The 52784-nt window shown below is 32.4% G+C and overlaps 3 protein-coding genes across 4 annotated transcripts; 1 reads left to right on the plus strand and 2 right to left on the minus strand.

The window, feature by feature from the left end:
- Positions 1-2063: 2063 nt before the first annotated feature.
- On the minus strand, positions 2064-3619 carry LOC148232973 (uncharacterized). Its single transcript, XM_088189915.1, has 6 exons — positions 3436-3619; positions 3168-3360; positions 2935-3103; positions 2737-2876; positions 2381-2665; positions 2064-2306 (listed from the first exon to the last, which is right to left on the minus strand). The coding sequence occupies exons 1-6, from the start codon at positions 3564-3566 to the stop codon at positions 2121-2123; spliced, it is 1104 nt and encodes a 367-aa protein (XP_088046041.1). The 5' UTR covers positions 3567-3619; the 3' UTR covers positions 2064-2120.
- A 2250-nt stretch (positions 3620-5869) lies between these two features.
- Positions 5870-13664, plus strand: LOC148232974 (retinoblastoma-like protein 1). The gene is made up of 19 exons (XM_088189556.1): positions 5870-6036; positions 7647-7786; positions 7858-8061; positions 8118-8308; positions 8365-8522; positions 8586-8721; positions 8783-8856; positions 8926-9092; positions 9486-9684; positions 9755-9964; positions 10037-10205; positions 10584-10703; positions 10777-10874; positions 10940-11119; positions 11483-11618; positions 11812-11930; positions 12004-12177; positions 12248-12326; positions 13196-13664. The coding sequence occupies exons 1-19, from the start codon at positions 5902-5904 to the stop codon at positions 13261-13263; spliced, it is 2757 nt and encodes a 918-aa protein (XP_088045682.1). The 5' UTR covers positions 5870-5901; the 3' UTR covers positions 13264-13664.
- Positions 13665-14152: 488 nt separating this feature from the next.
- Mcr (macroglobulin complement-related) lies at positions 14153-51699 on the minus strand. 2 transcript variants are annotated; one of them, XM_088189555.1, is made up of 28 exons: positions 51502-51699; positions 27796-27929; positions 27091-27709; positions 26522-26702; positions 26278-26446; positions 26092-26204; positions 25884-26024; positions 25593-25818; positions 25314-25522; positions 24940-25254; positions 24695-24881; positions 24344-24630; positions 24142-24282; positions 21942-22091; positions 21254-21393; positions 21024-21187; positions 20380-20603; positions 18280-18639; positions 17977-18213; positions 17718-17902; positions 17347-17650; positions 17087-17273; positions 16684-16913; positions 16457-16618; positions 16194-16387; positions 15948-16122; positions 15769-15874; positions 14153-15646 (listed from the first exon to the last, which is right to left on the minus strand). In XM_088189555.1, exons 3-28 carry the CDS (start codon positions 27690-27692, stop codon positions 15429-15431), a joined length of 5607 nt encoding a protein of 1868 aa, XP_088045681.1. In that variant the 5' UTR covers positions 27693-27709; positions 27796-27929; positions 51502-51699; the 3' UTR covers positions 14153-15428. The 2 variants fall into 2 exon arrangements, with proteins under 2 accessions (XP_088045681.1, XP_088045680.1); XM_088189554.1 differs by lacking the exon at positions 27796-27929.
- Between the last annotated feature and the right edge of the window lie 1085 nt (positions 51700-52784).

The following is a 52784-nucleotide window of genomic DNA, read 5'->3' on the forward strand; positions in this document are numbered from 1 at the left end:
AGCAATTTGTGGTTCTGGCAAATCATTCGGATGAAATAATTACGTTTTATTTCTTTCTAAGCTATCACTCACATCATAATTGTTATTAAATGGTAATTTGTGGATTAATTCGATAGTATTTAATAATATTTTTTTGTGTAAAACAGTGATTTTTATAAAATGACCCAAAAAAATTATTTCTAATGAAGTGAAAATTGCTATTTGCACTTTACTTGGTGAAGAAACTCATACTTATCGAGAAATAGTCCAAAAATTCAACATGTCTCATAAATTTGATGAGAATTAAAAAATGTTACCACCTGGACAGCAACCCTATACGTCACAACGACATAAATGTGGACGAAAGTTGTTTCTATTGGATTGCGAAATAGATGGGTTACAAATTAAGATGTAACAGCTGTTTTAAATGATGAAGGAATCGAAATATCTAAGAGAACTTTACACCCTCGATTACGGGATGTGTATATTAAAAACAGCCCCGCAGTGAAAAGGTTACGACTAACAAAAGCGATGAAAAAAACGTTTCGAATGGGACAAGCAACACCGAGATTAGACAAATAATTATTGGAAAAAAGTATGTATTTAAATTATATTTAAAAATGTTTTTTTTTAATTATTTTAAATTCACGTTACAATGTGATTATGTGAAGCTAGTGAGAATTTTATTATATTAGATTATATTACATATTGCGACAGACCATGAAGGGCGAGATCGTTATTCTCCGAGTGGTGGTGGAGAAGCTGGCGCAGGGATGATATCCTCAGAAGATCTTCAGAGTTGGCTTGGCAGCGATAGAATAGCGGAGATTGAGTGAAGTCCCTCTCAGGATGACAGTACGGGCGTCTGCTGGTCTCTTCGAGTGTCTGCCAGAGTCTGCCAGGTGACTGCCCTTATGTATTTAGGGCTGCAAAGCTTGCTCGCAACCCCTGGTGTATTACACCAAGGGTCACAAAAACATAAAAAAAAATATTGAAAAATGTATGATTATTTAAAAAAAAAATTGCTTTAGAAATTATAGAATAAATTAAATTTTTAATATATTAACAAGTTTAAAATTATCTCAAAGCTGGATTCATCGGATCAATTGACTTTCGTCCAATCTTCAGATGTCCAATCTCAGAGTTTTCGGGCCCATTTTAACCTTCGAGCTTTATTTATTTCTGAAAGCCACGGTTTGTGTTGGGCTTTACAACCTCCGAGTCTCACACTGTTGAGGCTTCTTTTGCCCGTCCGCGAAGAAATGGATGGCCATTAGGTAGCTACCTAAAGCTTTGAAGACGTTTTCGACAATTTTTAAGGGACTCACTAACAAAGATTCGATCTTCCTGGGTCTTTCGTTTTCTTCCAGTTTTTGGCTTTGATTTGTAAGAACCACATTCGGTGAACCATTTCAAAGCATTTTGAAAAGCGTGTCGTGAACAATTAATGTGTTTACTAATAATAATATATTCTCAATAAAATTATATTCGCTCTTTTAGCTTCACTTAAATCGCGTTTTTTTGGCATTTTTTAAATGTTTACATTATATTCAAAATAAATTGTAACGACAAATAAAGGGGGAAATCACACAACTGAACATAACGATTGCTTAGGCGAAACTGAACAATTAGAGCTGCAATCCCATTTTAAAACTCAAGTGAGCAATAAAAAACGACAAATTCTTTTGTTTTGTTTTCAAAATTACGGCTAAAATTACCTGCTAAAATAATTTGGTCAGACTATGACTATATTGTGGCCAGACTGCACAAGAGTTATACACCAATTTAAGGCATGTCCCATTATTATGACCAAGACTGTACATTATTCCTTTTTTATCTATATAGCTAAATTAACTGCCACATAAATTAAGAAAAAATGTTCCATTAAAATTACTCTTCTTCTCACATACAGAATACATTTTGAATGTAGTAATAAAATGTATTCTTTTAATTTTCAATGACTATTACTTAAATACAATTGTTATTTTCATGTATTTTCCTTGGTAATATTATTCAGAAAAGTTATTCAACAAATTGTATATTAAACTAAATTTATTGAGTAACTAACAAATAAAACACTAACGGTAAACTAAAATATTTATTAATATTAAATACATAATATATATAAAACACCCAGAAATTTATTTTGTAATTTTATCATCATAGTCATAATCTTCATAGTCATCATTGTTGAGACAAATATGGTCTTCAAATTCTTTGTCCTCAGGTTCTTCAAAATTATCTTCTGTGAAATCATCTGTTAGAGACACCACTTGAGCTTTATTTTCATACTGTGAAAGTTCTTCTATCAACTTATTTCGCATAATCTATAAAATAGGAAGTAAATAATAAATATTATTTTAATAAAACTAAGAGATATATTATAATAATAAAAGTTTACGTCTCTATTTTTGAGGAATTCTTCAAATTCAGCTCTTCGTGATTTTCTCTCAGCTACTGTACTTGAATTCAAAATATTAATATTGGTAACTACTCTCTCCTCTGGGGCTGTTATTGTTGTATCATCGGTATTAAAATTACTCCAAGCATATACAGAAGAATCTTTGCCTTTCTGTATTTTATTGATAATCTTTTCCCTATCTAAGCCAAATACATTGTGACTCATCTCAGGAATATTATACTCGATAATATCGTTATATTTTATATCAATCTCTTTAACTTTTTTCTATAAATATTATTTAATAATTAAACTCAAATTAAATGTTCATAATAAATTAGACAAACATAAAAAAATACCAGAATTTTAGCATCCAACACCATATTTAGCGATAACTCTGATTTTAACGCTTCAGTGGATTTATTTGGTAAATAATCTTCTCCAAAATCGGCTTTTGCGAGACTTCTATCCAACTCCATCAATTGTATAAAATATTTATCTATGAAATAATAAATATGTCATTGCCGAAATTATTTCATAAAAAATAGAGCAAATACCTTTCACAAATTGAATCTTTGGTATATTTCCCATTATCTTAAGTTGGGAGAGTTCGTGTCGTAACAAACCGGCAACATGTTTTAAAACTTCCTGAAACTTTTCTTCGTTTATAACCTTAGTAGTCGACCAATACACATTAATCAACCCAAAATCGGTTGATATTTTGAGCTAAAAACAGAAAAACTATTATTATAAAAATAAATGATCAATAACGTGAATGTAGAGTACATACTCTAGTAATTTCAAATCCTTTTCCTTCAATTAAACTGACGATGCTAGTATTTAACAGTTGATCGCTTATGTGGCTCATAAAGAGTTTTTTTAAAACGTTTATGCGCCTTTGGCTAGATTTGGCATGCTCGTATTTAGTTCTAGTGAGACTTTGTGTGGATGGCAATTTAGGCATAAAATCATTGTACACTTTCCTAAAGTTTTCGATATTAACAGTGATGAAAAGTATTACAATGATATATATAAATTTGATACATCACAAATGTAACCTCTTTTTATTGGATGCGCCTTTGTTTAAGAATTTACCCATAGTTTTACTTAGATTATCGCAAACGGGATACGACGTGTGAAAACATCGCATACAGACTTTTAGCATTGTCGAATAATTCGCAGTGAACATTTATTTGAAGGTTATGTAAAGGTTTTGACATTCGAGGTGAGTGGCCTTAAAACATAAAAACCCGACCAAGTAATAAGCACAATATCAATAAAATAAAATATATACCTAATATAATGCAATTCCTGTTCAAGGAATGTAAAATTATTATATTTATATTTAAAAAAATGCAATTGATATTTTGTAAAAGAAATTGTAAGTAAGGCGGCTTCCATAAATTATGTCCCAGGTTTTTTGTAAGATTTTAAGCCCCTCCCCCCCCCCTCCCGTGCGTCACTTCACACAACAAAAAATATTTTGATTTACAAAGGTAAAAATAAGATATGTATTTAAGATATGATACGTGTGGAACTGATGTTGCTGAATAGTTTCTTCTACAAGTTCTAGATAATAACAATAGAACACGTACTCGATGTTTATAAGCATATATTGCGAATAAATCACACGCTGACACATTGGTACTTGGTGAATTAAACATTATATTTCTGTTTTAGGGAAAATGTTTTATTAAAAAATAATAATAAAAATACCTAAGACTTACTAATGAACAAATTTAAGTTCACGATGTAGCATTTTTTAAGAGACCCCCCCATGTCACAGACTGTCACAATTCCGTTGATCACACCCCTCTTAAACCTGTGATATAATTTATGTAAGCCGCCTAATTGCAAGTTCAATAGAAAAACAGTAGGTGTTATAGCAGTTATAAGCCTAAATAAATAAAGAATATTTTCAAATATTATCAGCTAGCTCCACAGAATAATTTTGAATTGTCTCTGATCGTGTTGGCATACACGTTTGCCAAATAATTAAAAAAATGTCTTTATTTCGATTTTTTGGTGCCCTTTGAGCTAACGCCTAACTAACTCTTTTTGTGTAATTTATTAATGACATATATGCGGCAGTTACAAACTTAACTTTTGTTCTGTATACAGATGACTGAAAATTGTATAAATACATTCGATCTGTTGCGGACTCTTTCTCTCCACAGAGGGATTTGGATTCTATGGAGATGGGCTTCCATTAAGTGTCTGCTTTTTAGTGTCGGAAAGTGCCATATTGTGTTATTTTCTCGATCCCGTCCGCCAATAGTTTATTCCTACGATTTCGGCAGCAGTGGCGTAGCTAGGATATGTGCCGCCCGGGGCAATCCTTAAAATAACCGCCCCCCATACATTTTTTTGCAGGGACATAAAATCAGTATTTCTTAAAATAATAAATTGATTATTGGTAAGCTCTTGCTATTTGTAGATTTACATAAATTCTGGTTTATTCAGGGTTAAGAACCACACTAGACGATTCCATCGCGAATATGCCGCCCCCAAGCAAGTGCCGCCCGGGGCGGTCCGCCCCCTCCGCCCCCCATAGCTACGCCATTGTTCGGCAGGAACATTTTGGCTAAAGAAACTTCTACCAAAGATTTCAGAATGACTTTTGAGAGCAAGTGGAGGTTCTCTCTATACATACACGACGTCTGTGATAAATATTCCAAGGTGCTCGGCTTTGTTATGAGGAACACCTTTCACTTTGACGATCGGTCATTTATTCGCGTTCTTTATAACACTTTATTTTGTAGCATTCTTGAATCTGGTTCTATAATTCGGAATCCCAGAATAACAAAATACTCACTTTTAGTCAAAAAGGTTTTCAAGATACCTTTATAAGAGGATATAAGGTTATATCCTCTTATATCATAGCGCCTTTCTTTTAGGAACTAAGTAGTATGCTGTCGATAATAGAGCTATTCTTAAAAAAATTAAGTTTTTTGCATCCTCTTTTGATGTCCGTTGGAGTTAAGACGTTCGCACTTACCAACTCGCCTATGGCTGTCGTCATCCGGCTCCTTAATACGCTGGCATTGCATATTAATCTGTTTAAAGTCAGCTACGAGAAGCTGATCTGGTATGTATTATATAATTTTAATATTTTATGATTTTTTGTGTATCGAAATAATACTCTTAAATTTAAATAATAAAATAAAAAATAATAATGTCAGGTGGTTAAATATTTACAAAAAAATCTGTGACATTATTTATGAAAGCCGGTTTATTTTAAATACATATTAAATGTGAATTTATGTTAAATAATATTTTATTATTGTATTTTTTGGTCATTTTGTAAAGTTGTAAAAAATTTAGTGTTTTAATACACGGATAGTAAAGAGTAAGTTATATATAGTGTTAGTGCTGCTATAACATGTTAATTTGATTGAAATAGTGTTAATATATGTTTAAGTTACACGCTATGGGCGCGAAATTCGCATAGATCATTTTGTCAAGTGGCAACATCTAGCGTCGTTTCCCGCCGTTCGCGGTGGGCTTAGCGGTAGAGCGGTGCCATGTCGTCTTACCGGAACACTGATGAGCTTTTGCAATGTTATACGGAGCTCGTGAGGCAGCTAAGCCTGGACGAGAGCGCCGGCGAGGTAGCATGGCGCAACTACTGCGACGCCAACGAGACCTATACTCTCGAGGTGAGTCCTATTCGCCTATCTCTAGCCTTCGCACCTGACACACCCGAATAATCGTGCCATCTGACGCGCACATGACGCACTCGATTTGTTATTATTTATCTTCTTCGACTATTACTACTACTATTATTATAATTACTATTACTATTACTACTACTACCACTACCACTACCACTACCACTGCCACTATCGAAACTAAGTAATACAAAGTTATCCTAGTCCTAAACGGAGGAATGATGACGAGCGACTTTCCAACGTATTTAATTATAGATTGTGAAAATATTACTAGGAAGTATGCCTTAAATAATTATAAAAAAATAAAGTGCATGCTTTACGAGTCTTCATACAGTGGTGAAAATATTTTTCTTTAACATTTATGGTTCAGTTTATTAAAGTTATTTATCAGTAATCCGAAGTATATCCGAAGATAACAAATTCCAATAAGATCATTCATTTGTCCAGATCTAGATTTGAATTTTTGCAATTGTATTGTACTTGAAATTGGTCGCGAATCTCTTAATAATGAGTGATACTGATAATACAACAACACAACATGAAATTATGGTGTGATACAATTTTTTTACATGAATTTTATTATATATTAACATACTCCAAGAAGTACATTCATTTTTATAAATATACTCTACTTGGTGGTTGTGAATGCCAGTGGTGTGGGCCAGCTTTAACGTGGTGCCAAGTAGGCACCTAAGTTTTAATCAATATTATTTGTAATAATGCTGTTGCTTTATGTCTGAGCAGCGATAGTTTTTTTAATATTTCGATTTCATAAATGACATGCATTTTTCTGGCCAAATTCAAGGGGCGTTCCTATATGGAATCCACCATCGCAGTGAAAATAATCAGTTATCTAGTATTCATATTAACACTTTATAATAATATTATAACTTACAATAAGTGATAATCGAGTGAAGCATATCTAAACCGAATTTTGACCAATAGGAGAGCGCAAAAAACAATTATCCCTTCTTAGAAGTCAAAAATTCATATCAAAAGCAATAAAATCGGGTTGGTGCCGTTGCAGTGGGAACATTTGGTAACGAGCGTTTCTACTGCAACGGCGGCTTTTAACTATTTGGTTACTCGACAATTCTAAATTATAGATTTCATTAAATGACATGCATTTTTCTGGTCAAATTTAAGGGGTCCCTGATTAGAATCCACGTCAAAACCAATAAATTCATGCCGTCGCAGTTGCAGTGGAGACGCTCGGTTATCTAGCGTTCATATTAACATTTTTTATAACAATGTTACTACTTATAATAAGTGAGAATCGAACGAGGAACATCTAAACCGAATTTTGACATTCTCAGAAGCCGTATTTTTAAAACAGTGTAATATCCAAGTGCAGACACTATAAACTACAACACACTAAATTTTTTTTTATAATCCATTACTTTCGCTTTGATAAAACAAATATTATTTCTGATCAGATTCTTATTTTTATGCTTTACCTAAACTTTCTTCTAATAAACTATTAGTAACCAAATAAGATTGCAATCTTAGTAATTTTTGACTATGAAGATCTTTGCCTTCGAGATGATAAATTATGGTTTACCCTAAATATGAAACATCACTTTATCGGTTTAATTTAGGGAGAGTCGATGCATTGGATCGCATGCTCTTTGTACTCAGCATGTCGCACATTACCAGCTCCAAATTTAGAACGTTTGGATTCCATCGTAGAAGGAAACTGTGCAAGTTTAACAAAATTAGCGAGACTCTGTAATGTCAGGTGAGTTATTATCATTATTTAATTTCTACTTTATGTTTGTATGTATTTAAATATTTGTATGTATATTTTAGTCTTTCGAAATTTTTTGATAAAATACAAAAATGGATGGATATGGTGGCCGTAAACGAAGAATTTCCCAAAACGATAAGCAGGTTGAAAAGTAACTTTTCAGTGTCGATGCTGCTATTCCAAAAGTTTAAACCGATATTCACATATGTGTTTCAACCACTGGAGGCGGAAACAACAAAAACTGTGAATAAAATTGGAAAGAAGAGGTAACATTTTTTGTAATATAAATGTTGACTTTTCTATAATCTCGATTATTTTTTAGGTCTTCTCTTTGTTCGTTGAATAATTTCTTTGAGTTTTGTTGGTGTTTATTCATTTGCGCTAAGGGAGAATTACCAGAACTGTCGGATGATTTGGTTTTCATGTATCATGCGCTTCTTTCTTGCATGGATTATATGTTTGCCAACGCCTATTTATCGATGCGCAAGGATTTGATAAATCCAAGCTTTGAAGGTAATTGTCGAAATACATTTATCTGAAATATTGAATATTGTTTGAGATTTTATTAGGTCTGCCAGATAGCTGGTTGAACACAAAAACAAGGCCCAAAAATCCACCATGCATCATAGAGCTGATGTGTAGAGTATTCCAAGGAAGCGATGTAGAAGCGAAGGCTTTCAAAGAGTACAATTGGAAAGAAATAATTAAAAAATTATTTGAAAATACAGTGAGTGATACAATTTTGAGTGATAGTGTTTTAGTAATTTAAATAATAAAACAAATTTTTCAGGGTTTGATAGGAGAAAACGATATGACAATGGGTCTTTTGGATACAGGGAACTTTTATACAAATTTAAAGTCGTTAAATAAACATTACGGTATGACTATGCTGAAAGTAGGAGATTTCGACGAAAGAATATTTTTGGGTATATTTTTTTTTTTATCGACTATTTAAATGCCTTCTTTTTAATAACCCATAATGTTCAGGTAACATTTCGAGTGAACTGGGCGCAAATGTAAACGGTGATGAGATTGTGGAAGCATTAACTAAATTCGGAAAGGTAAGTTTATTAAATATCAAACTTGAACATTTATCAAATTATGGTGATTATATGTATTGTTTATTTCAGGAAATGACTTTCGTGCAGGAGACTCCACTGACTGGACGCAGACATCTCGTAAAACACGCCGATCCGGACACTCCAATTTCGATGACGGCTCAGTCTTTAGTGAGGTTGCACCGTTTTCTGGCTGGTTGTTCGAACGCTCCGTCTCAATCTTTGTTAACGATGTTTAGGTGAGCATTTTATAGGATAATAAAAGATTTTTTAGAATTATTCTTGTAATCCTTTTACTGTTGTGATAATTACTGAAAATTTCATCCAAGCTAGAACATTTTACAGATTTTTTCTACAATCAATAATGTGTGTTTCTCGTTGCAGTTAGAAATTTTCACTCACCAAAATTATGTCGATCGAATGATACTTTTTAACTTATACAAAGCTAATACTTATATTATGAAACATTTTTATTTGTCTATAATTAGTAAAATTAAATATAAATCTGAATTATCAAATGCATTCAGTCATTTTAATCTAAATAAAAACTATTATTTGATATATTTAAATTGCTGTTGTGTAGAATGTATAGTATTCATCTTCGTTGTACTGATATACAATATTTATTACAGTAAATGTAAAAAGAATCCGCTTGAAGATATCTTAAACCTTAAAAGAAAGATGTCAACCAGCTTTTTAACGGCTTATGCTCCGTTTACGTCCGAGGAGATTGCCGGAAGCCGTTTGCTCCTAATTGAAGCATTATATTATAAGTTATTAGAAGAAAATATATTGGAAGAACAACGACGTAAAATAAATCTAAATTTGGAGGTGAATATTTTTTTGTTATAATATGTGATTGATTTATTGATTTTAATAATATATTTATTTTTTATTTTAGGGCTTATTAAATCAAGAAATATTGCATCAAGCTTTATTCGCTTGCTGCTGTCAAATCATCATATTCCATCATTATCAACATACTGTTCGGTTTCCATGGATTCTCGAGTGTCTGCGACTGCCGCCGTTTCACTTTTACAAAATTATTGAACTGGTTGTCTTGTGTATAAAAGAAAAGCTGAGCAGAGACGTTATAAAGCATCTCAATTCGGTAACATTGCATTTTATAAGAAAGGTGTTTTATTTTATTGTGGGAGAAAAAAATATATTTTGAATATTGTAGATTGAGGAACAAGTTTTAGAGTCACAGGCTTGGACTCTGGAGAGTCCTCTTTGGAAAAGAATTGCTGATCTCGGTGAACCGATTCCACAGTGGTACGACGTCTGCATACAGGAAAATAATAATTTAATACCCGCTGCTCAATCGGCTGAAAGATTGCAATCAGCAACAGGTGATTTTAAAATCAAATTATGAAAGTAGATTCATACCATTTCAATAACTTTTTGATAGTTTTAACATTTTAATTTGATGTTTTGTAATCGCTTTTTTGATATAAAATCATGTGGTGTAATGATGTTACTCTTAGCAATAATTTTATAATTGCACTTTTTCGTTTTAATGATATCATCTGCTAAATTAATCTGCAATTCTAATAACTGAAGCATTTATTTTTTGCGAGACTTCAGAAGAATATAATTAATGTATCTTTCTGTACAAAACAAGTAAAGCATGTCACAACATGATATTAGAATGGATTTTTTTTTACCAATGTTTATGAAACTTATTTATTAAAAAAGTGTTATATAATTTTTTACTATAATATCACCAGTATCATCAGTATCAGATTGCTTCTTATCGCCAAAAATCGACGTCTCGAAAAGACAACTCTTCGTCGATCCAATCAAACCAGGACAATCACTTCTCAACCAAAACGCATCACAATTGAAACGTAATTCATATTTTTTTGTTATGTCATGTATTTATATATAAGTAATGTTATAAAATATATATTTTATTTGTAGTAAATGAAGCATCAACATCTAACTTTGGAATCAGAAGACAAGCAACTTCTCAATCGAGACCAGTTAAAGGTGGTTCTTTAGGATTATTCTTTAGAAAGGTATTAATCTACTTATAAATTTTATATTTGCGATATTGAGTTAGTAGTAATATTATTAATTTTAGTTTTACTATCTGGCCGCTACAAAAATGACTTTCTTCTGCGATAATCTAAAGCTGGAAGACTCTGAGCTTAAACAAAAAATATGGACATGCTTCGAGCAGACGATTGTAAAACACACTTCTCTCATGGAGAATCGACACTTAGATCAAATATTAATGTGCACAATTTATGCCATTTGCAAGGTAATATATTAGGTTGTTACATATAGCTTAATCTATTTTGATAGTAAGAATTAAAAATTTGAATGATCAAATTATGGTTAATTGCTGCAATGGTCTTCTAGAAGAACATTATATTACTGACTTTCAAATCTAGATTTAATTTAAACAAAGTAAAGTTTTTGCTCTGAATTTGTTTAGTTGCATAATTACAAAATATAATACAATGTTTTACAAAGCAAAATTGTAAAATAAGTAGTAAAAAAAATAATTTTCTGGTTAAACTTCTGCAATTCTTATATTGTACAAATACAATTAGTCTGACATTGCAGAGATAAATATAAAATATTTTATCCTTGTAGTTATATTCTTGAATTTAATTTCCAGGCATCGACTGATATAAATAACAGAACTGAAAGAAAGTTCACGGATATTATGCGTTGTTATCGGATGCAGCCTCAAGCTTCAAATCATGTGTATAGGAGTGTTCATGTGCCTACCACTCCAAATATTGAAAATGAAGGTATGAACGAATAATGTACTGTATATGCCCCTATATCCATATCTCCGTTAATTTAATACATTCAAAGTAATGTTCATTTCTGCACTATAAAAATATTATTGTATTGAATGTGTTAAGCGACCCTGATGATCCATGAACATGTCGTTTAGGAAATATTGTGTGGTGTATACTTAAATTTTATTTGTTTTTCTAGGAGAGAATGGGAAGTTGAAGCATAACGGGCGTATTGATCTGATTGAATTCTATAATTTCTTTTACGTGCCGGTTTGTCGTTCATTAGTGAACGGCTTTTGCAGGACGCAATCAAATGAAGTAAATCTTCGACTTTCATATAAAAAAGTAACACTACAACGAATTTTGAAATCTAATAATACTTGTGTTTTAGGATTATACGTTAAGTCTAATACCCAAGCGGCCTGTGAACGGTAATTCGGGGGTTATACATCGCTTATCGGATAATTATAGGATATGCATAAAACCACTCACTGAAAATTCTGAGAAATTGGAGAAATCGTCCAAGACTCAAGCTACGTATACATTCAGTCGAAGTCAAACGAAGGTATGATACTGAATTTAATTATGATATAATTTATTGATGGCACTTTTTAAAATGGCGACTGTTTTTTCAGGATCTGCATGAAATTAACGCTCTTGTGTGCAAGGAAATTGTCATCGGTAAAAAGCGTCCGATACATCAAACTCACAATGGTCAGTAGTCCATAGCCTTGTCATAAATACTGCTACATAAAAATTAATAAATAGTAAAAAACTATTAATTAAATTAAAGTGCGCAAAAAAAACGCATTTAGTTTTTTGGTCATATATCTCATTTATGATGTCTTCGACTTGCAATGGAATCTGATATCTTTACTTGACGAACTTTCTAGTCCTATCATACTCTTACTGGAGTCACGAACATGCTTCATCATACTGAACTTTTGATTTGTGGCGAGAAACTTTTCTCAGCTTCGGGCGGAATTCCTTTGCTTTTGATAGCAAATGTTTTTATTTTCAATCTTTTGGCCCGAGTGTATTGTTTTTTATAATTTGCATCGGATAGTATTTTTTTTAATCAAAATTGCTAACTCCTAAATTTATCGCAAACTCCTAATTATATAAATAAATTGATGACTTTAACAAAAACAGCATATCAAACTTGTTTTCAAAATAGCAATTACATTGTTGCGTTTGACTCCTTTGGCACTCGCAAAATCAAGAACATTTTTCGCGCGCAATAGAAACATAGGGCACATGCTCTTGTTTACAAACCAAATACAAGCTCATTTAATACATAAAATGGGAAAAAAATTTGATTTGCCGATTTTGTTAAATTAACAAAATATAATTGAAAGAACCTAACCTCAAATTTTGTATGGGTGCCTAGTCCCCCCTATAAAGTAGTATTCCTATAGCGATATATTTAAAATTCTATATAATCTTTCCCGATATTGAACGATGCAGCAGTGGCTTTTAACAATAATTTTATTTCCAACATATTTTTTTAAACAGTATTTATGACGGTTTTATTGGTATTTTGTTTTTATATTAAGTTCTAATGTTTCATTATTTTATTTCAGAAGTTGAACCAAAACGGAGAGTGGTTGATGGTGAAGATAATGAGACTGAAAATACTAATTCCATGTGAAGAACTGATGAAAATGTGGAATAGATTGGTATTATGAATTGACGTATAATTTTGTGTACGTGTTCGTTTCGTCTTTTATTTACGTGTAATACTGTACGTTTAGAAAGTCTTCAGTTATTATTTTAAATGATATTGAAACACCAAATGTATTATTTAGTCAAATTGGGCGATGTCGGTGGCTAAAGTCCTTTCGAAATGATCCGTTACCAAAGACGTCTTTAAATATTTATGTAATTGCGATCTCAGAAATATGTGCTGCAAAGAAGCGTGGTTTTCTTTTTCGTTAAAACCGTGTGCTATGAGAATTAATGTGTCATGATAGAAACAACTTAGACTTTTTGGACGCACTGTAGTTCAAAAATATTTAGCTTTTTATTATAATGAAAATATATAAAAAAAAATATATCTATATATATATATGGTTTGAAAGGTGCTGTGCATTAATGTTTTATTAGTGTGATAATGAACATGATTGGACACTTGTATCTATTACTTAAAGTAAATGGACATAAACTTAGATTATAAATTTCGGAGACTGTTTTGCTAAACGTCATTTGAAATAACGATAGAATTAAAAGCTTGGTATTTTTGTATACGATTGATTTTTTTTGTATTCCTACATATTGTATATCATTACTCACTTCTTTATAAGTTAAATCGATACTTGAAAATAAGTATGAAACCGTGTATTATTTAAACTTGTATACATATTATATACATATCTATGAAATGTACCCCTACATGTATTTTTGTTGCTTTTAACATATCTATTTTATCACTATATGCTATCTAAATAAATAAAAAACTTATAAAACTCAACTATTATTATTTATTTTTTATCTTTAAGGACTAGAAGGATAAATTCAAAATATAAGTATTGAAAAAAATATTTTATTTTTAAGAAATCAACATTTATTATATACGTTTGTAAAAATATATATATAATGAAAACATATCTACACAGACAGAAACATAGCAGAATTATGTGGCACGGTGTTTCACAAAACATACGAATAAATTTCCACAAAATTATGGCAAAAATCGGCAAAATTATAAAACGTGCACATGTATCACATAATACAACCTAATATTACAATTATTGGAATCATTCAATTAAGCACCGGCTTTTGAAATTATTTTTAAATAAATTTATTAATTAATAATAAAAAAATCATATTAAAATGTTATACGCTTTCTTTTGTACATTATTTCTTATAATATATTATGAACAATAGTTGTATATTACTCCCTAGAGTGATTTTGATATAATACATAAAATAAAATACAATAATGCGGTAAATTGGGAACATGCTATTTGTATGAGCGAGCCAGAAAGGATGTCTCACCATACGCGACTGATTCATACGTACGTATTGAAAAAAATTGTATTTTTATTTAAGTATTTTCTAGTCCCCCAACTACATGCACCCAAATAGCACATCCACAATTTACCGTGTTATTGGGGGTATATTGTATACAAATAATTCTGTATTGATTTTTCAATAATATAAATAGTTGGTATTTATTTTTGAAATCATTAGAGAAATATAATTATTATATAAAACAAAATAAAGATCGAGTAAAATATTTACTTTATACTAATATTTTTAAGTAGTATAAGAAAAAAATAACTAATATATCTATATTGACCAGAAAATTGGACGGTTGATTTATTACGAACTAATAAAGATCTATTCCAGCAATTTGTGTCATTTCAATTAATGATAATATCAATTGTTGATTTTAATAATTAAAATAAATCATAGAGAAATGTAATATAGTAAAAGAATTATAAAAATCGAGATTCAAGAGATAATAGAACAAGTATTTTAAAATTAACAATTATAAAATTAAAAAATATATATTTACAAATTATGTTCTTATCTAATCGCTACATTTGATATTGCTTTACATAACAAAAACTAAACATAATATCATCGTTCATTCTCATACGTCATAATATAAAAATATGCGACTTTGTGAGACATAAATCTAAGGACGGTATAAATCAAATCTCGTTAAATAATAATAATAATAATAAGAACACTCAAAACACTAATTCCAAAGGTACAAATCTGTGTAATAATAACGGAAATCGATTTGATCAGTCTACGCGGAAGACTTGCACTTTAAATTAACAAATTTTTCCTAGCTGTGGGATGTTTTCACGTTATCAACGCGAGGAATCCATTGTTTAACAGTCTCGTTCTGAAGTTGGACAGTAAAATTGTGAAGATGGTCAAAGACAACAGTCCCATCAGTGCTTTGCTCGAAGTTGCAGCGTTATAGATGGCGCAATAGGGACATTGTGATGAACCGCAGACTTCGCAAATGTTGAGCAGATAATTCGGCAGTGCATCGAATATAGTTTCATTGAATCGTTCTGAAAATTATGATCAAATATGTTAAAGGATAAGACAAGTTATATTCTGTAAAATTGTAATCAACTCAATTATGTGAAGATTGAAAGAAATTTTTTAAAATTAATATACAATAATTACTGACCTGGTGCGTAATAGTCATATATTCGAACCGGAAGATAGCGAGTCATATTCGCAACTGGAAACCATCGCTCCACAGTAAAGTTCACGCAAATTGCTTCATCGTCCAACTGCAAATAAAAACGAGGTGATTAACAGATCATCAATGTCGTAAAAATGCTCGATTGTAAGCCAAATACTCACAAATTCAAAGTAGAACAAGACTTTCCGGTCTTGGAACCGAGCCCTCTGTAAGTTTCTCACTCGTTTCGATAGCGTGTAAGCGTCCAGTGTTTGCTGCTGAATTATATATCCAGTCGGTATAGCAACGTCGAGCACGGCCATTCCGGATCTTATGGACTCGTTTAGATAGTTCCACCTGTGATTATACAATATTTTTATAGCCATCACTGCCATTATGATCGCTAATCTCAGTAGCAGTATTTTTACCTTTGACAACTCTGATATGTGATATGAGACTGATTTCTTCCGAAGTAATGAGCTCTTGTGTATAAATCGAAAGATTTTACGGGCGGATATGTTTGGAATCTAGGTATGTCCACATTGTACTGCACGGACATTTGTAGAATTGCATAGCCGGCTCCGTTCGCTTGAACTTTGACTGTACCCCAAGCTTGAGGAATCTATAAAATTAATATAAAGTCAATTACAGTTAATCTGTAAAAGAGCATATGTATAAAAACAATACGAACATCAATGCTTTGTAGCATGGCGAGATTTTTATTATTGACGTATAAGGTCTTCTTGTGTCCTGGAAGAGCTGTGGCTTCGATGGTAACAGTCATACCGCTGACTTCTCTGATTCTCTTCCTAATCGTATAATCGATCAGGGCTTTCATGGAAACGATTGTATCCTGCAAATTATTTTTTATTATATTAAATTAATTGATATACTTGTATAAATACTTATGAAACCTACTTGTGTTGAAGCCCAACCGCCATCAGTCAACCTTTGAGCGTTGAGCCACGTTACAATCTCATCAATCGTCGATTCTTGTCTTGCATTATATACCATGAGAGCGTAAGCTGTAGCTTCTATGTTACTACTGTCATATTTATATGGCAAACGTGGCAATAAGAAAGGCTTTTGATTTTCCATCTTCGTTGGAGGCGGTGGTACAAATTCTTTACCCCAATATCTCAAACCACCTTAAATAAGAATTAATTTGATTTTATATAAGACTCGATTATGTTGCTGATTACATATTCTACGATTTTAATGAACCAAATGTGTTTGGTAAATACTGAGTAGTGTTTAAATATTACAATGAAATATCTATTATATTAAATTCTTAATGGTATTAGGATCACAATAAACATACCTGATGCACGCTCGTGTTTTTTAAGTATCCTGAAAGCTGATTCTGCATTAGAAGCTTTACTTAACATGAGAGCATAAGAGACGATAGCGATGTCGTAAGGTTCTCCGTGTATCTCCAAAAGCTTCATATTGCGCTCCAACCAATTGATTGCCAACTGTTGAGCTAAAGATACTTTCGCACCTAAACCCTATAATTTAAAATAAAATATATCATTACAATTATTTTTTTTAAAGAATATCAAATAAAACAAATCAAAGTACCCCTTTAATATCCTTCAAGTCTTTAACAGTATCCAAAGTAATAAGGACGTGAGCAGTGAGCGAAATATTTCTTTGAGTTATTACATCATGCGGCCAATTGATCGAGGTGTTTGTTTTACGGTCGGGACTCCACGTTATTTCATAAAAAGCACCCTCAGGTGTCTGATGTTCCAATATCCAAGATATGGCGTTTGATATGACGGCCGGATCGATGTAAATATAATTTTCCCATTCGTAGAACGACGCGTCTTGGAAAACTCTGGCACAGTAAGCCGTCAGCCAAACACTCGAGTCCGATTGATTCCTGTTTATATATAATATAGTGAGGACCTTACATAAAAAAAATGAACAATAATTAAACAAATTATTACCAATCGCTTCTAAATAGACTGAAGGATCCATCGGGCTTTAAAAACGATAGTACTCTCTGATAGAGGATATTCATGTGGTGGAATGACTCTTTTTCGATTGTCCGATTTCGCTGGTTGACCAATCTCATGAATAGCGTTGTATACAAATTGGCTCCGAAGCTGGACATTGTTTGTTCGGCGGAATCCTGAATTTTAATTTCGCATTATTCATACAATAAACTGCAAATAGGAAAATAGCTCGATTGAATCATATATTTACCATAGGAAGATTCAACAAACTGGTCGCATTAACAGGCATAGATGGAAAGATTGGTCCGACGACGTCGCCAACGATCGATACTCTAGCTTTATTAGATCCAAACACATAGTAACGATCCACGTCGTAAGGTATAATCGGTGTTTCCGTGACGTTCACGTGTAAGTATTGGAACACGTAAGCTCTATTGGAGAGATCGAGCAATATGGCTTGATGACGATATTGCGGAATACCATCAGCCTATAATAAAAAATCATGATTACATATTACATTTATATAAAATATAAAAATAACAATGATATATACCTCAACACGTAACTTTCGGGTTATCGTATCTTTTCCGATCAACGTAGCAGCATGTATTGTAATCTCGATTTCGCCTAACTTTTGCGGAACGATCGGCAGATAAACGACCATGGCCTCTCCGGGCAGAATGTAAATGAAGAAGTGATGTTCTCCAAACGACGTCCTAGGATTGTATGATCGCACAATACCTAATTCTTCGACGTGTACGAATTTATAATCTGGTGAGTCGGTCAATACTACGGTGGCTTCGATTGCGCTCTTCATGTAATTGAATACGGTGGTACGAATGCCGACTTGCTCGCCTTGTCGACAAACGTGTGGCATTTCTACGTTCATGAAGAACGGAAGTGCTCCTTCGTACTGTAAATAATATGATTATATATTATACTATAAATAAAAAACTATCTAAAATTTATGAACTGTTGAATACGATGGCAGTCAAAGGAAAGGAAACTTAAACTTCAGTCATCAGTGGGTCGTAACAGCTAGCGTGATTCAAATTAAATTTATTATATAATTCAGCGCTGTTCAACTAGTGGCCCGTGAGCCAATTTATATTTTTAATATAAAATTTAAAAATAATTAGCTAAAAGTTACCTCGTACATTATTGTTCGTTTACCCAGACTTGGGAGTATTTTTTTAAAACGCAACAGCAAAAGCCTTTTGGCCCCCTAAATGTTTGCAAAAGAAAATATGGCAAGCGGACAACGCTGATATATTTGATAACTTTATTTTACGATCTCTGTGTGTGTGTGTATTATATAAAAATATGCTTTTATCTCTATTTAATGCCTACACTACACTCTCTGGAAGTTGTCCGAACCGAAGTTATAACTGAAGTCGGCCGAGATCTACGATTTCGAGTAAGCGACCACTGTCGCAATTTCATATGCCGTCCGGTTGGCGGCCATGAATGACGTCCGGACGGCGGCTTCTGTCACGTACAGCCAGCATATTTGTGCGCAATCGAAAAAAGTGCCAAATAATCGCAATTTTTAAATTGTCATACTATTAAAATTACGCTACTGATAATTATAAAAGTTTGTGTGTGCACTCACCAATACAATATCAGTGAAAACTTTTCGGTCGTAAATATTTAATTTACGCTAAATTTTTGTCAGCTTTTGCAAAATGCCATAAGGCATAAAAATGATACTTCAAAATACGAACACCACATCTGTGACTATCCTAGAATTTGTCGCCATCGATTCTAAATAAGAATTCGTTATGGTGTGACATTTATATAAACCGATCTAGGAAAATACATAAGGATATTCGAAACGATTTTTTTTAACAAAATCAAGTACCACTAATTATTTTTTGATTATTTAATTTTATATGAAAAAAAATATAATAACGATATCTGTTAGAAGAATATACTATCAAAAATATAATTAATCCCTTTTGGTGCCCTAAAATTTTCAAAGAGTCTGTTAAAGTTCCCGATAAGCATGTGATATTATAACTTGACCACGTGACCACGATGCAACGCTCAACATGCGCGTTAACCATAGGACGCCTACGCGCATACTGAAATTGAACCGAGTTACTCGTTCTATCTCAGTTTGCGAAAAACCATACCATTATCTCTCTCACTCTCGTCACTTAGCACACGAGAGAGCGAAAGGGGAAGTATCTCACCGCTCGCGCTCGAAAGAGCAGCTCCGACTTCGGTCCCTTTGACTCAGAAAATAATGCCGACAATGTTCGGAAGCACTAGAAGCTGGCCAAGTCGACTGAATTACCCCCGCTTTACTGCCAGTTCTCAGTAACTTCCGAGAAATTTTAGAGTGGGCATAACCGAACTCGACCGAAGTAACCCAATATATTCTCCGTCCTTGGCCAACTTTCAGAGAGTGTATTGCAGACATAAGGGAAAAATAAAGTTTTATATATATTTTTTCCTTTTTTATTTTCTTATACTTATGGATAACTAATTATTATTTTATATTTTATTGTACAACTAAACCAATTGTAAGCAATGGAAATGGTTATGAACCAGTATTGTGCATTTAATGTGTCTGTATGTTATTGTATCTAAGTATTATATATTTTTGAAATAAACTTTTATAAAAAAAAATATTATCTAATAAACGTACCTCAATAGCTTTTTGTAACATTCCGAAACCCATTGAAGGAGACATTGAAAATGCTGAAACCATCCAATATGCAGGTCGTTTTGGTACTTCAATGTTGAATATGAAACGTCCATGTGGTCCTATATTGATGTCTTTCCAGAGCCACACGTTATCGTATTGTCGCTGTATTCGGTTGAACCTGAACTTTCGGAAGTGTGATAGTTTTAAATGTTTATCACTATCGCCTGTAAATTTATAAGTTGTATTAAAAACATATTGTAGTTTATAAGTATACATTAAACGTTACTATAATTTAGGATGCAATAGTGAGAAGTTGGATCAAGATACAAACTCATTACTACTTGTAGTAAAAAAAACAACATATTGAGCAATTTGGAGTTTTAAATATCTGATCGCATAGACAAATTTGTCTATAAAAAATATCAAATATGATTTCTTTAATTATATAATGTGATACTAAAGATTTTGTGGACCGAACCTGTAATAAACAATATTGTATAAACTAAAAAGTTATAACTGGTCATTAATTTGAGAGCTTCTATACAAAATCCTTCAGTTAACAGAGCACAGTATATTAAATCTTAAGTTTCTGGATTTTTGGAAAACATTGCCTTAAATTTTTCATTGAAATACATAATACTAACAAGCTGCTTCATCAGTTCCATCTTCACAATCATATACTCCGTCGCATTTCTTATCGATCCTGTAGCATCGACCGTTCAAGCATTCGGCCGAGCCTAATGTGAAATTGCAGTAGTCTGGTCTTCTCGATATGATAACGTCACTGAACACAACTAAACCGGAAAATCTGAATAATAATAAAAAAATATTATTATAGTATTATGGTAATGATATGGTTTATTATAGGACGTACTCAAAAGTCCTATTTGCATCTATGCCAAAGGATGACGATGGGAAGTAGACGAGCTCATCAGGATTTCCTTCGTGCGAGAGCCACGTGTGTTTGAATGTTCCATTGGTTTGTTCGTCAAACGTAGCCATCTTCGTAATAACCTAAAAACGGCAATAAATATTAGTATAAAAAGAGAAAGGGATTGAGGATATTTAAGATTTAACTAAAAAGCGTCATGTATATTATGTATATAGTATGAAAGCAGTGCAAAAGTTTTGCTTTCAAATTACTAATGATTAATAAGTTTATATTATTGAAAAATCAGCGATGAACTATTACAATTTAACTCTTCTTCTATTAGAAATATTACTATTATCGTATTTATTAATTTTAATATATACATAAACTTCTGTGCTTATTAAAATACCTTTAATTCTTACACGAAAACCAGTTATTTTTGGATAAAGATAGAAGAGTTAAATAAATTATTTATACAAATGAGATTATTTTTATAATAAATAATGATGACAATATGATTTGTTTGTATGTATGTATTTTACCATAAGCATTAGTAGTATCCATGCAATAAAAATACCTTAGTCTTACCAATTAACAATTAAATTCCAAAAAAGAGAAGAATGTTATGAATAACATATTTATAACACTTACATATATCTTACACAAATTATATGTGGAATTTAATACTAACCTGAGCATAAGTCAGTTCGTTTCCAGCTTGCATAGTATAGAATGAATTATCTATACCAGACAATCCCACGTAAGATCCTGGCTCTCCGTAAATAGCAACTTCGACCTTTTCACCTGTGCGCGACTTACGATCGTTGATAAATACCGTAAACTAAAATAAAAAAAATACATAAATTAATAAATAAATTCAAATTTAATGTAATAGGTTACAATTAAGGGATTCTTATCAATTTGGTTGCATTCAAATGTACTAAAAACTAAACATGGAAGAAGTAGAGCAAAATATATTTTAAGGAGTCATTCAAAAATCAATTTAATCCTTTGAGTAGTGAATTTGTGGCAACCTCACAAATAGGTCCACACACAAAAAAGGGCAATTGTCTCATTGTTAATGACCGTGACCAAAAACGTTCATGTATTAACAATGAGACAAATATTATGGCACAAGAGGGATTTCTTTTGACCACACAACAAGAGTCGTTAAGAGAATCACATTTTGTGACAAAACGGCATGGACGCAATCAATCACCACATTGCAAACCCTTTCTGAAGAATTCGAGTCTGGGCAAGCAAAAAATTCGCTTTCGAAAATGCAACATCCGATTTCTCGAGTTCTACGAAGCGACTGCAGCGATTGGCTAGGAGACCGATGCACAATCGAGATTGGCTAGCAAGCGTGCAACCCTTAAAAGATATAATCCCGGACTACGAGGAGGAGAGGGCAGACGGGCGGAGGCACCATACGAGACGGCCTGAGGCAAGAGACGGGCAGAGACGAGCAGCCGGCCTGAGGCAAGAGGGGCAGAGACGAGCAGACAGCCAGCGATGCAGTCGATCTATCGGCAGCCATCCGGAGGAACCAGCTACGCGCCCTCACCGACAGACCAGAAGATCACACCTGACACTCGCCGCACGCAGCCACAAGAATCACACTGAGAATCATCTAACGGCATCACCACCTGCGCCACCTTCACCTTCATCGCTAGAAACGTCACGCCGTAATCGTCCATTTGCCACATGTAATTATCACTTAATAAAAAGTCAATCTAGATTTACACAAGTCTCATTAGCCGCGAGGTCAACCAGCCCTAGGGCTACGCCCCCTAAAAATTAATTTTATGTATTTTTCCATAATTATTTCTGTTATTTATTTATTATTATTTTATATTGCATTTACAGTAAATTATAGAAAAAATCAGTGATTCTCAACGTTTTATTGCTTTGGTTTATTTTACTACTTTTTCATATTAGTATGTTTTAATAATTTATTTCAACACTCTGCTATTATTAAATTTTGTGATTTTTTTACATATTTTTTATATATTATTCAGCTTTTGTGGATTTTTTTATATCAATAGAGGTTTTCAATATTTTTTATAAAAATAATGTAAAATATTTTTTGTTGTGCTAATTTATTTCGTACTCTTTGATTTATTGATATTATTTTCTATAAAAATTATTTAAATTAAAAAAATATTATATTATTATAATATTTTTTATTTATTATTTCTTCAGTTATATATGCACATATATAACTATCTAAGGTACCTCAAAACAGTGAAAGATCGATCACCGTATATGTATGGCGATATTTCTCAAAGGATTAAACTTTATGTAGAAAATGGATAATCTTCTTACTAAACCAAGAAGTAACCAGTAATAAAACACTTGCTCAGTCAGATGAATATAACATTCAATGAATATAACTCGCTACCAAGAGGAGACTTCAGACATAGAAAATCGCAAAAAGCAACCATTTTCCAATTCACGTTAAAGTTTGGTCCAGCTTGACATTCTGAATCTAGAGATGCAGACACGGAAAGAGGACTTCACGTATACCATAAAATAAAATATACAAACTCTATGTGAACATAATTCAAATTGTAGCAGAATACTATTTAACATCAAAATTTTAAATACAAAATAAACACTCCTGACACAATCTGTATTAGACAAAAACAAAGTCTGTTTCACCACGAAAAAGATTGAGGACTTCCCTACATTCTTTAAGGGTATATAAGCCAGAGCACTACCGTACATAATCACTTCCGTCAGGGCTTACACCAGAACCACTACTTCGCTCCTGAGTTAGAATAACAAGAAAGGATAGAGTAATCTGTCACATGACATCTGAGTAAGTAGAATAACCAATAATCAAATATGTTAATACCTAATTGCTGATTAGGTATTACAATACTTACATTATTTCTTGATATTCCATTAACTGGCACTGTAATTGAATCGGCGACTACTTCTCCTCTGCGGCCCGTACTCCAGACAACTATGGTAGTAGCTGGTGCCATTTCGGCCGATAGTGTTACAGCAAATGTACGAATGGAATCCTATAAATATTTTAAATTTTATAGAACATATTTGTAATCACACAAACAATCAAAATATTACCTGCATATTTTGTTGACTGGTTACGATTATAGTACCCTTTGACATGACAATGTAATTGAACGTTTCCATGTAGAAATTGCTCTGGACGTGCAGAATTAAATATTCGCCTACTTTTGCGTCTTTGGTGCTTGTGTATACTTTAATATGATGATTTAAAGGCGAGTGATGGGCGAGCAGAAGTAATTCTCCTTGAGCTTGACGTCCAGTCGCATCTCTGAAGAATGCTTTCAGTCGCATTTGCGAGATATCATTGAGAGTCTCTTTGGCATTGCGAGCGTCATCAAGACCTGTATAAACGATAAGTCATTATATATTTTATAATTAATTTACAAAATGATCGATCATACATACCCAACTGTGTTTTTAGATCGACTTTCAGATGCCAAATTCCAGGACGTTCATCGTCCATTCGTACTTGTTGCATCGGAAGATCTCGCCTTCCTCCGCCTCTCATTTCGACGCTGCTTTGAATCTCCATCACACTGAGACCCAATTGCAGCGGACGCAACGGTGAGCCGTCGTGGAAAGAAGCTGCCAACTAATAAAAATATTACAGCAATGTTCTTGATAAAAAAATATATAAATTAATTACTTACATAGCAGTCGAAAGGCATCGAAGGTTTGAACACTTGAGGGGTACCGCCGAGGAAGGCTATGTTGATAGACGAGTTATATATTCTAGCGACAGAGTATCCTTCTATGATTTCATCTAAGAAACGTTCCCCAACCGTCGCCGTGATGATGATTTCCATTCCATCTAAAGTCGTGACGTATTGTTCCAAATCCCGTAAAGGATAACGGAACTGGTAAGTACCATTGAAAAATCTTAAATATGGAAGATGATTATCTCCTCCTAACTGATACGTGTTGTAAGGATCTGGTTTAGTCATCCAGAACGGATATTCTTCGTCCTATAAAATGTTCTCATTAATGACAATTCTTATTATGGTACTACAAAAAAAATACTTACAAAATTAAAGTGTCTCTCTACAACTTTTGAATAGTCATAAATATATCCCGGTTGATTGAGGATATTTGTTGTACTAGGAACGGCTCCAATCTGAGATGTGATAGGATTACCGTTCTCGTCCAGTTGAGTCGTATATTGATACCGATCATTATACATGGTAGAAGCGTTGAGATTAGCACCAGGGTAATATTGATTTCTGAAGTATTGATCTTAAAATATAAAATAAAATGTATTTTTATAATTTATTAACGATTTACGATCATATAAAATTATAAATACCTCTAGCCAACTGATCTCTATTATACTGATTCGGTATACCAAACTGTCCTTGATTATTGAACTGTCCTTCGTAGTAATATTGAGGTCTGAATTCGGGAATGGGTCTGATTGTGGCTTTCAAAGTCAAGTTGCCTTTGACAGGAGCGCCAGATGTGTAATTTGCCATGATGCGACCGTAAATGTAAGGATCGCTAGTGAAAAAGAACGCTGGCATAGTGACATTTACCTAAAATTAATAACAATAAAAGATTATATTTGATCGATATTAAAAAATAAATTATTTATCATTACCTCATATCTTGTTTGATAGTATTCTTCTACTAGGAAAGTAGATTCTTCTACTTGTCCTAAAGCCCAAACTTGAATTATCCATTCGCCAAAAACTGGTTGATCTGATAAATTGTATTCTAAGCTCACAGTACCCAAATTCGACTATGGAATATAATCATATATGTTACAATTTAGTTGTATTTTTAATTGATGTATTTTTTTAATATACCTGTCTCGAAAGCCATCTCTTCATGATATGCTTATTTGGATCCAATACATAAACATCAATGGCATTATTGAACGCCTTAAGTTCTGTGTTAATAGGAATGGTTCTGAATCGAACTGTAATATATAAATTTAAACACTTGAGTCGCTAATTCTCGGACTTTGAATTGATTATATCATTAAACAATACCTGTTTGTCCTTGCATGTACACAGGTTTATCAGTTTGAATGAAGATCGTCATGAATCTCCTGGAGAATGTTAAAGCCGTCTCGTTGAGGAAAGCTTTTCCATCAAACGGATCATCATAAGTACCTTCAACACGTAGTTTATATTCACCGGGCACTGAAGTTGGAGGAACCTGAAAATATGAACCGAAAACCATATAATTTCTTCAATAATAATCTACAAAAATATTATAGAGTTACTAAAATACCCTCATAATCAACGTTTCTGGTATTCCTTGTCTGACTTCTTGATTAACGTGCGTCATTTCAACGCCATTGTTTGAAATAGATGCTCTGATGTTCATCTTGAGGCGAGCACGCAAAATACTAACAGAGAATTTATATATCTGTCCTGGACGAACCATCCGAGATGCCACAATGAAATACGTTCTGAAATAATCATCCATGAAATAAGAATCAAAGTCATTAAAGATCTTATTAAGTCACAATTGTAGCATTGAAAAATATTATTAAAAATAAAAGTGATCTTGTTGAAAAAGCATATAAAAAAATTCTTCTCCACTTTCACAATACTATTCCTTTTTAGATGATTAAAGTAGTGACAAAGAGTGACGAAGATATATATTAAAGCAGCAACTATTAATAGCCGATAACTTATTTCATTTATTTACATTATGGTTATGGTGTAGGTCGGCTGAAAGCTTTGTGATGTTTTTACATGATTAAATCGGACTCACCCAGGACTGAAGCAATTAATTATATAAAAATTCTTTATAATCATACTGTTTATTATATTAAAATAAATAAAATAACTCACGCTTCGTTGATAATAACACTGTTGGCTTCAATAGGTGGTGCTCTATTTTCATATCCTAGACGATTATCCAACCACGGCGCTCTATTGGCATCAAAGTCACTATTACTGTTTGGATTGTAAAAGTCTTTATTTGCGGGATCAGCGTTGGTCGGATATTCGTTTCTATTGTACGTATCGCTCGAATACGGATTCCTCGGCAAATCTCTGTCGGGCGAGTAGTCCGGGTTTCTCGCATAGTTCAGATCGTTATTTGGATAGTTCAGGTCCTTCGGATCCGGGTTCGGATTATCTCTGTTCAAGTTTGGATTGTCCCTGTTAAAGTTTGGATTGTCCCTGTTGAAATTTGTATTGTCTTTGTTGTAGTTTGGATTGTCCCTGCCATAGTTGATATCGTCCCTATTAGGGTTCAAGTTATCACGGTTGTCGTAGCTCGGATTGTCTCTATTATAGTCTCTGTTGAAGCTCGGACTGTTAGGATCGCGCGATTCGGGATAATTCGGATCTGGAGTGTACGGTCTCTCTGAATATGGAAAGTCATAGTTTTGCGCTACGCACAGCGAAATCAGAGTCAAGAGAGTCAGATGCAGTATCCATGAAGGCATTTTGGCGATGTGGAAATCTGCAACAAAGATAAAAAAAAGTATAAATTTAAAGAAAATTATGTAATTCGAGGATATCTGCGAAATTTATTTTAAAATTATTCACGGTTAAACTCCACGAGGGATTTAATCCGGGTAGGACGGTCCTAATTAAGCAGCTTCAACGTGGCAAATAATTCGGAAATGGTGAACGACGCATGGGATAAGCCAGAGATTTTCAAGTTCATTAAAAATAAGTTTCTGTAATTAAAAAACGAATTTCTCTTATATAATTGGAATCAAGAATCCGTAAGAGACTCGAGCGTTATTTGATCATCAAAAAGCGCTTTGCGCTCATTTTATTGCGCTTTGATCTTATTAAGTTTGAAGTATCGGGAATGTCTAATAGTTTTGTAGTAATTATAATTCTAACAGTCTCATTCAATTTCTTAAAATATTTTTTCGCTGTAAAAACACATTACGGTCCGTTCACGCCTTTTCACGGGTTAGCGAAACTTCGTGATTAGTCCATGCACGCGTTTTCGCGGGTTGAAAATAATGTAACTTTAACTTGTAAAAGAGAAGATGGATATACACATTCATAATTATTTTGGAAACGTGAAAAAATGTTACTTTTCGTTCAAACATATACATTTAAAATTATTTGAAAATACTGGACCGTTATTTGTTTCAATATAAGAATGGTAACATATAAAAAAAAAATTTCGGTGTAAAATTTCTCAATGCACGGCCTGTTATACAATAATAAATAAACAACATATTTATTTTTAGAAAAATAGGCATTAATACATATTACTAAAAATATGTTGATCATTCTGGTTGGTATTTTTTTTATCTTGAGCACTTAAATAGTCAATTATTATATTGGAAACGTGAGACTCCTAAATACATTTATAGTATTAATTATAATAATAAGATTATTGTAGTGTTGTCAAAAATATTGCATTTCATAGACTGTTTCTTTTACATTTCTATAATAAATACAATTTTTTATATCTATCAGTTATAATTTTTTTAAATAAATAATATTGAAAATAAAATAAACCTCACTCTAACATTAAAAAACTCGTTGAATTTCAGAACAGGGCAGAACTCTTTTGGATGACAAAAGTGGCAAAAACGTTGTAAATTGTACACGAAGAAGCGATAAAAATGCTGCTGTCATTTGCTCTAATCTTTGCAAATAATGATTTTATATTATCACTAGTATAACAGAATCACAATTTGCTAACATAAAAACGCAGTTTATATTGTTTTTAATGAGTTTTTTAAAACAGTTCTAAATTAAAATTTGCATTGCAGAAATCATTCGTAATACGATTTTTTTTGTTAATTGAATTTAATTTATTAACCTGATATAAAACTTTAAGATATCTTGAAATAAAATGGCAATTCATAAGAAAGATATCAGCAAAGCATATTTATTTGAGATAAATAGCGGTTTAATAGTATATTATTCCAAAGTTTTAATTTGCATAAATGCGTATTAATACTTTGTTAATATAAAATTTCGCGCTACATGGCAAGATAAACGATAAATATATTTTCAGTTTAAAATGTTACCGCCTTTTTTGTGTATGTTGTATTGTAAGTTTATGGTGATTTTTTTATAAAAAAAATAAAATTAACCCTTTGAGTAGTGAATTTATATGCATTTGTTAATTTGTTGGTATACACCTGGGAGTGAGTTAATTTTACGTATTTTTCTATAATTATTTCTGTTGATATTTATTTATTATTATTTTATATTGCATTTCAATTAAATTATAGAAAAAATATTAGTGATTTTAAACGTTTTATTACTTTGATTTATTTTATGTATTAGTATGTTTTAATAATTTATTTTAACACTTATCTATTATTCAATTTCGTTAATTTATTTTAAATTCGGATTTTGTGAATTTTTTTATTATGTTCATTGATTTCGTACTTTTTGATTTATTGATATTATTTTCTATATAAATCATACATTAAATCAATGTTTTTTTTATATAAATATAATGTTTCTTATTTATATATGTTAACTATCTGGAGTACCTCAAAACAGTGAAATATTGACAACCGTACATGTACGGCCCAGAGCGGTTTATTTTGCGCTTTGCGTACTCTTTGCGCGGCGTGCCATCAGAACTATTCATATTTTTATGACATTGGGGTGGATTCTGATGTTTTTTTTTGCGGAGGCATAAAATTTTTAATTCCCACTTTGAACAAGACGGTAATATTTGTTGTACGCAAATATATTTTAGGGTAATAATTAAAAATGTTTCCCAACTTCTAAATTAGGCTAAGGTTCCGAAAAGTGATTTTATGGATAACCATGATTTAATATTTTGTGTCATGCATTGCGAAATTGTACTGTGCTTTTATTCTATATGAATAAAATAATACGATACATAAAAATAATAACAAGATCGCTTTTATAAGTATTACATAGCATATACAATATATCCTCAGGTAAAAATTAATATATTATAGTTTGAAAGCATCTGATACGCACACACGTGTACGTACATACATTTAAAGTACGCACATGCGGATGTCCGCATTTTAAATTATACGCACATATATGCAAACGAAAGGGTTGATTTCGACGTACCCTCCGACTGACCTTGGTGTCATTGCGCGTGCGCATCTCATCCCATCCAGCAGCCACGTACCCGCAGATGACTATGTCTATTTAATGAGATTTTCTAAATGAGCTTAGGGGGCTGTATTCGCTCGGGAAGGGGATGAGGTCAAAATCTTCTACTCAAAAAATAATTAAAATTTTCATTTATATCGAAAGGAAAATAAATCTCTCAAGACCAGTAGCAAAATTTGATATGATTGAACATCAAAATTGGAATTATTTAAGCATCTTACTATTTATCCTACATACAATAATTTTTCATAATGTGCTGAACAAAGATAGTAAATTTAAATTATATTATAATTCGACTCTTCACTATGAATATTGAACTTATGTCTACTAGCCATAAAATTGAGATTATCCATAATTTAATACTAGTCGATTGAGCATATGAGTGAATGCAGATGGCTTTTAAAAAGATATGCATATCCAGATGTCTTATTTTAAATATAGCATATCTTTTTTGGCAGATACTTTCATACTCATTACGCGTACGCTGAAATTTTATTATATTTCGGTGACATTACATAAGAAAATATTTTTTTAAGCATAAAAAAACCCCATTTATTTTTGCATTGATACACGATACAAATCAACATTTTCGCTTTAATATTATTTTTACTTTGAATGACTATTGTTGGCTAGATTAGGTTCGATATTCGTTGATGCTTTAACAACTTCTATGTCAGTTTTATAGACTACAATTAATCAATTTTAGACAATTAATTCATTAATTTCCACTTTAAAAAAACGGCTATTTACTTAGAAACAGATAGTTTTAGTGTATGTCTGAAAACTTCTGGTTTAGAGGATGTAGCTCGCATTCCTATGAAGATTATTGTAATTTCTCCTGTATACTTTGCTTTCAACGTTTAGGACGCGTGTCTCGCTTATTATTTACTACACCCTCATGTGTCATCGCTCTCTTGCATATCAATTATAATGTTTACACAATTGTTTAATCATCCAAAGCGCTAGGAACTTTGTCGGCTGGTCTCCATTGTGACTACGTATCATATCGAGACATAAAAGGTTAATAACAACATTATTTACCGCACAAGACGATGATAAATGAAATTCTTTCTTCAGTCTATTATTACTTAATTGAAAGACTCGAATTAACAACAAAAGAGTGTCTGTTTGTTAGTGTTAACCTACGCTGATTATTTATTTAAGCGTTTGGAGTATGTATGTATAAAATCCATTAAACATAAGTATGTATATAAAGTTTGAGTCCATTATACTGTAGCCTCAGAAAAAATCAACATATTTCGTTTTTCAAAAAATCAACATATTTCATATTTCGTTATTCTAAGAATGTTTTATTTTTTTTCAAACTCTAAATGTTGATTAAAGTATTACAAATAAAAAATCAATTAAAAAAACAAATTTGAAATTCATTATTAAATTTTAAAACTTTATGTGGTGTAAAATTATTTTAAAATCCCATTTTGAGGAGGGGGAGGTGGGAGAATTTACCCCCCTTTCTTTGAATTTGGCCAAAAAAATGCATGTTATTAAATGAAATACTAGGAATTTTAATGAAATCGAAATATTAAAAAAACGGCCATTGACTGGGCAATTTTTGCCCCCACCCCTTGAAAAAGCTGAAATAAAATCGCTGATTCTAAACCAGAAATTCTCGGGATATACCGGAAAAGAAAATGTGAAAATCTATCCCGAAAATATTTTTTAAAATATGTCATTTCAGTGAAGTCATATTGGAATACATTTTCACTGGTAGATATATATTTTTACCAGTGCAAATATAATTTATCTTGCAGGTGCTAATAAAATTATACGAGTTCAACTTTTCCGTGTTTATACACTTACCGTTATTGATTATCATTCGATGTATAAATGTTAAAAGTGAATGTGTATTTTTCAGTGCAGTTATATTTTGACTAGTGAAGTCCAAATACATACATTTTCACCAGTAGATATGAATATATTTCTACTATCGAAAATATAATTTATTTGATAAACATTAAAACTCAATTTGACAGTTGCGAAACGTCCATTAGCTGTTCAAACCCAAACCTAACCTATTCAAATTGAACTAATGAAAATTCTATATACGTATATATAATTTTGGAAGTGCAAAATACGTACTAAACCAACTCATCTCTCAGGGGAAAATAAGCGGAAGAAGAAGTATAGACAGATTTAGCATCTGGTTTGTCTGCACTTCGATATTATACTGTTTTACAAATATGATAGCTATTCCTTACCGATATTACTACGGACTTCTGATATGAGAGTATTGGTCAAAGTGTATTTAAACCGAATTTTGATCAATAGGAAGGCGCAAAAACAATTATCACTTCTCAGAAGTCAAAAATTCACGTCAAAAGCAATAAAATCGTCGCAGTGGAAAGCGATTCAATAAACACAAGAAACTAATTTTTGCTCTACGCGGGCAAATAGTTCCAAGAATTTAATAAAAAAATAATCACATTTACAAATTTTGAATAGATAGGCTATTATGGACTTGTGATACAATTCCATTTCCTAATACTTAGGCCGGTTTCACACGTGCCGGGTGGATTTGCCCGGCACCGGGCCGGCGCCGTGTAGTGGGGATGGTGTTGTATGGGCTAGTACTATCATTTCAGACGTGCCGGACAAATCTACCCGGCGCCGGCTCGGCGCTGACTGCCGGGTTGTCGCCGGCCGCGCTCACTAAACTGTCCGGCGCCGGGTACCGAGTTGAGTGTGGTGGGGGTAAAACTCAAACATGAACCGGGCCGTTGACAGTGATTGTGGTATCTTGTAATAAAATATAATATATATTCCTCGTGTTTAGGCAATAGCGGAAGAAATAGACTTCGAAATTTTAATTATATTAATGTAATCTCTTTTAATTATCTTAGTAGAATACATACAAAAATAAAAAAATAACGCGAAATGTGTGGAAGGACTTATGTGAAGCCGTTAATCCTAAATTACTGGCACCAGTTGACGGGGTATAGGTCGGGTTGGGAAGAAACCGGCCAGAAACCGACCAGAGACCGGCCACGTGTGAAAGCTTTGTAAACGGCGCCGGCCCGGTGCCGGGTGAATCCATCCGGCACGTGTGAAACCGGCCTTACTGATGTGCAGTTGTTATTATTAAAAAAATAAATCGTATTTCGACTGTAATAGGTGACAGCACCATCTCAATTGAAGAGAATGGAAATCTAGATTTTAAGAAATGTATCATAATTTTTTTTACAAAACGAGACAATTCGCGATTCTCTCATCAGTATCATTATTTTTATTATTACCTTTAAAATAAAATAGATTTCAATTGATGGTAACATATTTTTATAATTAGTTTCTTTAAGGAACACAATTTCTTTATTTCATCATGATTTAATTTGTATATTCTAATACATATCAAAACCTCTTTTGATCCTCTTCCTTACATAATAAAATATAACTACTTATTTATAAATATTTTACTTGTAAGCCACCCTTGTTATATATTACAATATATTGTAAGCAACAGAAAAAAAACTATTTATGATTTTATGCAATAAAGAACCGCATAATAAATAAAATATATTAAACATAAAACACATTTATGAATGCAATAACCATGAATCATAAAAAATGCAGGGGATTAATATAATATTATCATTTTACCAATATTATTTTTTGTGCTGTATAGGTGGCCCTCTTCTTCGGACGTTTTTTGTTTCGAGCACAATCCAAATCGTATAAAACGTATCAAAACAAACCCTTTAAAAGGAATGTAAACATTGAAAGTAGATGTCAGTGGCGGCACGTGTCGGACACACGCACGCCGTAAATCAAACACGCGTTTTCCGTTGTTACAAGATTTATTCATATTTACGATGGCCAAGTAAGGAAATGTTCTTGACCTCAAGAAAAATAAAATCCGGATGTTACGGACCTGCCCTAACTATAAACTCGTGATTATTTACTGTAAATTGCTGTCGAAGCAACTAGCCATAAATTACGTCACCGCTAAGGGATTTTATTAATAAAATGCGGTCGACGCAATAAATGGCGAGGGTGAGAGGGTTTCAATACGTTGAGTGTTTCTCAATGTTTAATGAATGATTGTTTTTACGATGATGAATCACTAACAAACGTCTTTACGTCACAGTGACCGAACGACTCAATGTCACTTGTCCTCGTTACTCAGTTAATCACTTACGTTTGGATTTGAATGCATCGAGCTATTTATTATACATAGGAAATCTGACCATCTGCAATTCGCATATTGTTATTAGATCACCCCTAGCGAAAAAAAAAAGACAGTGATAAATGAGGCTTCATCCCCTAATCCGTATTATGAACGCCACTATTTAATCAGCGACTAGGGAGATCATAAGATTTATGACTGAAAATGAACCGTTCCAATCAGGAGATGATCTTGTATGTGTGTGAAAATTAATTTTACATATATTCATAAATGACAAAAATCGTTTAAAAATAAAGAAAAGCAAACCTAACTGATAAATGATATAATTTACATATCGAAAAAAAAAACAATTAGTTTTGGTAATGTCGCTATGATGGGTAATAGCTACAATCGAAGCTATACTGACATTTTGCCAAAGAGTTACTGACCATTTATTATATTCCCTACCTTCATTACAATGCTTATTTTTTTTACTTAGTAGCTTTGAAATGCTTATTAATTTTGTTTCGCTATGTGATTTCAATCGCAAAACGTATGAAACACAACGATGTTCGACATTGTATTACGATCGCATGCTGCGCAAAGAGTCGCCGAAAACCTTATGCATATTATAGTCAATTAATTAATTAAATTTTTATTCAATAAGTTTTGTGTAAGCAATGCATTTATTTAAAAGCTTTACTTTTTCATATTAGGTAGATTTATTAATAAATATACACATTGCAGAAGATCTCGTGACACGATTAACAACATTTGGGGAAACGATAACTCCCGTAGTTTTAATCAAATATAAAAATAATGTACTTATGCTAAAAAAGAATAAAACTAAATGTATGTTTATTAATTATAATGATATGTTAGTTAATAATAAACAAATAAAATATTTATTTAACTTTAATATACAAATAGTTAATATTATAAAATATTTAGTAGTAATTGTAGATAAAAAAATAATTTAAGGAATATTGAAATTACATAATAATGAAAAAAATAGGTGTATTATATTGGAAGATAAATATGTTAACTATTTATTTTATTAATTTATTTAGCTTAATAGCTAACTTTTACAACAAACAAATTTTAACTAATTTAAATTTATTAATTATGAATTAAGAAATAAAGATGTACATATATTTAATACTAAATATCAAGATAATTTAAGAATAGAAAAGTATAAGAAAACGAGTACGGCCAGGGGAATATTGTAAGTAGATGTGAATTTGTATAATAATATTACTAGGACAATCAGCATAAATAAAAATGTAGCAGGTTTCCTCAATGGAATAAAGAAACACATTTGTGATTTAGGCAATTAATTGTAATATTACACTTTTTTATTTATAAATTAATCAAATAAAATAACAAGATTATTCATTTACAATATTGTCATGGAAAATTGTGCAAATGTGCAAATATTAAGCATTTTGTACTTATTGTATCTGATACAAATAAGAAACTCTCATACAATACCAAATATATCTGGTATGTTAGGATTATCTTTTGAGCTTCAAAGATGTCCTTTTCATATCATAACATGTCAATAACACACTTCCACCACGCATCCTGCACAAATATGTCACGCATGAATGAATTGAAAGGTTGTAAATTTATGTGTTTCGGCAGTTTTGACAAGCAATGTTTCATTGGAATGTAACGACAATTTAATACATAAATAATAATGATGTATGTATGTATGCATATTTCTAAATTCCGTTGCAAAGATGTAAACACAAAATTTAATAAAGTAACTATCCAAAACATAAATATTATAATACATACATAAATATGATGATAAGAATTTCTGGAATTGTCTTTAATGATATAAATAAGAGAATCACTGCAACCAATATTTATTTAGTGATTTTCTGCTATATTTATCTATCTACCATCACAAAAATGTAAAAACATATGGCTTGGAAACCTTTGTTCCCACTATTACGTACCACATTGGCTGGAATCAAACACGCGATGCTCAAATGCGGCATTGTAGCACCACTACCTTCAATACACAAAACGATCGATTTTCCCCGCGACCCATAAAACTACTATGTAGGTACTACGGATTCTTCTGTGCCACGAAAAGAGCAACAACCTCTACTAAACTACATATAATCGTGAATAAACATTCCCATTTCACGATTGTCAAGATCATTATCGGGTGGTTATCCTTCGTCGACCTATCTGTCGATTGGATCTCACCATCGACTCCTTTGTAATAATCACTGACAAATCGAATCATTTGTCAGTATAATTAGAGGGCTACAAACTAGACAACATAAATACTTCAAGAAACTGAGATCGCCCCATAGAGATAGTTGAGGCATGATCTGTTTACAAATACACACGTGCGTTATAAATGTAGTACTATACAAAATTCTCTGTGCAGAATGTCACATCTGAACACAATTAATGTACTAATAAGACGCCAGGGAGGCATAAAGGGATAATAAAATTCATCAATCAGTGTCAGATTTAGCAGATACGCTTCATCTGCACGCTTTCAGATTTAATAATAATAAAATGCTGGATGGAAGGGTGGTGTCAGTGGGTATTTTCATTAATATAATTTCATTTATAGATAGCAGATTTTTATGTTAAGTAATATAGCATATCTCAGAATTTCATTAAACATAATGGTTCTATATACATTATTTGTGAATTACCTCAGGGGTCTGTTAATAGAATTTGGAAAATAAAGATTGTATAAACATTCACCCCCGATGGGGATTTAATGGATGCAGGGGAAGAAACCGTCAGATCTGTATCAGTCATATAACTATATTAACCGATAGTAAGTAGCATATAAATAAACAGGAATGGGAAAATCACGCTAGTGACAATACGCTTTTTGCTCCTTGATCTGTACTACAATTTGACGGCACACGCGTTTATTGTTTATAAGTACAAAGTTTTTAATGCAAATTATATTAAATCGCAACATAAGTTGTGCAATAATGAATAGATGGATGTTCTCGTCGAAGTAATGCGTCACGTAGTTTTAAAGTCGTATCAAAGATTGGGCTGAACTATTGGGAATTTGGGTGATCTTTTATTTAATCTAAAACAGAAGCTAATCAGTATTTCTGGATAATGTTTCTGACTGAAGAAAGTTACATAGAACGACAGTGTTCAAGCTTATATACCCTTCAGAATTAGTCTAACATCCCTTCCAGTTTTCGATCGTCTGGCCAATATTTATGATTCGAGACAGAATTAGACTATTTGTTATTGTTTAATACACATATTATTAGATTGTAAAACGCGTAACGTAGATAAGAAATTAGTTAAATTGGCTACGTAGTAATGTATGAAATATGAATCAGTTCAAACCGCACGGTTTTTATGCAAGTGTTTTGAAACTGTTAATGGATACCAATTAATGGATATCCGCTCAGAAAAGCAATATTGTTATATATGAACTTAGGTATTTAAATTTATATTTTCACTAGTGAAATCCAAATACATTTTACCAGTAGATATATATTTACTAGCGAAACTAAAATTAAGCTGATAGGCGCTAGTAAATTTCTATGCTGCTCTAAAATATATATGAAACTCAAATTGAGAGTTGTGAAACGTCCATTTGCTGTTCAAACCCAAACATAACATAATAAAAGTTTTAAAATTAATTAAGGGGTATAGTACTTACGTAAGGTTAAGTCCAAAATAAAACTAAGCTAACTCATCTCTCAGGGATAAATAAGCGGAAGAAGAATTGAGTCAAGTTGGGTTTGGTTAATTTTTATAGATTAGGTTTGGGTTTGAACAGCAAATGTACGTTTCGTAACTTTTATATAAATTTTAGAGCAGCATATAATTTCACTAGCGCCGTCAATTTAATTATATTTTCACTAAAATAGATATATATATCTACTGGTGAAAATGCATTTGGACTTCACTAGTGAAAAAATATGTAACTTCACCGAAAAATGCACATTCACTGTAACATTTATACTTCGAATATAAATAAATAATGATAAGTATATAAATGTATATATGCGGAAAAGTTAAAATCATATAATTTTACTAGCACATGCCAGATAAATTATATTTTTACTGGTAAAAATATATATCTACCGGTGAAAAAGTACTCCGATAAGATTTCACTGAAATGTAATTTTAAAAATATTTTCGGTATAGATGTTTTTTTAGATTTTCTTTAAGGGATAACCCGAGAAGTTCTGGTTTAGAATCAGGGACGATATTTCAGATTTTTCTAGGTGGGGGGGGGGGGGGAGCAAAAGTTGACCAGTAAGTAATCGTTTTTTAAATATTTTGATTCTATTAAAATGTATAGTATTTCATTGAATGACATGCATATTTTTGGCCAAATTGAAGGCGGGGGGGAGGACAAATGCCTCCATCTGCCCCCCCCCCAAATTACGTCCCTGATTATTACACCGTAAACTCATCTACACATTTTCTGTCAAGAAATTTGAATTCACAAAAAAATATATTTCAATGGAAAACGGATGATTGTGAAAAAACTGAACCAGTATTTAATTAAGGCAACGATCCTGATTAGCACATTTAAATTTATTCCCACAGTAATTAGTGATTTGCATTTTTGCTTGAAGCAGCTTCAATTCCAAATTCATCTTGCCTTCGCCATGCATGTTGGTCATTTGATTATTCGATATTAATTAACTGGATATATTAATGCTTCTCTCATAGTCAGTTTTATGTTGCAATGTTACGAGCAGAGCAGTCAAAGCGAATTTTTTAATTGTCATGCGATTATTTTACTCATTTTCAAAAAGGTCATAGCCAAGAAATCTATTTTAGGTGTAGTATCTCCAATATCACTGCTAGTTTTGGACCTCCCTTATTCACGTATAATTTATGTATTGTGACACATTATGACAATTATGAAATATCACCGCCCTAATAATATACCATGTTGTGGATATCGATTTACAAGGCAAATTCTATACATTATCCGACTATTGATCCGCGGCCCACGTGCCATTTACTGCGGGGGATGCAGCGGCTGCATTTCTTGATAACATTGATGCAAAATAGAGGGGTGAGATAATGTAAACCGGCGTAAATCACGAGTGCCTCTCTCCACACTAGAATTGACTGCGATTAACTATAGAATATAGCGTGGTATATGAAGTTTAGGTACCTAGTATTCCATTTACTCACTTGAACATAATCAAGATCAATAATTTAAGAATAAAATTGAGAAACATGTACCATTTAAATAAACAAGCGCATAGAGCAATTCAGAAAATAATTATAATTATTATTACACCAGTTTTCATCGTGTAGCACCAGCCTTTTGAAGCATTAACCACCTACATCCGAAAATTTTACATTCAAGGGGAACGAGGGTGGCACGCGTCCGGGGGGGTGCAGATTTATTGTGCTCTCTCTCTCAAAATCTTGTACACCAAATGGGCGAACGTTTAATTTAGCAGTCTATTTTCTGGACTTTGGTTCAATAATACGGCACACGAGAGCTCTAGTGTGGCTTTAATTTCACGAAACGTGTTTAGCTAGAGTGGAGCATGTGCGAGTTGAGTTGGGGGTGTGAGTTTCCCCAATAACATAGGACGAGTGCTTGTAAATAGAAATGGATAATTCGCAATGATTTCTATTTTTGGTATGGAGGATTAGTCGGAATTATAACGACACAGATGTTCGAAGCGAAATTGATTTATTAACTCGGAAGATAAACATATGTATGCGGTTGGTATGAAGGTACTCTTATGCTACATGCCCAATTCCGGGATTAGACGACACATATGAGATTTTATTTTTTCATTGTTGAAAATAATTCTGTGTGTCGGATGTTTGAAATATACGTGTACGTATTTTTATATAATGCTTAAAAGCTATTGTGTCTGTAGATAAAAGTGTAATATTTCGCATGAAAAGAATTTAAATTCTGCGCATGTACTTGCAGGACGTGACAGGGGGGTGATATCGGATTAGTTAAAAAATCGCTGGTTTTACGTCTAGAGTTAATTTTTTATTTATTTATGAAAAACGTAATTAAAAATTTAAGCCGTACCTAAATTAGGTTTAATATTTACGTGGCCGTGAGTCGCAAAAAGTAAATTATAATTATGTATTTGAAAAAAGAAAAGACGTAAGTATTTTAACTGTACGCTTTCGTTCAAGTTAAGATTTACATAAGAACGTGAGAGTGATTATGAGTACGTGAACTCAGACACAAGATTTAGTTGTTTCATTTCAAAGTTACTCAACCATAAGGTTAAGTTAAATTATGTTTTAATTATACATACATATATGGTACTGAATATTATCGTTTAAACCATTAGGCTATCGAATGAATCTTACATATATGGTACTGTGAGAACCACATGAAATTTGTCGATTGGACCACCTTGCAATACAAAAGCTTACATCAACGGTTGATAAAAAAGTCAGATCGCAAAACAACTATGTATCACATACAGGCCACAAACGTTTGCAAACGAAAAAGCTTTTAGTCAAATTTACGTGTTATACTCAACTTCGGACTCGTTCCGATAACACGTCAAGAATTTCAACCGAGCCCTCCAAATTGGACTTGCTGTATTGGTACAAACTTGAATTCAAAAGAAAATCGATTAACTTCAGACCATTGAAAATCAAAGAAGCAATCGCTTCCCCCTTCACGTAAACTGAGACGACTGAATCATCCAATCACAGACAAAAAGAGATCTTTATCTTACTCGAAATGATCTCAATTGTTGCACAATATAAATTATTAAAAAATACCATGTCTAGTAAAAACTAAACTAAATAATAATAATTATTAATTTCGAACTTCAAACAAATCGCAAAAATCGTGGGTCCATGTGAGTTTTGAATCCAGAATCTTAAATATATAATTGCATTGACATTTTCATCTCCTTCAAGGAAAACATTACCTTTTGATAGTTTTGAGCGTAAATAGATCTTAGTTTATTTCCAGCTGCAAGATTCGCACCGATGAAGTCTTGCCACCGCTAAGAAGATATATTTTTAAACACCACAATTCCATATACTGTTTTGCTGTAGGTACTAAGAACTTACTTTTTTAAATATTTATAATATAATTTATTGTAAAAATGTAAGATTTCGTCAAATCTAGCTTGTTGAACGCAATCATATTATTACTCCTTAGCTAATTAAAATAATTATAATAAATTAGACATCAGTTTGATATCGATTACAAAACCTTTTTTGTTGTATATATGTTATCAAATTTCAACTTATTACTAATGACACTCGTAAACGTTTTATTGTGAATCTTATCACGTTCATTACATAAAGAAATCCTATATTTATCCATTCCGAATTAAAAGTATCCGGTGTTTTCAATCAATTGCAGGCGATGATTAAAAAACAGCTCTTATCGCGCCGAGTTTTAATTTAAATCTTTCTCCGAAGCATTCCAATACTTGCTCGAATATCCGAAGATATTGCCCACCGGGTATGAATACGAACTTCAAAGCAGACATGTTTACAATCGCCTCGTAATGGAAGCAACAGAGAACCGGTAATGAAGCTATATTTTTCTTAAAGTAATTGCTTATGGTTTCCTCGGATTATGATTCACGACGCCCGAAAGAGCCGAGCAAAGCCTTTGGGGACTTATCACAGTATTTTAATGCGACGACAGTATTTTAAAATCGCGCCATGTGTGTACTGCCATGGCTTATATTTATATGCTATGGAATTGTATAACATGACACCGTGTGAAAGCTGAATCTAAACACGTGTTTACCACTGGCTAATACCGACGTTTGATTAATCGACCGTGGAAATTTAATCGTCCTCGTTTTATAATCCTCGAAACGCCCTGTTTGTTTGGTGAAATTTTAGGAATGTGGGGGTAAACTGAGGTTGAACATAAACGATCGCTCATATAATAAGGTGGTCGACGTACAAGTACTTTAACTAGGCGCACGGTTGTATTTGAGCTTTAAATAAAAAATACAGTTCGTGCGGAAATCCACATACAATCTAGATTTTTAATCATGTAAAAAAATATGATTTGATTGCAATTCATCGCTACATAAAAATCTCATTATTTATTTACGATTTAAGATATTCATGAATTGTGGAACCACTTTTTTCCTATTATTGAAGTCATGTTTCGGACGTCGGATCATATGTCTAAGGTACTCCACATTCCTCCGTTTGATGGTTGAAAGAGAGAGAATTCGGTCATTGGAGATCGGCATATAATACTACTAACCTTATGCTTGTACTACACTCTCTGGAAGTGTTTCGAACCGAAGTTCAACTGAAGTCGACCAAGGTCGCCGACTTCCGAGTAGTGGCCACACTGCCAAAAATTTCATATGCCGTCCGGACGGCGGGCGTGAATGACGCGCGCACGGCGGCTGCTATCATGTACAGCTGGCATATTTGCACGCGATCGAAAAATGTGCCAAATAATCGGAATTTTTAAATTGTCATATTATTAAAATTACGCTACTGATAATTATAAAAGTTTGTGTGGGCACTCACCAATACAATATCAGTGAAAACTTTTCGGTCGTAAATATTCAATTTACGCAAAATCTTTGTCGACTTTTGCAAAATGCCATAAGGCATAAAAATTATACTTCAGTATACGAACACCACATCTGTGACTATCCAAGAATTTGTCGCCATCAATTCTAAATAAGAATTCGTTATGGTGTGACATTTATATAAACCGATCTAGGAAAATACATAAGGATATTCGAAAATTATTTTTTTTAACAAAATCAAGTGCCACTAATTCTTTTTTAATTATTTAATTTTATATGAAAAAAAATATAATAACGATATCTGTTAGAAGAATATACTATCTAAAATATAATTAATCCCTTTTGGTGCCCTAAAATATTCAAAGATGTCAGTAAGAGTCTGTTGACGTCCCCGATAAGCACGTGGTATTATAACTTGACAATGTGACTACGATGCAACGCTCGACGTGCGTGTTGACCATAGGACGTCTACTCATTCTATCTCAGTTTGCGAAACACCATATCATTATCTCTCTCACTCTCGTCACTTAACACGCGAAAGAGCAGAAGGGGAAGTATCTCACCGCTCGCGCTCGAAAGAGCAGCTCCGACTTCGGTCCGTTTGCCGACAGCGTTCGGAAGCGCTCGAAGCTGGCCAAGTCGACTGAATTATCCCCACTTTAACTTCCGTTCTCGGTAACCTCGGACAACTTCCGAGAGATTTTAAACCGAACGCGAGCGAAGTAACCCACTATATTCTCCGTCTTTAGACAACCTTGGTCAACTACCAGAGGGTGTAGTGCAGGCATTACAATATTTTAAATTGCACATTATCAATTTTATTATGTATTGATCCAGCATGCGATTCTAGTCAACTAATTTGGAAATCTAGTGAAAACATTATACAGATGCATTGTGGTAGAAATAGTGTTGATAACATTTCATATAAAAAAATTGAGATTTGCATACATAATCAGGTAAACGAATACTAGTTAATAAAAAATTAGTAGGTTAATAAAAAAATATAAAAAGTTAAAATTTAAACAATAGTTTGACCTCTACCTCTAAAAAGTGAACAAAAACTGCATTAATTTAAGGTTGAGCTTCAAATACCTGGACATCAAGCTTAAATTAACTTAACATAAGGCGGAACACAGTTCTAAAAAGCTTGCTGCATTTTTAACAGTACCATCTAAAATATTTTAATTAATTAGACCGGTAATAACATACGATTGCTAGGTGTGGAGTCACACTAGTAATTCAGAATAAGGTAATAAAATATTATTTAACACATCCTTCTATACTAATCTTTAAAAAACTAGTAATTTCTAATACCAGCAATTAAATAATATAGCATCACATACATCTGGACTTCAAGCTTAAATTAACTTAACATATAACGGAACACAGTTCTAAAATGCTTGCTGCATTTTTAACATTACTATCAAAAACATATTTTGACTATAAAAACTGTCAATTAAACCTGGGTGTGGAGTAACACCAGTAATTTAAAACAAGGCGATAAAATATTATTTAATACATCTTAATAGATTTCTAAGACCAGTAATTAAATAATATTCCCATAATGATACCGTAAAATACTATAAAATATTACGCAAGACCACATTAACTCACAAATATTTAGAATCGATGACTATGACAAGACCAAACATAAATTTAAGTATATATATAAAATGCCTGAACACATCATGGTTTAAATACATAGATTTAATTTTTAGAAGCTCCAGATCTCTAGTTAAGTAAATATATAGTTAATTTATTTATTTATCTTTAATTAATATTATGTTTTTATATGTTAAACTAAAAAAAATTATAAGCCAGCAACTTGCATTTAATTTTAATATAGCTTTGAGCGTTTTAAATTTCATAATCAGTACTCAAGAAAATATTATTATTAACAGACTAAACATATTATCTGATAGAAATAAAATCAAACAATATTCGTATAAATATAAGAAATAAAAAAATCAATACCAGTCATTGAGAAAGTGCACAGCTGCAGAGTAGTAGCTTTCAAATATGAGTAATTTCATAAATTTCAGCAGTAAAAAAGTTTTTTGATCGGTGTTTGGTGTTTTTATAAATGAAAAATTTCAAAATATTTCTCTATAAATATGAACTTAACGAATAGTAGGACAAATATTCGACTAACAAGTAGTTATAAAATACAGAATTTAATTTTTTAGAGATACAAAAGTCGAAGAGTATTTTTATTTAGAATAATATTGGCTCTGTTTTGAAGGCGTGGTTTAAACGTAAATAACATTTATGAAAGATATAAATCATAAATCGTACAAAGATAAACACAGCAATCGTTGCCAGTTTCAACACTAATCAAATCGATTTTTTTATGTTATTTTAGACTAAATTTTTTAATAAACATAAAAGTAATTGTTTTGTTATAAACACCACAGTTTTAAGCCGGTTTAAAACCAGTATTTATATATAAAGTCGGAAGCAGCTTTTTTAGTCTGATATAGACACAAAAGAGCGCTGAAATTTCCATTAAAAGATGTGGCGATTTAATCAAGTTTGATAATTACTGGAATGTTTTTGACAGGTTTTAATTTCAAACCCTGTGCAAATTTTGATAGTAATTATTGACATAAAGCAACCCTTGAGTTTCGCACACTAAATACAGAGGGCACGCACAAATGCACTTTCACATTGAGCGTATGCTAGCAATGCTCAATAATATTTTCCGTTCGGTTCAAGTGCATAAAACAATAGAAAAAATAACCGCAATCCAACATGCATAAACTTTCATTGAGATTTCCTTTTGTCTTAATGGCTTCAATTGACCTAATCATTTTTAATAATTAAGAGTCTAGATTTACAAAGGGTCCTTGATTTTCAATTGCTTTCATTGTGTAAATTCACAAAACATACACAACTGAGCTTCAACATAAAAAACGAGAATTCTTATAAGGGGCTGCGTTGACATTTTCACCCCGTATTTTATTTCGGCTGAACCGTGCATTTTATTAAGCCATATAATATTTCATAGTACATTTTATTACATGTATTGTATAAGAAAATATATATGTGTCTTTAACTACAAATTACATGTTTTAATTACAGCAATCAAAGTGGCGTTAAGCTCATTTCATATGCATAGAGTAATAAAAGTTAACATGTAAGCATAACCACACACATAGCTCAAAGGGCTAAATCGTTCGTCATATATCTGAATATCTAATAATAAAGAATAAACAAAACGCCCCATCAAGCAATTATAATCGATATTTAAACATTCGAAAGATATAAATGACACAAGGTGATTTATCCATGTAGCGAAGGGTTAAAATTTATTCATGATTTATTCGGTATGCGAGCGATCTTAATCGTGTAAACAATAATTTTGAAGATTTATTTCAAGTTTAACCATTTCACGTGCTACGTGTATCTAATCGAACAAACGCGTTAACGTGACTGACGACAATGGATGACTAATGACCGCAGGCGTTATGTTTGAGTAAATTTTCTAGATATTTCACTTCTGGCGTTTGATGTTCGATCATCCGTTCTGACGGGCGATTGACAGGTATGTTAGGGTTGGAACGCAGTATAGGTATCGATTTTAACTTTTGGTGTATCGGCCGCAAAGCAAACCAACTAATTGAGATTCGAACCGCACGATCCAAACTTTCAACTGAGCTAATTGACTGGTTAGATAAAATACTAACTTTTGGAGATTTTCCATGTGAACATACACAGAATACCGGAGATGCGAGGACCGTAAATTACTGATTTTGAAATTGAGGAAACATTTTATGGTTATCTGGGAACAAGATCGTTGATGTCAGTATTGATAGATTAAAGAATTTTTCCTATATTTTGCATTTTCCTGAATTTTGTAATATGTATAAATTAAGATTTATTCAGGAATAGTACAACAGTTATTCTAAAAGCTTTTATTGCCATATAAGCGTGAGAAATAAATCAAACCATCAGTTTTCTATCCACCAAAGCTTTTCTTATGCCGACCGGTACAGACCGTACGTAACAATAGACGGATTAAACTAAAAGCATCGCGATATCCATGAGTCTGTTTGCAAGTGTTATCATTTTGGGATTCAAAAAACATGTCGCAAAGCTACTAGATCACACACTTGTGCAAAATATTTAACGGCCGTTCCAAACCTGTTTAGATGGTAATTAGCAATACAAAAATCCAATAAAAAAATCAGCAAAAAGCGGGCGAGCACTAAGCTTCCCTCAGACTAACATAATATAGAACTTCAAACGAACAAGTGAATTCTCGTATACGTAAGCGTGACTCAAATTGTTGCGTAAAATAATTTATAAACTAAATAACTTTGTCTTGTATCAAAAATAAACATGCCTGATACATATATAAGGACAGAATATATTATTCGACAATCCTATACATACAAATACTAATTCAAACTTGATTATCGAAAAGGTGACACCATCAAATTTTGACGAAAAACCGACAGCTACAATGTACTTCAAAATCAATTATTTTATAGCTGTGTTATTTTTTTTTATTATAACAATTAAAGTCTAAGACACTATATTTACAATTATATTATCGACAGTATTTTAATAATTATTTAAATAGCTTCATAAAAGTATAAACAAAAATGATAATTTCTGGAATTTCGGCAGTAAAAAAGTGTTTTTTTATTTATGTATTTTTTATGTTATGGCCATTGCTGTTTTAAATAACATAACGATGAGAAGATAAATTTTACAGAACAAAAATGGGACACAATTGAGCTGTAGATAATGCAGATGTATTAGGTTAGTTGTTCGTTGCGATTTTGCCGGGTACTATACTAGTTAATTTAACACAAACAAGTGGATGTAGTGTTTATCAAGTCAGATTCTGAGAGCAGTAAAATTAAAGGCAAGAGCGTCGTTTAAACGTTTATGTATTAGAAATTGTGCCGACCGCGCGCTCGTTGGCCGTTAGCTTCGTTTCTTAGCCTTAACAATTATAGTTACACCTTGGATAATATTTTAATGGTACATATTTAATAATATATACATATGTAGTTAAAATTCAACAGCTAAAAATAACAGTAATACAGAATTTAATATGAATTAAATGGTTCGACTCATTTATTAAGTGCTTTCGTTTGAATAGCATAGTATCTATTTGCGCAACTTTTAATGTTAATTTCATATGTGTAGTATATCTATAAGTTACAATTTCATTAACTCAAAAGATCAACTTTTAATCATACATGTATATATACATATATAATGAATTCGCAGAAAGCAAACTGGAGTTCAGTTTAATTGTTAGCTGTGTATTGATTTGTAGCCTTTCACGGGTTATAAAAATAGACAGCAAGTAACGTAGAGAATTACATAATTTAATCCAAAAGTAAGAGAATAAAAATGTTTTATTTAATAAAGTTCTTTAGCTTTCACATACAATATTATGACAATGTAAGCGTAGGAATCATTAATAGTAATCTTTTTGGCAGATCTGTCGTCGTGGAAGTTAACGCGTCTATTTTATGGTTATTTTTAAAAATTACAAACGGAAACGACAATTCCAGGCGTGTTTCACCTTAATCCACCCGAAGATTTACAACGTGAGCAGTATCTAAATCACGCTAAGGGCGTTATATCCCCATGAAAATATTCCACATATTTTACATAAGCGCATAGCGGAAGAACTGGGGCAAAGAAGAGTAGGTTTATCTATAATGTGATCTTAATGGATCATTTGGATTTTAATGAATTCATCAACGAGTCTCGCGTTCAAGTTTCGGCTTTGAACTCAAGCAGCACTGCCAAATGCTTGAACTTAACCGAGAATACGCTTCAGGTGTTTTTAACCTATCGGTAGAGTTAAGTTGTGATGGAAACAATATTAATGTATACGTATAGGATATATTCAATGGATATGGCACACGTGTTTCTACTTAGAGATTCTAATTAGCACTTGGGAAACGGAGCACTAAACTAATATTATAACATTGTATCATAAATTGGTTATTTTATGTAATATGTGCATCATAAAGTTCGTTTTAAACTAAAACATCTCTATTTACACGTGTCTTTTACAGTTATATTTTTCTAGTCTGACAAAATTAGCTAAGCTTCCACAATAGTTCTTCACACTCGTCCAAAAACAGAACAACGAAACTGTTCTGTATCTCTAATGTGCAGCAGAAGCCCCTCACGTGCATAAGCAGAAAGCTTGCATTAATTCGGTCTTCCGTGAACGAATTCGTTGCATACGAAAACAGAGGATCAGTCGTTTGGATAAACAAAGGGACTCTGACAGTCAGTCAGTTGTTTTTAGCCGAGACTCAAATTGGAAAATGTTGAGGGTCACTGACGCACGCAAAAGGTCAACAGCGACCGACCACTGTTTGATGACAGTTTCTTTTGCGTAAAAGTGGGCGTCAATTAGTCACTTTTGTGATAACTAATGCATTTTGAAATGTTACTATGGTATAATATTGTTTTATAGTGTATTGTTTTTACTTTATTTGAGAACACAGGTGAGTTTGATATACGTTTGTAGCACGTGCAAAAGTCGTTGCTGACAACACCGGCAGTGAACGCCCCATTGTTGCGTTGACCATCATTTATGGAGGCGTGTATGGGACAAACAATGAAAACTGTGCTATGCATATATGCATTTTTTTACTTGGAACTATAAAAAATAATATTTTTAATAATAAAATTAAGATTTATGTATACATTTTTTGGGAAACGGTATTCTGTAAGTCAATATTGTTCCTATTTTTAAAGAAAAATTATTTAATTTTGACTAGAATGGTCCTCTAAAATGGTATCCTGACATAGTTATTAAAATCAGGAATGGGTAACCTTTGTCAGGCTCACATTCATCATAGTTTATTAAATCAAAAACTGACATTTAGAAAAACAAAAAAGCTAAAGATCAAATTTAGATTTAGTCCAAAACGCAATATTTTAAAAATATACACAAATGGATGATTTTTTTAAATACAAACTGCCGGACTCTCAATGTCGTGAGGAAAAGCAGCTACTTAAGATTTTTTCACTATTGTGTGCCAACTGGAGGCACTGTTGCACTGCTTTAAGACATGTTGAAGAAACAAATGGTAAACATAGTTAAAAACGGAAATATTCATAATTATTATTTTATTTAAAAAAAATATTTTCGGTAGGTATTTGATAATTATTAGGGCGCGACGCTAAATAAACATCCATTTGCTGTTCAAACCAAAACTAACCTGATCAATTTATTCGGGTTTTGGTTTGAACATAATAAATTCAGAAACGCGCGAATTATGCAATTTCACTGCAGGCGCGCATGCCAAGCAGTTAGGGTATAAAACCGGTGTTTAAAACATTTATCTAATGTGAGCAAACAAATGGGGGGGGGGGGGGTTATATATACATATATGTATATACATTTTAATGACCTCAAATAGTTTTTGATTTTTATATATTATATTTTAAAAATTTAGTGATACAATAAAAAACAATCGGTTGCAAAATGAATTCCAAAAGGGTAATAAAATAAAATTTTATTACTCTTTTAGAATTAAAATTTTTAAATAAGCAGTATTTCTTATTTTTTTTGATATATTAGGGTCCTAAACAGTCAAACGTCTCTTTTCCGAGTCAGTCAAAATTTTTAGTTAAACGAAACGAAAGCGAGTAAAGTTACTTCCTATTTGATTCCAAAAAGATTTTTAATAGTATATTGAAGTGTTACAGAAAAACTAAAGAATGAGTTATTAAAAAAAAAGCTTTAAGATGATTCAAAACAAGTTATACAATAATTGTTAGATTTAAGTTCATTTCATAATTTTATTACTTTTTCGATTATTGTAATTGATTTTACAATAAGACTGTTTCATATCAACCATTTTTGTTATAAGATTGTCCGATTGTTATAAGTTTAACACGAGTACGACGTAACGTTCTTCCAATAAATTGTAATTCTTGTCTAGGAGTGGTTAAATTTTCCCGAGAATTATATAATTAAAAGAATTATAACAATTAACTACTACGCTTTTTGTAGTAATTAATTGATATAAGCATATTTATTATAATTATAACGTATATATTTTAAGATGATAGTGACAAATTGTTTTCCATTTTTATAATTTCTTAGTCTTAAACGGTTTTCCATTAAGACTCTTTTACACCTATCATCTAATTTGTTTATTTTGTTACAGTTGAATTTTTAAAGAGGTGAATAATATTTATAATATAAAATAAATAATATTTGAATAATCACCAAACCGATAAATATGTTTTTACGCTCAAACATATAAATTTGAGCAATCGATTCGATCAAAATTAGACCGCAAAGTGTTAAATGTAATATTTAATTCGGCGCGGGTTTGCGACTGTACCGACCGGTGGAGTTCATCGTGTGGTCACCGCATTCAAAAGCGATGACTGTAACCGTTTTAAAGTTGCAAAACTCGCAAAAAACAATCGGAAAAGGTTGACAACGACCGAAAGGGGGTTGTGCGGGGGCGACTAGCCACCCCCGAGCCCCGCAGCGGGTGCTCCGACGAAGAATGACGCGGACAGGTTAACGCCCATCGGCGCGCTTACCTGTCGTCTCGCGGGTCAAGCGGCGCTCCGATCGGCGATCGGTGAAGACTTTGCTCTATCAGCCGAAGGTCACCAATGCGGACACATGGTAGCGGTCAGCGCTAATGCAGAAGAACGGAAAACATCACTTTTGTTTTATAAAATAGAGCGACACTAACAAATTAGACAACCGCCGCGGACCAAGCCCACCGCGCAACTGTTGAATTCACGCTTCAAACTTTCGACAAACAACGCACGGCTTGCGTTGGCAACACTGCGATTCAAATTATCCAGATATTCTTGTATTTTTTAATTGAGTTTGGAATAAAGAACTTATTTTTCGTCCATTTACTTTATATAAAAATATGATTATTTATTAATAACTATATTCAATACATGAAAGGCCTATTATAGGTGCGGCCAAAAGTATATTATTACTTATCCAAGAGTACGGATTTGTATCCAAGCGCCTTTATTCTCGAAGCGTGGGGATAAAATTTATTGTATTCTCAATGAATCGTGTATTAAATAAGGCACAATTTTAAATTGCTGAAGGGTGGTACCGACAATCTGTCGATACTCGGCAATTTTTGACAGCGAGTGTTCTGGAGCAGCGTTTCTCAAACTTTTCTTTTAGTGATCTAATTATTTTTATAATTTTCTTCGTAATTCACTACAATTGATATCATCTATTTTGGCACATAAGTAAAACAAATCAAATATAAATGTTCTTACAATTTTCATATAAAGAGTGATCTAACTTCAGTTTCCAAACTTTGAAAAAAAACACCCAAATTTAGAAATATCTTCGGATTTTTTTATTAATCGAACATTTAAGATATTTCATTAATTATGTAAAATAATATCAATTAAATGGTCGCCCCTGGACCTTTTGTAGCAGCCGATCCTTTCGATGTAATTTTCAATTTCTTTTCCGTACATTTCAACGGATGTTTGTTTTTAGATGCTGATATGTTTCAGGTTTATTTGCGTAAACGCGACTTTTAGCGAAGCCCTAAAAAAAATCAACGGAGTTAAATCATATGATTATGGCGGCCAATTGATGTCATCAGAACGTGAAATAATATGACCTGGGAACTTTTCACGCAAAATATCCAACGTTGCAACCGATATGTGCCAAGGTGCGCTATCTTGTTGGAACCGCGTGTCTCCCACAACAATATATTCGATTTCGTGCCAAAAATAATCGATTATCATGCGCCTATAGTGCTCACCATTTACTGTTACAGCTTGACCTTCATAATTTTCATAAAAGTAGGGCTCAATGACGCCGCCTGACCACA

This window comes from Plectrocnemia conspersa, unplaced genomic scaffold (assembly GCF_051122295.1).
Source record: "Plectrocnemia conspersa isolate PC_06_02 unplaced genomic scaffold, ASM5112229v1 ptg000008l, whole genome shotgun sequence".
NCBI lineage: Eukaryota > Metazoa > Arthropoda > Insecta > Trichoptera > Polycentropodidae > Plectrocnemia > Plectrocnemia conspersa.

Excerpts from the sequence above, each read along its gene's own strand:
- LOC148232973 (XM_088189915.1), bottom strand. The coding sequence starts at position 3,566 with ATGTTCACTGCGAATTATTCGACAATGCTAAAAGTCTGTATGCGATGT. Across the intron at positions 3,361-3,435 it reads GGCGCATCCAATAAAAAGAG|GAAAGTGTACAATGATTTTA; the intron begins GTTACATTTGTG and ends CGAAAACTTTAG. Across the intron at positions 3,104-3,167 it reads AAGGATTTGAAATTACTAGA|CTCAAAATATCAACCGATTT; the intron begins GTATGTACTCTA and ends TTCTGTTTTTAG.
- LOC148232974 (XM_088189556.1), top strand. The coding sequence starts at position 5,902 with ATGTCGTCTTACCGGAACACTGATGAGCTTTTGCAATGTTATACGGAG. Across the intron at positions 7,787-7,857 it reads GCGAGACTCTGTAATGTCAG|TCTTTCGAAATTTTTTGATA; the intron begins GTGAGTTATTAT and ends TGTATATTTTAG. Across the intron at positions 11,619-11,811 it reads TCCAAATATTGAAAATGAAG|GAGAGAATGGGAAGTTGAAG; the intron begins GTATGAACGAAT and ends TTGTTTTTCTAG.
- Mcr (XM_088189554.1), bottom strand. The coding sequence starts at position 27,692 with ATGCCTTCATGGATACTGCATCTGACTCTCTTGACTCTGATTTCGCTG. Across the intron at positions 17,651-17,717 it reads AGTCTATTTAGAAGCGATTG|GAATCAATCGGACTCGAGTG; the intron begins GTAATAATTTGT and ends ATATATAAACAG. Across the intron at positions 15,647-15,768 it reads ATATGACTATTACGCACCAG|AACGATTCAATGAAACTATA; the intron begins GTCAGTAATTAT and ends CATAATTTTCAG.